This window comes from Chlorocebus sabaeus, chromosome 5, assembly GCF_047675955.1.
Source record: "Chlorocebus sabaeus isolate Y175 chromosome 5, mChlSab1.0.hap1, whole genome shotgun sequence".
Lineage (NCBI taxonomy): Eukaryota > Metazoa > Chordata > Mammalia > Primates > Cercopithecidae > Chlorocebus > Chlorocebus sabaeus.
In genome coordinates this window covers 46,187,528-46,259,223 of record NC_132908.1, presented here as the reverse complement: position 1 = coordinate 46,259,223, position 71,696 = coordinate 46,187,528, and the positions used below count along the sequence as shown (strand labels likewise).

General features: G+C 45.8%; 1 protein-coding gene across 1 annotated transcript; it reads right to left on the bottom strand.

Moving 5' to 3' along the window:
- Positions 1 to 15,655: 15,655 nt before the first annotated feature.
- On the bottom strand, positions 15,656 to 39,754 carry C5H16orf78 (chromosome 5 C16orf78 homolog). Its single transcript, XM_007992657.3, has 5 exons — positions 39,466 to 39,754; positions 35,710 to 35,829; positions 34,954 to 35,083; positions 18,406 to 18,661; positions 15,656 to 15,956 (listed from the first exon to the last, which is right to left on the bottom strand). Exons 1-5 carry the CDS (start codon positions 39,613 to 39,615, stop codon positions 15,809 to 15,811), a joined length of 804 nt encoding a protein of 267 aa, XP_007990848.3. The 5' UTR covers positions 39,616 to 39,754; the 3' UTR covers positions 15,656 to 15,808.
- Positions 39,755 to 71,696: the final 31,942 nt, after the last annotated feature.

Here is a 71,696-nt window from a genome sequence, read left to right as displayed (position 1 = left end):
TAACTGAAATGCAAGCTCTGTGAGAGCAGCCTTGTCTGCTTGGTGGTTACTCATGATCTAGGGCAGTGCCTGGTAGGTAAATATTTGTAGAAAAATAGAAGGGAGCTTCTCCTTATGGATCCGCAAGTGCTGTTTGGGCCCCATGGGCTTGGTGGAAAGCCTTGCCTCACTGGGAATGGGCCCTTTCTAGGACTTTGCCATTGACAATGGCACTATCTGGAAGTCACCTCCATTTCCAAGCTGGCCCGGTGGGGCCCAGATAACGAAGCTGCTTTAACATAAATAATTTGCTTCTGAGGTGTAAGAAGTGGGGAATATTTTTAGAAGGCCTGCCCTCCTAGGGGAAGTAAATGACTTATGAAAACGGGATTTTTCAAAGTGGCCTTCAAGAGAAAAGGGAGCCGTGTGTGATGGCCAAAATGGAATTCTATGAATTAGTGCGACTCATTATTCTGGCCGTACGCACACAGAAACACGCACACACACACACGCACTCACTCACTTTTCCTCCTGCCTTCCATTTCATGGTCTTAGCTCGAATCTGAAATAAAACCCTGGCAGCCCTCCTCCCCTGGCCCTCAGCGGCGGCCTGTCTGATTGGATGCCTCCCACAGCCCTGAAGACCAGAGCTTCAAGGAGGAAGCCGCCAGGGACACGCTGAGTCCTCGCTTCTTAAAGTGCGCCCGTAAGTTACCTTGAAATGTTATTAAAAAAAAAAAAAAGTATTTTAGGTTCAACAGACACTTGGGTTCCTGTTAACAACTCATTTAAGGAGAAAGTGGGGGGAAGGCATTCAGATCAAGGCTTCTTTGACAACGTGAACCTCCTTACTTTGAATCCTTACATTGTCGATGGGATGAAAGATTTCGTGGAGACGCAGATGGGTAAATGCGCAGGTGAGAAAGGACAGATGTTCGCTACAACGGAGACGCAGGGATCTTGGGATGAGCTTTGTCTGGCCAATAATGGAGAATAGATATTGGAGGGAGGGGGGAGTGGGAGACCCAGAAAACCAAGACACAAAAACCACTTTTGTGGCCATTGTGTTTCCACTGGAGTCTTGATCTAGGGAAGATGTGCTGTTTGGAGAACTAACAAGACGACTGACTGCTTTGATGGGGCATGTTCTGAAAACCAAGGTCTACAGAAGTCATCCATGGCTGGCTCCCTGGGGCCTTTCTCCCCTTTTCTACAAAATCTGGCTGCCAAGGAGGCACAGATATGTTTTCTGCCCATCACCCCTCAAAGCCCCAGACAATCAGCTCAGACTGTCTTTTCTTGAAGGTTCATGGTTGCATCCTGGTGCCCACAGGCTCAACTTTGAACTTCTTGGCCAGCAGCCAAGGGCTGCCATGAGCTAGCTCCACCTCGCCTTCTCTTGCCAGTCCCTACACCTCCCCAAGACCCTACTCCCACCAGACCAATCTTCTCCCTGATCCCACATTATTCTTTCCTCCTCCATGGAGGTCCCCTTCTCCAAAGATTCTCCTGTCTGCTTGTGTGAGGTTTACTCGTCCTGGACAACCTGACTTCCAGGAGCCTTTTGAGCCCATCTTCACTGAGCTCTTGTGAGTTCCGATTCTAGGTGCCTTTGATCCATCTCATTGACTGTCTTTCTAGTCTACTCTCCCAAGAGGACTTTTTAACTCTTTCAAAACAAGGGTTCTGCCTGGGAGGTGCCAGCACATGGCACAAGACCAACAGAGTGGGCACAATAAGAAAGTAATGGCCTCTTCCAAACAGCATGAAGTGGCCAGGCTGTGGACTAGAGGGTGCACATGATATGGTTCACCACCCTGTCTTGGAGATCTTCCATCCCTGAGGGTGGAGGGAAGAACTCAAGAGAAACTGCCACCATAGTGCTGTCACCCTCTGCTGACCACCCTGAAACCTGGAGGGCCCCTTATCCCCTGGGGCAAAACCCAAACTATCAGCCTCTCTGTGTTGTCCCAACTCTTTTATTTTTCCAGAATAGTTCATTCATTCAATAAAATTGTTGAGTGGCCCACTGTGTGCCAGGCACTGGGGATCTGGGGTTGAGTATCCTATACCCAGCTCCATTGTCTTGGGACTTACAGACAATGAATTAAGAGCCACAGAAATGACTGATTACCGTCAGAATAAGTGCAATGACAGTTTAAGTGCAGGCTGCTCTGAATATTTAGAAAGACCTAACAATTGCTTCTCAAGGATGCTGTTTTACATCTGGTGGGTTTTGAGCAGGTTGCCTTACACCAGTGGCAAAAGGAGCCATAAGCTGCCTTGATGGGCCACTTAAGGGGATGCTGAGCCTAGGGGGACTGTTGGAAGAAACTCAGTTCTCACGGTGGATCTGAGGCGAGGCTGGTGCTCTGAGCGCTAGTGGAGAAGTATCTCCAGGCAGAGACTGTGCCTGGAATTGTTAGGAATGTGGAGGAGGTCAGAGCAGGAACCAGCTGTCCCCCCAACTTAGGGGGGACATTCCATAGACAGAAATGTCTCAACATCCTCTGGTGCTAAGTGCCTTCTCCTCTTTAAAAGGAGGGCCTTCTTTTCAACAAGCTCCCATGTCCCAAGCAAAGAGTCCTCCAAGCCTTGCTAGCATCACCTTATTGGGTACCAGTTACTCCCTCACTGGCTATATTTTACTTCCTTGATTTTTCTGTTAATGAAGCCAGTGAGCTGCTTTGTATTATGGCTTCTTCTGCTAATGTTTATCTACTCTACATCATGGTGAGTTCCAGGAGAATTAAAATTATGTCTAGTTCTTTTTGATATCAAGGATCCTAGTGAGGGCATAAACTTGATAAACAAGTGTCTGGCATGCATGCCACCACTTCTGAATCCACTGGCCATGGCAGACATTATTAATCAATCCTGATGCTCATTTCTGCTGTGCCTTGATATGGTTTCAAAGTATCTCCTCAGAACACTCTTTTCTGGTTACCCTCTGGGGGAAGTCATTCCTCCTCCAATTTTGTTTTTAATAACTTAAATAATCATTCTTTTCTTCACGGTGCTCTTTCACTTGCCATTATGTACTTTTAAAGGCTTATTTATGAACTGCTTCCCCAACTAAGCTGTAACCTTATGGAACAATGTCTGTCTTTGCTCATCACTGCAGTGAGGTGGTCAGCCCATCCCTTGACCTGTGGTAAGAGCTCAGTGCATGTTTGCTGCAAGTTGACTGAATGCTTGAGTAAATGAGTGATTTAAAAAGAGGACCCAGGTTTCGTCAAAATGCCTGGTTTAATGATGGCTCGGTAGCTTCCTAACTGTGCACTTGAACAGGTCCCTCCCCTTCTCTGGGCATCAGCTTCCCCGTTAGTAAAACGAGGATGAAATTGTTCCTTCTGCAGAGTTGCAGTGGGTGTCTGATGGTGGAAAATAAGTGAAAACGTTTTGAAACTCAGAGGCAAATGCTGTCAGTGGTGATTTTTGGTGTGGTTTCTCCCCTTTTCTCTGCTCCAGGGCTGGGAGCTGTTCAAGCAGAGGTTTCACTCTTCTGGAGCTTTTGGAGGATCTGGGACAAAGACTACCCTCCTGAGCTTGGAGGACGTGGGGAATTTTATCTTGGATTCGGGTTGGTTTGGGAGCAGTGCTAGCAGGCTGGTGTTCAGTGCGGGGGCCCAGAGGGTGCATGCCAGGAGCAGGTAGCTGCTCCTCCCCTCCTGCTTGGGTCCAGGGTGGCAGGCTCTCTGCTGCTGGGGCCCTGTGGGGCGGGGGCCTGAGAGGTCCTGGGTGCTAAGCCCTGCCCATGGGAGGCATGGACGTGACTCTGGCCTTGACCATTTAGGATGCAGCATGGCCTCACTGCCCGCCTGAACGAGGAGGGAGGGGCCGCTGTGTGCTGCACCCCTTTGTTGCTTCTACAGCTGGGGCCAGGCAGTCCTTTCCCTTTGGGGATTTGAACCCCTGGAGCCTGTTTCCCTACAGGCTGATCTTTCTCTGGCCAGTGAAGCCTGCCTAATGCACCCTGGGGAGGGTGATGCCTTAAGCAAAGTGTCTCGAGCCGGCCCTGCTGAAGCTGATCCCAGCTGGCCTGGAGCAAGTGGGAATTCATGTGTGTGTTGTAGCAGCAGGTGGGGAGAGCTCGAGAATGGCCAAGTGCAATGGCAAGACCCTGACTGGCTGTTATCAATCCCAGAAAGGGGCATTGAATGGTGGGGCTGGCCAGGGCCCAGTGACTCCGGGAAACAAAGAGCTCCACTCCCCTTTCCCCTGCTTCTCAGCTGGGGTGGGTGGCAGGACGCAGCAGGAGTCAGACCTTTCTCCCAGAAGGGCAGGGCCTGTAATTTGTCCTCCTAGAGGGCCAGTTCACTGGGGGAAATGGGTCCTGGCTGCAGAGAAACCAGGCCCATTCTCCCTTGGCAGTCAGAGATCTTGAGTTCTGGGGGCAGGAAGCAGAGGAGGGCCTGGGAGCAGGTCCTGCACAGGCAGATGGGGCTTGGGAAGCTTGAAAGTCTTTTTCTGCCCACTCTCCTGTGCTAGCCCCATTCAACCACTCAGCAAAGCTAGACTCCACCCACTTCCCATCTCCTGCCTTTGCCTGGGGTGCCCTCATCCTATCTTCTATTTCCCTACAAGGTCCAATGCAAATGTCACCACCTCTGCAAGGACCCCCGTGACTCCTCCAGACAAGGTCAGTTGCTGTCCCTTCTTGGATCCTACCCTCTTTTTTCTTTTTTCCGTTACTAGGGTGTTCTCAGCTGAGTAATTATGAATTACCGATGGCAGTGTTATCTTCTGTCTTCCTCTAGACTGTGAGCTCCAAAGACATCATTGTGGTCAGCATCTGTCATTCCTGCCTGCCTTGCCTCCAGATCCACTTCCTTCTGTAATAGCACCTGTGGTCCCCAGTCCCCACCATGGCCCCCAGTGATGCTTGGCTCCTGGTCTCCATACCTTTGTGTTGTTCCCTCCCACACTGACCTGGGCTGAGTTGTGTGACCAATAGGACATGACAGAAGAGATGCAATGCAGCAGGGTGTGTGACTTCCCAGGGGACAGCAACAAGGGCCCTCTAGCTTCTGCCCTGTTCCCTTTTGGGCTGGTTGCTTGGATGAAGCCAATCGCCATGTTGTCAGGACACTCAAGGAGCCCCGTGAAGAGGCCCATGTGGAGAGGTGCTGAAACCTCCAGCCAACAGCCAGCACCAGCTGGCCAGCTGTGAGATTAAGCTACCTGGAAAACGGATCATCCAGCCCAGCCAGGCCTTCGGATGACTGTAGCTTGGCTGACAGCTTGATGCCAACCTCATCACAGGCCCAGCTATACCACTGTGTTCCTGATCCACAGGAGCCATGTGGGATGATATGTATTTATTATTGTTTGGGGAGAAATTATTAACCAGCAAAAGAACCAATAAGTATCTCAGTTCCCCTTAGGAACTATCCTTCTTCCACTGTGTGTGGCCTTGGTGGAACTGGCACTTTCGGTGTTCCATCTTCCTTGGGCCAAGGGATGGGGGCCTTGACCCTAGAGAGGACAATGAGACCCTCTCTCTGCAATTTGTATCTTGAGCCAGAGAGACTAGATCAGGAAATGATTGGACTGATTTCCAGAAGCTACTTGACATCACGCACACACATGTAGAAACGCACATGCATATATATGTATAGACACATATACATATATACATATAAACACATACAAATATTTATGCACACCACATGCACATGCACCCATACATATATAAACATACATACGTATACACATGAACATATATTTTCCTTTTTTTGCCAAAGTTAGGTGCAGCCATCGCTAGCATCATCTTCACAGTGTCATCAGCAACCACACCACTCATATTAGGCCCTGGAACACGTGTTATTCAGTAAGTGCCCAATCAGTGCATGTCAGATAAATTAAAATCCTAGAAATATGAATGAAGTCAGGGCTGCTTCTTGTGATTTTAACTTGTGTTTTGTTCATCGTCTTGGAGAAGATTTTGAAAGCCTGAGAATTGATGACCTTTGTTCTCTGTCTCCCTCGCTTGCCCACCTTACCAGAGGAGAGTAGCTTTGCGCTCAGTTACCTGCTACAGAAAGGTTCTGCTGCCAGGCAGGGAGTTGAAGGGGTCCGCAGACAGCCTGCCTGCATTGGTCTGGAAGCCCATGCTCCTTGAGCTGAGAACTGGGGTGAGAGGAAGGCATAAGCCTCAGAAGATAGTGTGGCGGCTGCGGGGTTAGAGGGTAGAGAAGTGGTTGTTGTGAGTGGAGACTTTTTGAGCTTTTTGGGCTGTGACCTGCAGTAATTCAGCAGTGACCAGTGTAGGTTGGCACCAGACTCTGGGAATCCTAGATACCCCAAGGTATTGCTCTGTCCAGGACCTTGGGAGTATAAGAGAGGGAGCCCCACTAAGGGATGGAAATTGAATTTCCACCAGTCCAGCTCAGCAGGGACCTGAGATCAGATTTTTAGTGATTAGATTTAGGGGGGTGTGCCTTTTCTTCTATACTCAAGTTTGTGGAATAAGTCTCAAAGTTACTACAAGGGCAGGAATTTTCATTTTTTGGTCTTTGTTCATTACTGTTTTATGAAGCCTGGTACATTGCCTAAAACACAGTAGGCACTCAATAAATGTTAGTGCTTAAAGGCGCATGTAGAAAATGAAAATTTCCTGGGTGCCTGCTAAGTGCTAGAGACTCTTGAAACTTCACTTGGATTCTTCTTTTCACACCAACACTTGAAACTTGGTATTTTCTTTCACATTTTATTTCTCCTCCTTTCCTTCCTTCATTTCTTCCTTCTTCCCTTCCTAATCCTTTTCCAGTTGTCTGAATGTATTTGCATGTGTCCTTGTAAGCAGTGTATTGTTATATGTGTGTATTTTCCATTTGTATTAAGACTAGAGTGTCACTTCTCATCCTGTTTCCCATCTTTTTCACTCACCTCGTTTTGCCATCCACCAGCACCCAGACACTCCTGCCAATGCTGGGGTCCTTAAATAGATCTCCTGGATTAGAACTTTGGAATATACGTCCAGGAGTGGGGCTGCTTGCTAGATCCCTGCAGTGTCCATGTGTAATTTAACCCAGAGTGACTCCAGTGGCCCACACTCCCTACCGCAAGGCATGAAGCTTCCTTCCTTTCCACATCTGTGCCAACATTGGCCTTCCCTAGCTTTCTAACATGTTTCAGTTTTATAGAGTGATACCTCGTGGTTATTTTAACTTGTATTTCTTGCCCTGATTTGGAGGAAAAGAATTGAAGTCTCAGAAAAGTGATGTTAGTGAGTAGCTGGGTTTGTGTCCACCCACCCGAGGCTTAGGCTCGAGGGCCTGGATGGGCTGATGGCTCGCCAGCAGCCGGGCCAGACTGTGTGGGCACCGTCAGGAGAGTGGCCTTCTGCTGTGATCGAGCCCCACCTGGTGGCGCGGGAAGGGAAGGGGAAGGGGAAGAGGAGGGAAAGAAATGGAAGGGGAGAAATTTACCCCAGCAGCTGCACAAGGCCACGCCCAGCCAGTCATTGCACACACGGAAGACATGGGCCAGGCCTTAAGGGACTTAGGTTTAGCCTCTGCCTCTGGAAGGTGAAAGGAACTAGAATAGCTTCACCATTGAGGAGCCTATTGTTTTTAGCAAATGAAACCAGAACTTTTTTTTAAACAAAAAACACTTAGTATATTTCTTTTTAAAATGTACTTTAAACTAAAGTACAATATACACATCTAAAGGGCATAAATCCCAAGTGCACAGCTCAATGAATTTTCTAAGCTAACTGGCCTCCAGTCAGTCACATACCGCCTTTTCCAAGGATAGCCACCATCCTGACTTCCAACACTATAGATTAGGTGTAGGTCTTTTTGTTTGGCCTGGGTTGAAGGTTGTATAAATGGAGCTCTATAGGTGTTCTGGTTTGTATTTTGCTGCTTTTGCACAATATGATGTGTATAATTCATCCATATTGTTTGGTCATTCTTGTTTTTATGCGGTATTCCATTGTATGATTATACTGCAAGATATGCTTTCTGCTGTTGCCTGATGGATATTTGGGTTGATTCCAGTTCTTGGTTATATAGAATAAAATTGCTGCAAAATTTAGCACATGTCTGTTGGTGCACATGTCTATTGGTGCACACATCCACTGGCACACACATCTATTGCTGCACACGTCCATTGGCGCACATGTCCATTGGTGCATACATCCATTGGTGCACACGTCCTTGGTGCATACGTCTATTGGTGCACACGTCCATTGGTGCACACATCCATTGGTGCATACGTCCATTGGCGCACAAGTCTATTGGCACACATGTCCATTGGCACACATGTCCATTGGTGCACACTTCTATTGGTGCACACGTCTATTGGTGCACACGTCCACTGACGCACACGTTTATTGGTGCACACATCCATTGGTGCATACGTCTATTGTTGCACACATCTATTGGTGCACATGTGCATGCAGTTCTGTTCAGCATGTATGCATAGGAAATACCAAACCATAGAGGAGTGTATATTCAACTTTACTGGATGCTCCCAGTTTTCCTAAGTGGTTGTGCCAACCTGCAGGGGCAATGGCAGAGTGTAAGAGTTCTGATTGCTCCAGATTCTCACCAATGGGCGTTGCCATTGCCAGTCTTTAGCCATTCTAGTGTGTGGGTAGTGATTCTGCATCGTGTTTTATAACTTACATGTCCTGATGATTAATGACTTTTTTTTATGTTTATTGGTCACTTGGCTATCCCCTTTTGTGAAGTTTCTATACTAATAGAAGACTTCTGCCTATTTTTTTCCCACTGAGTGACCTGCCTTTTTCTTACCAATATATAGGAGTTAAAAATATATCACCTGGATAGGAGTCCTTTGTCAGATATGTTGTCAGAAGACATATCTTCTCTTGCTTGTGTCGCTGGCCTTTTCACTCTCTTAGTGATGTCTTGGATAAGCAGAAATTCTTTTCTTTTATTGAGACAGGGTCTTGCTCTGTTGTCTAGGCTGGAGTGCAGTGGCATGATCACGGCTCACTGCAGCCTTAACCTCCTGGGCTCAAGTGATCCTCCCACCTCAGCCTCCTGAGCAGCTGGGACTACATGCATCCACCACCATCCCTGGCTAATTAAATACAGTTTTCTTTTGTGTAGACAGGATCTCTCTATGTTGCCCAGGCTGGTCTTGAACTCCTGGCCTCAAGCGTTCCTTCCACTTCAACCTCCTAAAACGCCGGGATTACAAGTGTGAGTCACCGCACCTGGCCAGAAATAATTCTGAGTTCTAATATAATACAATTTATTAAATTTTTCTTTTATTATTGGAGCTTGTTGTGTTGTGTTCAAAATTTTTTTGCCTACCCCAAGGTCATGGAGATTGTCATCTACCAGTCTTCTAAAAACTTCCACAGTCTGCATCCATCTGGAATTGATTTTTGCATATGGTGGGAAGCAGAGGGTCAATATTTTTTCCATATGGATATTTAATTGACCAACCTGATTTATTGGAAAGACCATCATTTCTCCACTGCACCACAGTGTCACCTTTGCCATAAACCAGGGGATAGTACACGCATGAATCTGTTCCTGGTGTATGTGTTTGTCTGTTTCTGTATCTGGTGGTAACTGCTTTAGAGAGTGCAATAGAATTATACTATTCATAAGGCAATTTCAGAGTCTGTAAAACACCAGTTTAGAGTGTGCTGCAGGTGGTGCTGTCTGCTGATGGATGCTGGCTTGGGGTTGTCTGATAAAAATTCCTTTCTCAATGTGACCTGTGAATCTTAGGGCTCACTGTGGGCTCACCTAGCCAGGATGTCAGGAACATGAATCTGAGGCTTCTTATGTTTGTGCCGTCCAAGAATGAAAGGACTCTGCGCCCACAGAGGAAGCTGTGTAGCCTCAGCTGTTTTGAGCGGGGCAAGGTCTCTTCTCTGCTTTCATTTTCTTTCCCTTTTCCAGTTCATGCTGAACCCCAGAAAAGCCTTCAGTCCGGTGCTACAGGTGCATCTGGCATCTGAGAGGTGGGCTTCCCACAGCAGTTCCTCCTTGGAGGTTCTGGAGGCACCAGTCAGTCTCTTGAGGATGTGGCATTCAGCTCTGCAGGGGCTGGGCTAGATCTCTTGCTAACGTTACTTCGTGACCAGGGTTTTCGTGTTGATGTACAGGTCCCCAAACAGGGGCCTTGAAGTTGCAGGGGGAGAAGCTCCCCAGGCCTGGCTCTCAATGTACCACTGGAGGGGCAGTGGGATGGGCCTGCCTCGCAGGGCCATCAGCCTGGGGCTCAAGCTCTGGCACTTTCACTGGGCACAGATGGGCAGCAGGGTGTGGCTCTGGGGGCAGGTTGAGGACAGCGTTAAGCATGTGGCTTCCAGCAGCGACTCTACCATGAACTCAGGGAATCACAAGGGGATGCTCCACCCGTCTCTGGGCCTCTAACTCCACCTTTGGTCTCGGTATTATGGGTTGGGTTATGTTCTTCCAAATGATATGTGGAAGTTCTATCCCCTGATACCTGGGAATAATCTTATCTGGAAACAGGGTCTTTACAGATATAATCATGTTAATAGAGTGGGCTCTAATGTAATAGGACTGGTGCCCTTAAAAAGAAACAGAGGCACATGGAGAAGAGGGACTTGTGAAGATGGGGGCAGAGACTGGAGTTTTGCTGCCACAAGCCAAGGAATGCTTAGGGCTGCAAGAAGCTAAAAAGATAAGAAAGACTCTCCCTGAGAGCTTTTGGAGGGAGCATAGTCCTGCCAACACCTGGACTTTGGACTTCTACTCTCCAGAACTGTGAGAAAAATGCCTGGGCTGGGTGTGGCGGCTCACACCTGTAATTCCAGCACTTTGAGAGGCCAGAGCTGGAGGATTGCTTGAGTCCAGGGGTTTGAGACCAACCTGGGCAATATGGTGAAACCCTGTCTCTACAAAAAATAGCTGGGTGTGGTGGTACATGCCTGTAGTATCAGCTACTTGGGAGGTGGAGGTTGGAGGATTGCATAAACCCAGGAATTCAAGGCTGCAGTAAGCCATGATAATGCCACTGCACTCCAGCCTGGTGACAGAGTGAGACCTTATCTCATTAAAAAAAAAAAAAAAAAAAAAAAGAAGAAATATCTGTTGTGTTAAGCCACCCAGTTGTCGTACTTCATTCTAGCAGCTCTGAGAAATGAATGTACCCTGTCTCCGGGCTTGCTTCTCCAATCTGTCCTTCACCATATCATTTCCTGCTCCAAACCCATTAGTGGTTCTTCACTAACCCCTGGAATATCATGGATGCTGGCAGCATCTCCCATCTAACCAATTCTAACCCAAATCCTGACTCATGCCTTTCTCTCTTTTGCTCTTTCCCACCGCATCTCATGGCACACCTGACAGTCATTCAGGCCAAAGGATGGCTCAAGGGTCATTCCTGAGTCCTCTCCCTCATGTCCACACCCAACCCAGTGACAAATTCTTCCAGCTCTACCTCCAAAATATATTCTTAGTAATTTGCTTCTACCATGGTCATCCTACTTTAAGCCTCCAACCTTCTCTTTCTTGAACTGCACACTAGCCTCTTGTGGTAGGCTGATTGCAGAATTGCCCACAGTCTTGGACTACTTCCTGCATCCAAGTTATTTGAAACTCTTTCCTTCTATAGGTACAGGTTATTTCTCCATCCTTGAATTTGACCTGACCTTGGGACTTGTGTTGGGCACTGAAGACTAGAGTGAGGTGAGAGTGATTGTGTGCCATTTCTGAGCCTAGTACTCAAGAGACCTTGTGCACTTCTTGGAATGCTGCTACCATGAGCACAAGCCCAGGCTAGCCTATTAGAGGAAGATCTGCATGGAAGAGAGGCCAGCCATCCCAGACAAGGCCACACTAGATCAGCCAGACCCAGTTAACCCACTAGCTGACTGCAGACGTGTAACTCCAGCCTTGCTCAGCTAAGCCTGGCCAACCAAAATCAGCAGAGATGCTCAAATGACCAGTGGAATCACGAGAATTTGTGTTGTTTTAAACTATATTTTGGAGGTTATTTGTTACACAGCTGTAGCTGACTGATATACCTCCACAATCATCTCCAGGCTTTCTCTTTCTTTCTCACAGAATATTTTCTTCTTTCAGAAGCCAGAGGGGCCTCTCCTGTACTTTTGCCCTCCAACATGATTTTCTGTTGCAACTAGAATGATCTCCAAACTCAGGGCCATAGCCTCCAAGGCCTGACTCGATCAGTTCTCCCAACTCTCTGCTTTGTTCACTCTGCTTCCACCACACTGACCTTCCTGCAAGTCTCATGAACATGTCTTGGCTTTTGCCATCCCCTCTGCTGCAGCTGTCCCTTCAGGTCTGCTCATAGTGGCTCCTTCTCATCTTTCAGGTACCAACCCAATCACTTCCTCCAGGAGGCCTGGCCTGACTACATTGACTAAAGCCATCCTCTCCTACCCTCCTCCCAGTCACTTTTCTTGCATCCCCCCCTGTTTTTATTTTCTCATTACTTGCTAAAATCTTTGTCATTACTTGCAAAAAAAAAAAAAAAAAAAAAAAAAAGGCCTTTGCTGAAGTGCGTATTATTTGTGTCCCCAACTAGAATGTAAGCTCAAATCAAAGCACTGCTGCTTTGATTCACTGCTGTGTCCTTAGTAGTTATAACAGTTTCTGGCACATAGTAGGTGTTCAATAAATATTTGCTAAATGAATGGATAACAAATGAATAACAATAACCTTCAGCGATGAGGGGAGCCTTTGTCGTGAAGCTTGCAAACCCTTTGAGCATGTTAGCTCCTGCCACTGTGCTTTCTGTTAATCGTCCGCTCCATTCAGACTGACCTACCTGCAGTTTTCCCGCCATGCCACGCTGTCTCTGGCCTCTGAGCCTTTGTACATTCTGTTCCCTCTGTCTGCTCTTCCCTCCTATACAAAGATCCTGGAAACTCCTATTTATCCGTAAAAGTGTTATGTTATACATCTCCTCCTTCGAGAAGCTTTTCCATCATCTGCTGCTCCCAGCCCATGGTGAAGGGCTTCCTCCCCCTGTTCTCTGAGGACATTGGATTCCCTTCACCTCACTCATCACACGGTGCTCTTAAATAGCTGGTTATTCCTCTGTCTTCAGGACTATAAACCCCATGTGGGCAGGACCAGGTCTTCTTAATATCGGCATCCCTGGACTCCCATAGGGGCAGGGATGACACACCCATAGGTGGGTGCTTAGTAGCTATGTAATGGCTGAGTGTCAGGATTGAGGAATATGACTGGAGGCCAATGGAATAGAGGAACTCAAGGTTTGCCCTCTTTCTCTGACTGCACATGAATCGAAATCTGTGAAAATTCAGGGACAATGTGGGCCCTGGGTGGATTTGGAGAAGTGGAGAGTGGATGCAGTGTTTGGGATCATATACATCCTCCTGCTACTACCAACCTCAACACAGTGAAGAGAGCTCCTGATTGAGGCCAGAATGCTGGCATCTCCCTCAGCTTCTCTGTGACATCAGAAGGGCTGGGCTTCCCTTTTTTCTGAATACCTTTCTACACATTGGGGCTCCTAGTGAGTTGTGGAGGAATGAAACTGATGTATGACTCCAGCTCTTCAGGAAATGATCCAGGAGTCTTAGTGGACCGTAAGGGAAGTATAGCACGTCAGCCATATAATACAGCTGGTAGAGGAGAAAAATGAATACATAAAATCTACATGTCATCTTGAAGTCAGTCCTTATTACAAAAAAGGAATCCAGCCACTGGCTTCATGCCTTATTCTGGCTCCATTTTTGGCTATTGCATTTTTAAAAGGGACACACTAAGGATACTGCAGAGATAATCAAACTGAATTGTATCACAGAAAACTGTGGAAAAAACAAGTCTGAAGATGAAATGATTAAATGGTCACTGTCATATTACATCACTATGGTTAATATATCTGACATTTAACTTTTTAGGGCCATTTTATCTGTTGTTTAATTTGTTCCTCATCACTAGTCCTGCCTGAATGTGAATATTTACCAGACAATCAAGGCTAGGGTCCTCAATGCAGGATAGTGGTTGGCATTGCTCTCTCTGGCTGCCGGATCTGTGATACTGAAGTGAAGGCTTCTGAGGATGTTTTCAGGTTTGATTTTGGTTGAGGTAATATTGACGAAGTGCCTGACACTTGTGATGCTCAGAAAATTCGTTTCCTTTCCCCTTTTTGCAGCGCCATTTCTACCCAAGGGACCGGTATTTGCTGGAGAGAGGGAGTATCTCTTAATCCTTTGCAACTGTTTCCTTGGATTCTGGCTTGGGTCTCACTGTAGTTCTGTCTAAACATGGCTTGCTGGATCCCAAGTGTCCTACTTAGTAGCTGTGTGACTTTAGGCAAGTTGCACGGGCTCACGCTTCTCTGGCCTGCTCGCTCCTTGGAGGGGTGTTGTATTCCTTAGTGGTGACAGCAACCCTAGGGTGGGCTGGCATGGGCTGGGGAAGGATTGGTCTGGCAACCTCCAGGGCCTCTCTCTGAGCCCCAGTGGCAATGACTTTCAGTGGAGAGAACTACTTACCTTCAAGGGATCACTTTAGAACCTCAGAGTAGGATATGGAAATTTAAAAGTACATGGAAGGAAAATCCCTTGCTATTTTAGTACACGGAGTCAAGGAGTAAAACCTGCTCACAAGACTGGCTGGAGTAGTGGCTGCCCAGAGGAGATTCTATACAGGAGTCTCTCTGGGGTGTGTCCTAGCTCATGGAGACCCAGAGATCATTAGATGTTTAGGTTTGCCATGAGCAGATATGGATTTGGTATTAGCAGTTTTTCCATGGGGATTGACGTCCCTAGTTTTGGGGATCCCTCTCAGAAAAGCAGCAACTGGAAAATCAGCTCCTCGTCTACCCCAGCGAACTAGGAAACAGCCCATATTTGTATGGAGTTCTTGGTTGTCACTGACTGTGCTCCCTGCTTCACATGCAAGCTCCCATGTGCTCTTCACAGCACCCCTGCTCAGCACATACTGTCATTAACCCCATTCTACAGGCGAGGAAACAGAGACACAGAAAGGTAAAGGAACTTTCCTAAAGTCACACAGCTATTAAGTAGAACACTTGGGATTCAGACTTGCTTGAAACACTTGCAGGGACTGGAAGGGCTTGAGTTTGTGACCTTGGTTGGCCAGCATACCCAGATGGGAAGGCTCTGTCTCAAAAGATTTCTGCAGGATTGGCCACAATCATGCAAGACAGCAGGGCAGGAGACTTGGGGAAGATACTGTTTTCATCTCAACCCTGCCGTTTCTCATCTATGTGACTCTGAGCAAGTTTCTTGCCCTCTGCAGCTTCTTTTCTTGAAATGAATAAGGTCCTGGACTTGCTGATATTGAGGCACCTACCAGTTCTGAAAGGTTTCGGGCCTCTTTTGGGGTCTGTGGTTGTAAGCACCCAAAGGTCTCCTTCCTTGCCTCCGTATGTTGGTAGCATTTCCCTCTCTCACTGCCCCTGATCAGTCCCCCACTCTGTACACAAGGAGGCCAGGTCCCCACAAAGCCAAGTCCTGCACATGGGCGTGGGGCATATGTGTGTGTTCTCAACCAGCCCCTTTACACTTTGTCCTTTCTAATTTCCCTCTGAGGACCCTGGATCCCCCCCCAACTTTTTTTTTTTTAATTCCTAAGCCTTCCTTCCTAAGAAGCCCTTTCTAAGGATTCTTCTTTTGGTCAGGAGAAAAACTACAGTTTCTCCTAAGCTGGTTCTGACTCGGATGTCAAGGACCAGTCTTACCACAGCACAATGATCACACAACCGAGGCTTGTTTTCTGATTGCTTATTTTCTAAAGGGATGCACTAGGTTGGAAGGACCACTTGTAGTATGCCAGAGGATGGCATCTGGAGACGAAGGGTCCCATGACAGAAGGAGCCTGAAGGTGGCGGCGAGAGGAGCTATTTAGAGTGCCACACAGCGTATTCCGGTGAACACCTTTTTAGCGTCTATGTCCCCTTCGACCATGTGGGGGTGGATATCCACATTCATTCCTGCATCCTTGCACAGCTTGAGCAAGGTCCGAATGTTCTCCTTGGACAACCTCAGGTATCTGTTCAAGAGAAGGCAAAAGAGGTCAGTTGAAGGTGGAGTCACAGCAGCTTCTAACTTTATTGAAAAGAGCTTAGATTTAAGCAGCAGTAAGTGTGGGTGCTCTGCAAGGGGCTGGCTCTCCCAGTCATCCGTGGAGCTGATAGAGACTTTATAAGACAGTGGGACACCCCACAAAGGAGGTGGGAGTTTGCATTGGTGTAACTCTTTTGGCAGTCAGTTGCCTCCAAAGAAAAAAACATTCATTATCTTTGACTCAGTAATCCCACTCAGGTTCTCGATGTATCCTAAGAAGAGAAGTCAATGGAAAGAAAAGCTATATAAATAAAAGAAGTTCATTTTGGGATTGTCAACAACAGGAAAATGAGTAAATCCACTAACAGAGAAATAGTCAATCCGATAATGGACTACCTCATGTCAAGGAGCTTAATTAAAAAGCCATAGTTAGAATGGCATTAAGAAGAAGATGATGCCACATGGCTGTGACAGTACCAAGTGGTGAGAAAAGGCAGAATGTGAATTGTTACGTGATTTGTCACTGTCATGCACACATACACTGAGAGAGGCCACGGGCTGAGAAAGATACAGACAGTGGAAATAACTGCTGAGCAAAGTTGCAGGCATAGCGGAGAGCATTTGTTTTTTAATAATATCCACACAATTTAAAAATCAGACCGTTGATCTAGAATATTAGCTAGAGCCCCAAAATTCTGATTGATACTGAAGAATGGGATCAATCCCATTTATACTGTGTGATCCAGAGAGCTTCTTATTCTACCAGCAACCCTGACCTTGGTCCCAGCTTTAGTATAGAGTGTAGGCCCCTATTCAGGCTGCCTGCTGGTTGCTTACTTTGCCACAGACTATGGGAGAGGCACTGTGTGTTGATATAATGTGATTTTCTGCCTGTTAGGAATGGCCGCTGTTCTTTAAGGTCTTCCCAGAGCCTACCTGTTCTTATGGCCAGCTCAGACTCCCTCACCAGTCCCCACACTTGGACTACCTTTTCCCTGATCAGCCTCTGAGGGTCTCATGCATAAGTATATGGGGACACTCATTAAGATCTCATCCTGGCCAAGCGCTGTGGCTCACACCTGTAATCTAGTGCTTTGGGAGGCCAAGGCAGGCGAACCACTTGAGAACAGGAGTTCAAGACCAGCCTGGGAAACATGGCAAAACTCCATCTCTACTAAAAATACAAAAATTAGCTGGGTTTGTTGGTGCACGCTTATAATCCCAGCTACTCAGGAGGCTGAGGCATGACAGTTGCTTGAACCTGGGAGCTGGAGGTTGCAGTGAGCCGAGATCGCATCACTGCACTCTAGCCTGGGCGACAGAGAGAGACTGTCTCAATAATAATAACAATAATAATAAATCTCACTCTGAACCACTCCATTCTTTTCTTGGTTGTTTCTTGAATGGTTTCGTATGCTATCTCTTCAAATATTCTTTCTGTCTCTTTGGAGGGCAGGAGTCCTGTCCAAATCTCTTTTCCCCCACCATGGAACCCAGGTAGGCTGCCTGTTGCCCAGAGTCAATTAGAACCACATGGTCCATCTGAAAGCCATGGCCAAAGTCATCCAGTCATGGAACCAACCAGCAAGGGCAGTCTGCTGAGGTCTCTGCCTGTTCATCTTGAAGCCAGTTAACCTTCTGCCAGTCAGTGAGCAGAGCAGGACTTTGTGATGGGGTTATTAGATCACCAGACATTTGAGGCCATCTTAAACCTACAGATGAGTTTACTGATGTCAACCTTACAAGGATGATAACAACTACATTACTTTGTTGTCTTGTTTCCTTCTTTGCTAAAGTTTCCGAACTTTGTCAGTTACAACTTTACAGTAAAGGAAAACACTGGGCTAGGGAGAAGGATGCTTGTTTTTGGAGGGGGTGAGGGAATCTGGGCTCCACTGCTAAAACCCAGAAAGCCCTGATAAACAGGACAGAGAGCAAGTGAGAAGGGAGACTCTTTGGGAAGAGCAGTAAATAGTAAATGGTTTCACACTTTGTTCATGATCCCTTAGTCTAAAAGCCCAAACATGCAGCAGGTAGGTCACTGGGGATGGTGGCTACCATCACCAGCAACTCAACCCCACAGTGCAAAGGATCGTAGGGAAATCTTCCTGTTAAGACAAAGCCACATTCTTTCCTTTTTGAGTAATTTTGAAACAAATGGAAATATTGGGAGGGTTGGTGAAAGGTGTGGCATCAAAATGGCAGCACCTAAATGACATGCCCATTCAGGCGACGGTCTACCAGCAGGTGAGCTGCTGAAGACCCATTGGCTTGAACCCCGGAGCAGTCCTTTGGGACCAAAGGGCAGAGCTCAGCCACGCTAAGCCCCTACTCCTAGATCTTCAGGTTAAGCCAAGGTGTTTGAGCCAGAGACGGGAGTAAGCAAAGCCTGTTCCGGGATCCCACCCCTCTGCCCAGGGGGTGGCAGCTCTCACCGGCAGCTCAGCACCTCATCTGGCTTCAGCATCCTTATGGTTTCCATCTTAGGCTCGGTGCTTTTCTCCATGAGGCTCTTTAGCTTGCGTTCGTAAGCCATGTCAGGCATCTTGTTGGACCAGTCTCTCATGAAGTTTGCCCTCCGGCTGCTAAGGGTACCGTCCTGTAACATGGGATCTAAGACAACGCTTTGTCGACGGAATGGGTTTGGCCGCTGAGTAGACTCTGGGTCGACTGCATCCTTGATATCTGTATCTGAAATTGGACAGATGTCATCAAAGAGTTACATCATGGGAGAGTTGAGAGGTGGGGTAGGCAGGAAGGGGATGAAGGCTGGAGGAATGCATGGACTTCCAACAATACCTGTTCTGAGATATGAGGTCTTTTCATGGCTTTCACAGGTTCTCCACACCTCTTCCCTACTTTCTTTTTTTGAGACTGAGTTTCCTCACTCTGTGGCCCAGGCTGGAACGCAGTAGCACAATCATACCTCACCTCAGCCTCTATCTCACAGGCTCAGTGATCCTCATGCTTCATCCTCCCGTGTAGCTGGGTCTATAGGCACATGCCTCCACTCCTGATAAACTTTTATATTTTTGTAGAGATAGGGTTTTGCCATGTTGCCCAGGCTGGTCTTGAACTCCTGGGCTCAAATGGTCCACCTGCTTTAGCCTCCCAAAGTGTTGGGATTACAGGCGTGAGCCACCACGCCTAACCCAGGTTCTCCTTCTTTGTTTGTTCAATCCTTTTTCCCCTCCCTCCTTTCTCCTTGCCTTGTTCCAACTCCCTTCCTTTCCCTCCTTCCCTCTTTCTGCTTCTTTCTGTCTGTTCTCTCCATCCTCCCCAGTGGGAGTTCCCCTAAGTGGAATGTGCATAGAGGAGGTAGCCTAGAGGATATCTTCTGATATCCCAGGGAAGGTATCAGAAGAGAAAAGCTTTGAACTGGGTTTGAAAGGGTGAATAGTTGATCAGTGAGAAAAGGAAGGAAAGGATCACAGGCAGAGGAACAGAATGTGTGAAGGCACAAATACACGAAATGAAATGGTGAGTGTCTGATGTGACCCAAATACGGGGTTTGTACCAAACAAAATGTTGTTGGACTTGCAGGGGTGCCCAACAATTTGGCTTCCCTGGGCCACATTAGAAGAAGAATAATTTTCTTGGGCCACACCTAAAATACACTAACACTAATGATAGCTGATGAGAAAAAAAAAAAAATGCAAAAAAAATCTCATGATGTTTTAAGAAAGTTTACAAATTTATGTTGAGCCATGTTCAAATCCATCCTGGGTCCCATGTGGCCAGTGTGAAGGTTGGACTAGAGCTTGGACACCTTAATATTTTTTCTTGCTAAATTTCCTTCTAAGTGTTTTATGTATTTTTACTTACGAGGATGGAATATTTTGTACTCATTTCCATTTCTAACTGGTGTGACAAGTATATAGAGAAAAGTCTACCGTTCGTTTTTTTTTCTTGAGATGGAGTCTCGCTCTGTCACCCAGGCTGAAGTGCAGTGGTGTGATCTCAGCTCACTGCAAGCTCCACCTCCTGGGTTCATGCCATTCTCCTGCCTCAGCCTCTGAGCAGCTAGGACCACAGGCGCCCGCCACCACGCCTGGCTAATTTTTTTGTATTTTTAGTACAGATGGAGTTTCACCGTGTTAGCCAGAATTGTCTCGATCTCCTGACCTCGTGATCTGCCTGCCTCAACCTCCCAAAGTGCTGGGATTACAGGCGTGAGCCACCATGCCTGGCCAAACATACTGTTTTTTAAAAACTGTATTTGTCAGCTGGGCATGCCGGCTCATGTCTATAATTCCAGCACTTTGAGAGGCAGACGCAGGTGGACCATTTGAGCCCAGGAGTTCAAGACTAGCCTGGGCAGCATGGATTGAGGCCAAGAGTTCAAGACTAACCTGACAAGACTAACAAAGTGAGACCCCATCTCTACCAAAAAAAAAAAAAAAATTAAAAAAAAAAAATTAGGGGTGTGGTGGCACATGCCTGTCATCCTAGCTACTTGTGAGGCTGACTTGGGAGGACTGCTTGAGCCCAGGAGGTCAAGGCTGCGGTGAGCTATGATCACACCACTGCACTTCAGCCTGGGTGACAGAGTGAGAGACCCTGTGTCAAAAACAAAGAAACAAACAAACAAACAAAAAACTGTATTTGTCTAGTATACCAGCAACCACAGTAAATTTTACCACTTTTTAACTAGAATTTCATGAGTTTTGCAGATATACAATCATATTAGGGGGGAAAAAATGAATGTATCATTCCTCCAATATTTATCAAAATTACATATTCTTTTTAATATATATTACGTTTGACAGACCCTCTAAAACATTGCCAATAATGATGGTAGGGACTAAGCCTCATTTTGTTCCCGATTTTAAGTAATTTGGGCATTGCATCTTTTAGAATGATATTTGCCCGTATTTGGGGTATATGTTTTATAATATTTTAGTGGTTTATCCCTGGTTAACATAGAGTTTTTACTGGTGATAATTGCTTGATTCTACTCATTGCATTTTTTTTTTTGCCATCTACTGATACACATTTTTTCCTTTAATATGTTGATGTAATAAATTGTGTTCTTAGATATCCTGATAATGAACCACTTCTTACCTGCTGTAATAAAGCTCAATTGTTCATGGTGGAATTCATTTCAGACATTGTACATGTGATGTATTTTCATACATTGAGTATATTTGCTAAAAATTTCTAGATTTTCGCATTTATATTATTGTGAGATTGGCCAACTTTTTTGGTATAAGTTTTAATATTAAAGTTCTGCATTAATTTAATAGCTTGTTAAATTAGTGCAGAAATGTCTATATTTTATACAGTCTGTAATAGTTGAAGTAACGTTAAAATTATTTGCTCTTTAAATGTTAAAACCTTGCATGAAACCATTTGTCTTAGTGCCACTTTTTAGTGGGAAAATGTTAATTATTTTTCAACCTTCACTGCAGAAATTGCCCTACTCAATTTTTCTGCTCTTTATTGTACCAATTTTGATAATATATAGTATAATAGAAAATCATCCATTTCCTTTAGGTTTTAAAATGTATTGTATATTGTATAGAGGTATAGTATTCTATTACAGTTCTTTTATTTTATTTACATCCTTTCTCATATACAATCTTGTGTATTTTTACTCTTCCTTTTAACAAGGCTTATGATTACTTCATAGCAATTGCTTTCATGTCACTTGCTTTTTCAAAAAGCTAGCTTTATACTTAGGCTTTTAACAACTTTTGATCTTGATATTATTCATTAACCCCAGCCACTATTTAATATATTAATTTTCTCTTTTTCATAATTCTTCTACTTACTAAATTAATAAAAGTGTTGGCACTTTCTTTTATTATGTGTTTTATAAAGAATTATTACTTTTAGTTTTTACTGTACATTTTCTTCTGAGCATATATTTTGCCTTTGTCTCATAGGTTTTGGTATGAAACAGGCTTATTTCATTAGTTATTTTCTTTGACACAAGGGTAATTTGGATGTATGTTTTTTAATTTCCAATTTTTAAAGTTGAGGGTTATTTCTAATTGTTGGTTTGGGATGATGTAGGTAGCCCTAAAATCTTTACTTTTGTGAATGTTAGTATTTTCTCCGTGATGAAGCACACAGGAGATTTTTGTAAATATTGTTTGGATATAAAAAAATACATGTTCGCTATTCAGATGTAAAGCTATGGTTTGTTAACTGCATAGTTATATTCTTCTATGTATTTCCTGTTATTGTCTATATGATCTTCTATTTGTTTCTGAAGGAGGTGTATTACAATTTACCCCCATAGTGGGGACAATGGGAGGGAGATATGGGTTAAAAGGCTACCTATCCAGTTACTATGCTGTGTTAGTCTGTTCTTATGCTGCTAATAAAGATGTACCTGAGACTGGGTAATTTATAAAGGAAAGAGGTTTCATTGACTCACAGTTCCACATGGCTGGGGAGGCCTCACAATCATGGCAGAAGAGCAAGGGAGGTCTTACATGGCAGCAGGCAGGAAGAACTTGTGCAGGGGAACTTCCATTTATAAAACCATTATATCTCATAAGACTTATTCACTATCACGAGAACAGCATGGGAAAGACCCGTCCCCATGATTCAATTACCTCCCACCAGTTTCTCCCACAACACTTGGGAACTGTGGGAACCACAATTCAAGATGAGATTTGGCTGGGGACACAGCCAAACTACATCACATGCTCACTTCTTGGGTGATAGGATCATTTATACACCAGGCGTCAGCGACACAGAATTTACCCATGTAATAAACCCGCACATGTACTCCTAGAACCTAAAAGTCAAAAAATAAAAATAAAATAAAATGGACCACCATAACTGTATCTTTAACAGGTTCTCCCTGCATTTCTAAATGTCTTGCTTTATTTATTTAGCTTCTACATTTTTTGATGCATGTAGGTTTATGGTTATTACTTATTCTAACATTTAAAAAGGTCTCTCTTTTACTCTATGTGTTTCTTTTAGCCTCAATTCTAACTCATCTACTTGCACTTCCTTGTTGTTTCTTTGCTTTTCCTTTTGTCATCAACCTTTCTATCTCACCTGGTTTTTAAATGTTTATCTAGATATTGATTTTAAATTACTTGCCAATATGTTGTTTCTAGTCTCTCCTAGAGAATTTTCTGCAGATGAAAGAATGTATGGCTTATAAAAATCCCTAAATATTTCTGAATCTACAAATATAATTCATTCATTTGATAGTGACTTATGTGAATTGGGGCCAGTATTATGGGGGTTTTTATTCTTAGCAATGCATGTGTGCTATTCCACTTCCAGGTTGATGGCAGGTTGATTTTTTTTCCCCTTGTAAGTAAATTATTCTGTCTGTAAGCTAGTAAGATTTCATCAACAAAGTTTGGGAATTTTATCAGGATATTCCTAGTCGAAATGCATCTAGACCTGCTACTATTACATAAATGTGGAGACAGTGGCCTGAGGAGTGGGTGTGACCTGCCCAAGGTGTCCCAATGAGTTAGTGGCTGAATTAGGACTCTTTATGGCACATGGTGCTCTGGCATTGTAGTTGGTCCTTGACAGGGTGATAAGGTCAGGTGGCCTCAGCAGTCCGTTTGTACGTGCAGGAAATTGGCACTATGCTATGGGAGGATCATGAGCTGCACATTCTCCTTGACACAAATAAGGAAATTCCTTGGAGAAAGGGCAATTGCCTTTCCTGAAACATCTGATCCTCTTCCGTGCAAGGTGGGTCTCATGAAGGAAAGAGCAGTAGCAATATAAAAAGTAATGACAATTACACAGATTAGCTGACATGTGTTGAGTGACTCACATACCAGGCAGTGTTCAAGGGCTTTCTGGCAGTGGGGGCACATTAGTCTCACAACCACGTCATGTCCATTTGACAAAGGAGAACACTAGGATCAGAGAGATTAGGTAATGTGCTCAAGATGCCACAGATTATCAGTGGTGAACTGAGGACCTGAGCCCACATTGTCAGAGCCTTTTTCTGGAAGCCTGTCCTGGCCACTCTTTTGGACAAAAGTGACCCACATTCCTCGGTTTGTGGCTGAAGAGATAGGTTATATTTCTAGTGAGCCATGTTCGGGACACCAGAAGCTCACTCTGTGCTCGTGGAGACAAAAGAGGGTATGGCCTTCTAGCCCTGTGCATTAGGGAATGTATCCTTGGCCTGGTGTCTACACAATATCCTGGACATAGGTGCCCAGGGTGGGAATTCCCTTTCCCAGTCTAGCTACTCAGACTTTACCAAGATTTACTTTGGCAAGGTGCTACAGTTGTTTTCCCAGGATCTTTTCCTGGCTCATAGCCAGAGCAACCTTTCTAAAATTTAAATTCAACTTAGTAATTTCCTTCGTAACACTTTTCAGTGACTTGTTATTGCATTTAATCAGGTTTATGTTGTGGAAAGGCCAATTTGAGACTTCTGCCTTCAGTCAAGATGGGGTAGTGGTGATTGGATTTATCCTTCCACCTTAAGCAGTTAAAAAACTGGGCATGTCATATGAAATAGCAGTTTTTAGACATTGGACAACACGTGACACAGGCCAGTGATCCCTGAGTGAGGGGAAAGAAATGAAGGGAGCCTCATGATTGCCCCAGCCTTCAATTGGAAGATACTTCCAGGTTGCAGCGTGGGGTAGCAGGGAAGCCTAGACAGAGCCTAGGAGTCCCCTTGAGTTGAGGAGAGAGACCAGATAGTTTAGGTAAACTGTAAGAGCTAGAACAACAGGAAAAAGCTGCGCCAAGAACTGCAGAGTTATGCAAAGATTCCTCTCAGCTGAGGACTAGCCGGAACAAGCCAGAAAAGAAAGTACTACAGTGAAAGAATTGGTAGACAAGAATACGGCAACAGCTAGTATGGCATTCTCCTGTTATGCCCTCCAAGGCAGGGTCACATTAAGAAGAGACACAGAAGATTTAAAATGATCCAAATAGAAATTCTAGAGATGAAAATGACAATGTTTGAAATGAAAAATTCTATTGGATGGGATTAACAGCAGATTCGGTATAGAAGAAGAAAGGATTAGTGGACTTGAAAGTATAGCACAAGAAACTGTACGAGATGAAACTCAAAGAGAAAAGACTGAAAGATGAAGAAAAACACAAGATGAATTTTGGGACTTTAAATATGTGTAATTTGGGTGCCTGAAAGAGAGGGGAGAGAATGGAGAAATGAAATAAATTTGTGAAGAAATAATGGCCAAAAAATTGGTAAAATTTGATGAAAACTGTAAACCAAGAATTTCAACAAACCCCAAATACAAACACAAGAAACATTAAGCAAATGACACTAAGGCACATCATAAGCTCCTTTCTTAAAAGAAAATCTTAGAAGCCAGAGGAAAAAACATACTTTACAGAGGAACAAAAATTAAGAAGAGAGCCAGCTTCCCATTGCAAACAAGCCAGAGGACTGTAGACCAAACTTTAAAGTACTGGATGAAGAAAGGTTGACAATCTAAAATTCTACACTCAGCAAAAGTGTCTCTCAGAAACAAAAGTGAAATAAAGACCTTTCTGGACATACAAAAGCTATACGAATTTATTACCAACAAAGCCACACCACAAGATACATTAAAGGAAAATCTTCAGGTAGAAGGAAAATTCTTCCCGACAGAAATCTGGATCCAATGAAGAGCACTAGAAATATTAAATGTGTGAGTAAACACAAAAGTCTCTTGAAAACATAATTGCTTAGGGCAAAAATCATAACACTTGTGGGATTTATAATGTGGAAAAATATAATGTGTGGCAACAACAGCATGTAGAAGGGGAGAGGAGAAATGGAAGTATACTCTCATAAGGTTCTTATGCTTTACATAAAATGAAGATAGACTGTGCTAGTTTAAAGATATATGCTATATACATTAACATCATCACTAAAATGATTTTGTGTTTTTTTAATATGGAGTCTTGCCCAGGCTGGAGTGCAGTGGGGTGCAATCTTGGCTCACTGCAATTTCCGCTTCTCAGGTCTAAGCGATTCTCCTGCCTCAGCCTCCTGAGTAGCTGGGATTACAGATGTGCGTCACCACACTTGGCTCATTTTTGTATTTTTTTTTTTTTTTTTTTTGAGACGGAGTCTCACTCTGTTGCCCAGGCTAGAGCACAGTGTCACGACCTGGGCTCACTGCAACCTCTGCCTCCTGGGTTCCAGTGATTCTCCTGCCTCAGCCTCCTGTAGCTGGGACTACAGGCACGCGCCACCATGCCTGCCTAATTTTTGTATTTTTAGTAGAGACGGGGTTTTGCCATGTTGGCCAGACTGGTCTCGAACTCCTAACCTCAGGTAATCCACCCACCTCCGTCTCCCAAAGTGCTAGGATTACAGGCGTGAGCCACCACACCCAGCTGCAACAAAGAGTTATAAATAGGAAGCTAATGAAGGAGAGGAAATGGAATCATAAACATTATTTGGTCTAAAAGAGGGCAGGAAAAGAAGATAAAGCAAAGAATAGATGGAACAAGCTAGAAACACATGTGAAGATATGTGTTGTTTAATTTCCACATATTTTTAAATTTTCTAATTGTTCTCATTTTATTAACTTTTTGTTTTATACCTTTGTGGTAAGAAAAGATAATTAATATAATTCTTGTCTTCTTGAGTTTGTTAAGATGTGTTTTGTGCAGTGCGATAAAATTAGAAAAAAAGATCAAGAAAATCACTCAAAACCATACAATTTCGCTGGGCACAAGGAGTATGCCTATAATTCCAGCACTTTGGAAAGCCAAGTCGGGGAGATCACTTGAGCTCAGGAGTTTAAGACTAGCCTGGGTAACATGTCAAAACCTCATCTCTACAAAAAAATACAAAAATTAGCTGGTCATGGTGGTGTGCACCTGTAATCCCAGCTACTTGAGGGGCTGAAATGGGAGGACTGCTTGAGCATGAGATGTCGAGGCTGTAGTGAGTCACGATCCTGCCAGTTCACTCCAGCCTGGGTAACAAAGTGAGACCTTATCGTAGGAAGAAAAACCCCATACGATTTCATGGAAATTAAATAGCCTGCTCCTGAATAACTTTTGGGTAAATAATGAAATTAAGGCAGAAATCAAGAAGTTATTTCAAACAAATGAAAATAAAAATACAATATACCAGAATCTCTGGGACACAGCTAAGGCAGTATTTAGAGGGAAATTTATATCACTGATCACTCACATCAAAAAGTTAGAGAAATCTCAATTTACCAACCTAACATCACATCTAAAAGAACTAGAGAACCAAGAGGAAACCAACCCCAAAACTAGCAGAAAACAAGAAATAACCAAAATCAGAGCTGAACTGAAGGAGATTGAGACACACACACCCAAAAAATACATTTATAAGATCAAGGAATCCAGGAGTTGTGGATTTTTTTTCTTTTTAATTTTTTTCTTAATACAGACAGGATCTCACTATGTTGCCCAGGCTGGTCTTGAACTCCTGGGCTCAAGGCATCTGCCCCTCTCGGCCTCCCAAACTGCTGGGATTACAGGTGTGAGCCATCACAGCCGGCCTGGTTTTTTGAAAGAATTACTAAAACAGATAGACTGCTAGCTAGACTAATAAAGAAGAAAAGAGACAGGATCCGAATAAACATAATTAAAAACTACAAAGGAGATATTACCACTGACCCCACAGAAATACAAATAACCATCAGAGAATATTATGAAAACTTCTCTGTACACAAGCTAGAAAATCTAGAAGAAATGGATAAATTATTGGACACATACACCCTCTCGAGAATGAACTGAACCAGGAAGAAACTGAATCCCTGAACAGACTAATAATGAGCTCCAAAATTGAATCAGTAATTAACCTACCAACAACAACAAAAGAAGCCCAGGACCAGATAGATTCACAGCCAAATTCTACAAGATGTACAAAGAAGAGCTGGTACCATTCCTACTGAAACTATTTCAAAAAATTGAGGAGGAGGGACTCCTCCCTAACTCTTTCTATGAGGCCAGCATCATGCTGATACCAAAATATGGCAGGGACACAACAAAAAAAGAATGTCAGGCCAATTCCTTGAACATTAATGCAAAAAGCTTCAACAAAATACTGACAAACCAAATCTGCACAAGAAAAGAAACTATCAACAGAGTAAACAGACAACCTACAGAATAGAAGAAAAAAATTAAACTATGCATCTGACAAAAGTCTAATATCCAGCACCTATAAAGAACTTTAACAAACTTACAAGAAAGAAAAACAAAAAAAAAAAAAAAGTGGGCAAAGGACATGAAAAGACACTTTTCAAAAGAAGACATACATGCAGCCAACAAGCATGTGGAAAAAAACCTCAACATCACTGATCATTAGAAAAATGCAAATCAAAACCACCATGAGATACCATCTCACACCAGTCAGAATGGCTATTATTAAAAAGTCAAAAAATAACAGATGATGGTGAGGTTGTGGAGAAAAGGGAATACTTATGTACTGCTGATGAGAGTGTAAACTGGTTCAACCATTGTGGAAAGCAGTGTGGTGATTCCTCAAAGAATTAAAAATAGAACTACCATTTGACCCAGCAATCCCATTACTAGGTATATACCCAAAGGAATATAAATCATTTTACCATAAAGACACATGCACACATACATTCACTGCAGCATTATTCAAGAAAGCAAAGCATGGAATTAACTTAAATGTCCATATATGGTAGGCTGAATAAAGAAAATATGGTACATATACAGCACAGAATACTATGCAGCCATAAAAAGAACAAGACCATATTATCTGGAAGAACAGGGATGGAGCAGGAGGCCATTATCCTTAGCAAACTGATGCAGAAACAGAAAACCAAAGACTGCATGTTCTCACTAATAAGTGGGAGCCAAATGATGAGAACACATGGCCACATAGAGGGGAACAAAGGAAACTGGGGCCTACCTGAGGGTGGAGGGTGGGAGGAGGAAGAGGATCAAGAAAAATAACTGATGGGTACATCACCTGGGCGATGAATAATCTCTACAACAAACCCCCATGACACAATTCACCTATGTAACAAATCTGCACATGTACTGCTGCACTTAAAAGAAATGACTTGTGGTCCAACATATGATCACTTCTGGAGAATATTCTACTTACATTTGAGAAGAATGTGTATTATGACGGGATGTGTAAACATATGTTAGGTCCATTTGGTCTACAGTTTTGTTCAAATCTGCTGTTTTCCTTATTAATTTTCTGCCTGCATGACCTACCCATTGTTGAGAGTGAAGTGTTAAAGTGCCCTACTATTATTGTGTTGCTGTTTATTTCTCCTTTCAGTTCTGTTAATTTTTAAAATATATTTAGGTACTCTGATGTTGAGTGAATAAATATTTCAATTGTTATGTCTCCTTGATGAATCAATCCCCTGTTATATGACAACCTTCTTTTTTTCTTGTGACAGTTTCTGACTTAAAATCTGATATTAGTATAGCCACTGATGCTCTCCTTAGGTTACCATTTGCGTGGAATATCTTTTCCAATTCCTTCTCTTTCAGGCCGTGTGTGTCCTTAAAGCTAAAGTGAGTCTCTCATGGGCAGCATATAGTTGGATCTTGTTTTTATTAAATTCATTCAGCCAGTCTATGTTTTCAATTGGAGCATTTAATCCATTTATATTTAAAGTAATTATCAATAGGTAGAAACTTACTGTCATTTTGGTCATTGTTTTTTGACTGCTTTGTAGTTTCTTTGTTTCTTTTTTTCCTCTCTTGATGTCTTCTTTTGTGATTTAATGAATTTTTGGAGCAGTATGTTTTTATTTATTTTTCTTTCATTTATTTACTACAGGTTTGTTTTTTGTGGTTACCGTAAGGCTTGTACAAAACATTTTTTTATTTTGAGATGGAGTTTCACTCTGTTGCCCAGGTTGGAATGCAATGGCATGATCTCAGCTCACTGCAACCTCTGCCTCCCAGGTTCAAGCAGTTCTCCTGCCTCAGCCTCCCAAGTAGCTGAGGTGCATGCCACCACATCTGGCTAAATTTTGTATTATTAGTAGACATGAGGTTTCACCATATTGGCCAGGCTGGTCCTGACCTCATGATCCACCCCCTCAGCCTCCCAGAGTGTTGGGATTACAGGCACAAGCCACCGTGTCTGGCCATAAAACATTTTATAGTTATAACATTCTATTTTAAACAGGTAACAACTTAACTTAGATCATATACAAAAACTATACTTTTACACTCCACCTGTCATTTTAGGTTTTTGATATAACAATATACATATATTTTGTATTGTGTATCCATTAACAAATTATTATAGTTATAGCTAATTTTAATACATTTGTTTTTTAGCTTTTATACTAGAGTTGAAAGTCATTCATATGTCACCATTATGATATTAGAGAATTTGAAATTTGACTATATATGTATCTTTACTAGTTAATTTTATACATTCATGTGTTTTACATTGTTAATTAGTGTCCTTTTATTTCAGCTTGAGGAACTCACTTTATGATTTCTTATAAGGCAGGTTCAATGGTGATGAAAACTCTCACTCTTTGTTTGGGAAAGTCCTTTCCTCTTATTTCTAAAAAACAGCTTTATCAGGCATAGTATCCTTGGTTGGCAGCTATTTTCTTTCAATATTTTAAATATTTCATTCCATTCTCTCCTGACCTGCAAGGTTTCTCCTGAGAAGTCTTCTCAGTCTTGTGGGGGTTTCCTTCTATATGACAAGTAGCTTTTTTTCTGCTGCTTTCAAAATTCTTTGATTGTCTTTGACTTTTGACAATTTAGTTATAATATGTCTTGGTGCAGACCTTTTGGTGTCCAACCTATTTGGGGATGACTGGGCCTCATGAATCTTAATGTACATCTCTTTCCTCAAATTTGGGAACTTTACAGCCATTATTTCTTTCAATACATTTTATTACGCTATTCTCCTTGTTAGACTCCCATAATATGTATTGTTTCACTTGCTAGTGTATCATAAGTCTGTTGGCTTCCTTATTCTTTTTCATTCCATTTTTTTTTTTTTTACTCCTCTGACTGAATAATTTCAAATGACATGTCTTTAAATTCAGTGATTCTTCTGTTTGATTGAGTCTGCCGTTGAAGCGCTCTATTGGGTTTTTCAATTCAGACATCTTGGTCTTCAGCTCCAGGAACTGTTTTTTGGCTTTTTTTTTTTTCCAATGGAGTTATGCTCTAGTTGCCCAGGCTGGAGTGCAATGGCACGATCTCGGCTCCCTGCAACCTTTGCCTCCTGGGTTCAAGCAATTCTCCTGCCTCAGCCTCCTGAGTAGCTGGGATTACAGGCGCGCACCACCACGCCTGGTTAACTTTGTATTTTTAGTAGAGATGGGGTTTCTCCATGTCGTTCAGGCTGGTCTTGAACTCCCAGCCTCAGATGATCTGCCTGCTTGGCCTCCCAAAGTGCTAGTATTAAGGCATGAGCCACCATGCCTGGCCATTTTTGGCTTTTAAAAAATGGTTTCTATTCCATTGCTGAATTCATTTTGCCCAAGTATTGTTTTTCCTATTGCATTTAGCTGTTGGTTTCCTTGTAGCTCAGTGAATGTCCTTAAGAGGATTACTCTGAATTATTTGTCAGTCAGTTCATAGAGCTGCATTGCTGTAGAATCAGTTATTGGAGCTTTATTAATTTGTTTTAGTGGTGTAATGAAGAAACTCTACTTATTTGTTTATTTGTAGAGATGGGGGTCTCATTATGCTGCCTAGGCTGTTCTCAAACTTCTGGCCTCAAGTGATCCTCTTGCCTTGGCCTCCAAAAGTTCTGAGATTACAAGCATGAACCATGCTGCCTGACCCAAAACTCACTTTAAATATAAAGGCATAAATAACTGAGGAAGGTCAATGTGGCAGTCATAGAGGTTGAAAGCAATTGGTGATTCTTATAGTGGATGAGGATCACAGTTAAGCTAAGATATTGGTTGTGGAAATGGAGAAGAGAAAGAGATTAAAGATATTAAGGAGGCAGAAGCTACAGGATCCAGTCACTGGTCATGAAGGGAGAGTGAGGCAGAAGTGGTAGGATAGACTCTGACATCCAACTTCCACATTGAGATAGTAACATTTCCTGGGAGGGTGCATGTAATGTAATGTAATCAGGATGTGCTTTGCCTATGGCAACCCAAGCTAACACAGGGCATGGTGTATGTGACTATCTCTAGGTCGTTCCTAGAGGCTGCTTTGTTTTGAACTTGTCTGCCAATTCAGATCATACTCATTCATTTTAGTCCTCTTGCCAGTCTGCACAAGAGGTTCTCCTTACTGTGCCTAGGCTCAGCCCTGACTAGGTTCTGGGTGCCTCATCTTGAGGCCCAGAGTGTTCTAGATGCCGCTGAGCACCTTTTGCACTTGGGCTGGCCCATTTGCAACCAGTGGTCATTTGTAACCCACTGGCCATTGGTCTTATTACATCAGGAGAGACAAGGCTTCTTCATTCTCCAACAGAGTGGACTCGACTTGAATGGTGGAAAGAAGGGAACTGCAGGGAACCAAATAGGTGTCAAGTCAGCCTGACCTGCTGGCATCCTTGTGCAGTGAGATGGAAATAATTATTTAATCAGCTGGTATGGGTTTCTTTCAGGGAGTGAATTGTTTAAGAAAATGTCTTAATAGACTACTTTGAGTGTGGAACAAGACAAATGAAACATGGTTCTCTTCAAGTAAAAAGCCAATGGGAAAGTGTTAGGTGGAGAAGGAAGAGCAGGGAGGAAAGAGAAGAGGAAAGAGAGAGGAAGAGGGAGAACTGAGCAGTACCAGGACTCGGGCGAGGAAAGCAAGGTGCCCAAGGTGCAAAATTTAAGGAGGCGTTCACTCTCAGACTCACACTAGTGCATGATTGGCATCTGCGAGTGAGTGCTTCCTTAAATTTGGTGGCCTCAACTCCCGGCTCGCCTAGCCTTACCCAGTCTTGGAGTTGAGAAAAACATCAGGGGGCTACTTCCTGCAAAGACATGTAGCTAGGGAAAAATCTCCTGGTGGCAGGGTCGGATAAAGGACTTTGAAGAACAAGGGAGTCTAATCATCAACCTCTAATTTGTTTGCTGTATGATTCTGTGATGTAATTCTTTCCCTCTGTTGGCACCAAGCCTTCAATAGAATGTATTTACACACAATGACTTCCATGTAAGAGGTTTTAGGAGAAATCAAAGAGACAAAATAGCAGCCACTGGAAGCAATATTTACAGAAGCTCCAGGGCCCAGCAGGACCGGGATTTTGGAGCCAGACATTACACTGGTAGTCACAGAAAGTTTGGGGAAGGTATGGGGCTTCCCATAAGGCATAAGGCAATCTAGTTTATTTTTTAAATAAACTTCAAATATTTTAGAATAATTGTGGTGTATTAGTCAAGGTTCCATCGAGGGTCAGAACTAATAGGATAGAAGTATATATGAAGAGGAGTTTATTAAGGAGTATTAACTCACACGATCACAAGGTAAAGTCCCACAATAGGCAGTCTGCCAGCTGAGGAGCAAGGAAGCCAGTCCGTGTCCCAAAACCTCAAAAGTAGGGAAGCCAACAGTGCAGCCTTCAGTCTGTGTCCAAAGGCCTGAGAGCCCCTGGCAAACCACTGGTATAGATTCAAGTGTCCAAAAGCTGAGGAACTCGGAGTCTGATGTTCAAGGGCAGGAAGCATCCAGCACAGGAGAAAGATGAAGGCCAGATGACTCAGCAAGTCTGATCCTTCCAACTTCTGCCTGCTTTATTCTAGCTGTGCGGGCAACTGATTAGACGGTGCCCACTCAGGTTGAGGGTGAGTTGGCCTCTCCCAGTCCACTGACTCAAGTGTTCATCTGCTCTGGCAACACCCTCACAGACACACCCAGGAACAATACTTTGCATTCTTCAGTCCAATCAAGTTGACACTCAATATTAACCATCACATATGGATTTATAGAAATGTTGCAAAGAAAATAAAGAGGATTCCTGTATATCCTTCATCCATTTTCCCTTAATGGTAACATCTTACGTCCATGACATGTTTGTCAAGACTAAGAAATTAAGATTACTTTGTATATTATAGAACTTCTTCAGATTTCACCAGTAATGCCCCTAAAGTGCTATTCTAGGATTTAATCTGGGATCCTAAACTGCACTGAAAGCCGACTGCATTTAAATCTTAAAGGGAAGTGACTGCAATTTGGTCACAATGGCTTTGGTATATTAAATGAAAAGGGGAAAAAAGATTTTGTTGTTTTTGTTGGGCACAATGGGGGCAATTTTATGTATGAGAATTGACAGCCTCTGCTTGAAGGCTCCTGCGCACTTTTCTCCTGGGCTAGTTGGAATCCCTTCCAGATTTCTCTTTTACCCTACACCTCTGTCCCAAAGGGCCTGACATAACAAATGCATCTGTTTTTCCAACACCACAATAAAGACCACCTGAAACTTTAGCAAAATTTTTACTTAGAAAAAAACCACTAATATTCATTCAGCCCCTCCTCTTGGCCAGGCTAGTTACTTTTCATGCCTCATCTTGCTTAAACCTCACAACCATACTATGAGGCAGGTATTATTATCATCCCATTTTACAGATGAAAAACCAAACTCCGGAGGTGGAATAAGTTGTCCAGGATTATACAACCCTGAGTTCCTTGTAAAGTGGTAGAGCCAGGGTCAGGACCCAGGCAGTCTTTGAAATTGGGGATCTGGCACAGCCTAAGCTCATCCCTTCCTAGAGGTGAGCAACTCCTGGCAAGTTTCAGGCCAGCAGGAGTGGTACCTTCTGTAGTTGATATTGTCACAGTATCTGAATTAATTAGATGATTTGTAACTCATGAAGTTGATGTCACCAAAATGGCTTCAGGAACCTGGACACATGAGGTTGGTTTCCTGAGAAGGGAACACTCGGGAGGGCCAGGGCCTTGACAGACATTCACCTCCTGTTCACGTCACATCCCACTTGCCAAGAGCGACCCCAGGAGTGGTCCCTCCCAAACCTCCATGCGGGCTTCTGACTCCTGTGTGCACAATGGTTGGATTGCGGTGGACGCTACTGCTCTAAGGATGGCGTGAGAGGAAGAGATTATGGAGGAGGATTCTGGCGGCTGGGCCAAGGTTTTTCCCTTACCAGATTTCTTGGGGCCATCCTTGATGTAGCTGCCAGGGACCATGCTGAGGCGTTTTCCCTTTTGCTCCACTCCATAGAGCCTTCGGTAGGAGACAGCATCCTTGTCCTTCCTGAACCTCTTTCCTAAGGCCTTGGAGGGAACAGGTGAGAAGTCACACCCCAGTTACAGGACCTGGCTCACCCTCCCCACCTCCATCCCAAGCAAACAAACAATGATTTCAAGGGTTTGCTGAAAGGCAGGCAAAGGCAACCAAGGAGGGAGCTTCCCCAGGCCCTGGCAGAGGTCGGAGGAGCAAGGTCTGCCCATGGGCGCTTGCTCACCAACGCCTCCCTCTTCTTCCCACCATATATCAGAGGGGTCCCTGGGGGCCTTGGAAACACAGGCCCTTGGAGGCCATTAGGTCTGGGTGGGTCTGCCCTGTTAGCCGCCTAGCCAGAAAGCTCCTGTCCCTCACTGAGCCACGGTGTTCTCATCTTCCAAGTGGTCTTCCTGAATGGTTTCGTGGGACAAATATGGGCAAGGGAGGATGTGACACTAGTGAAGAATGAAACTACAGGGAGGCAGCAATTGAGTAGCACAGCTGGACAGGGTAGGGAAGGGTGGAGATTTTATGTGAGTGTAAATGTGGGGCCAGAGTGAATTTCAGAGCCTTAAAATTTAGAAAGCAGGCAGACATTATACAGGAGAGAAGCGGGGACCCCCTCCTTCATTTGAAGACCCAGTGCGGGTGAGGGGAGGATGGGGGGCCGCATTACCTGCTGGGAAGTCTGCATGGCCTTGTGGTTCCCTCCCCGTGCCGTCATGAGGCCTTTGCCTTTCTTCTCTTCCTTCTTCTCATTTCCTTTAAGGACTATCACCACTTTGGGCTTTTGCTTCTGAAAAGCCAAGGGAAGAGAGCCCTGCAGCCATCCCTGTGTTGACAGCGTCCCCTCCCTTTCCCCAAGGAGAAGGCTCCCAGGTGAGGGGCTGCCCCTCCCTTCCACAGGCTTCAGTGCACACACTCTAGGTCCCGTTGTCACTGTCCCTCTGCTTCTGGATGCACCCTGGTATACGTGTCGCCGCCCACAGAGCAACGTTGTAAGCTTCAGGCCTGGTCCCATTCCTCTCAACCTCAGAATCCATCAGGGGCTCCCCATCACCGCCCCCACGTAAGGGCCTCACTCCCTAGCCTGGTAAGAAGCCCCTCCAGCCCCCACGTGGCCTTACCAGCCACAGGAAGGCTGCCCTGACTTTGAGCAGGTGCTGCTGATCTAGACCTCTGGGCCTTTGCTCAGCCTGGCCTCTCCCTTGGTCCTGGAGCACCCCAGGCACCCACCCCATACAGTCTTCCTGGAGGGGTGGTCATCACTGACCTTGCCTTTCTCTTTCCCCAGGTATTCCTTACCACCCGCCCAAGAGCTGAGCACACCCTGCTGTGAATGGAGTTCCTTGTGCATGGCACATTCCTGGCCCTCCTGCTCTTACAGGGGATGCAGGGAGGGCAGGGTCATTAGGGGTCTCCAGGGTCCCACAGTCCAGGAGCCCAGCAGAAGCACATAAAGGGTGGGCCACCCAGGAAGCATCCCGCCTAGTCTATAAGGAGTAGGGGTGGGTGCCAGAGTATCATGGGAAAAACTAAATAGACTGGGTCTCCTCTGGGAATGTGCTGCTTATGGTTACGGGGAGACAGTGGCCTGGACTGCAGTCTCCAGGTCAGACTGCCTGGATTCCTGCTCTATCCACGGCTGAGAGCTGAGTGACCTTGGCAAGTTTCTGCTCTCTCTGTGGCTTAGTTTCCTTGTCTGAAAGGTAGGGATAATAGGAGGACCTACTTCATAAGGTTACTGAGAGCAATAACTGAATTATGACATGCATGTGCAGTGCCCTCCATGAATTATCGGGGGTGGGTTATTATGCAGGGTGGGTGGAAGGGACGTTTCGATAAGCCGTTTGGGAGAATGGAAGGAAGCTGTCCAAGGCCCTGCTTCATGTTGCAAGTTGCCTTCTAAGGAAGGTAATGCTGGTTAGCTTTGAGGTTTTGTTTGGCTTAGTGGAGAAACAGTGCAACTCAGAACCAAGGCTGCATTTTCAGGCTATGAGGAGCTAGGATGACCCATCTCCTCCAGGGCAGCCCTTTCCACTGTCCCCAGCTCAATCCTCAGCCTCCCCCGAAAAGTCATCTGAGTAGCTTTCCACACAGCCCCCATTTTGGGGAAGCCTGAGTGGAATCGACATGGCAATGCCTTAGACTTAAGGAAAGTGCAACATTCACGGATTCAGCATCCTCCATGGCTGAGACTTCAGACCTCAGGGGTCTTCACTGATGCCAAATGGCTCACAAGGGGAAATACCATGAGCAGTCTGTTGTGGAGAGATCTGGATGGCCAGGCCAGACCCCAGGAGAGGAGGCCATAGAGGGCCCTGAGTGGTGAAGATAGACCCCAACCTTCTCATAGAGGGTACCCCGCTGTCACCTGCTGCTATCAGAGACCTGCCAGGACACGTCATCTTCCTCTTAGAAGCTTCTTTAAAAACCCAGATGCTTCTGGGAAAGGTAATGATGCTTGATGACTTAATTATATTTCCCACGTAAACTTTCTCCCTCTCTAGGTCCAAAGTTATTTACAATAAAAGCCACATTTAAGGTAAAGCTGTTAAAATGTGATTATTAGAATCTTATCCTGGTAAAAGGAGATAGACCTGAACATATTAACCATGGAAGTGAATGTAATTCCTGTGATGGATATTAAATTGAGTTTGGAGAGACCCAGAAGTCAAGCTTCCCCTTCGCCCCCAAATCAAGGCAGTGGGTAGGCTATCTGTAAATCATTAGCACCTTAGAGTAAAATATGTTTGTCAGATGAGTCTGATGGAATTGGCACTCGAGATCTTTCTGACTATAAATGGTAAGTGGTATGGTTTGGATCTGTGTCTCTCCCCAAGTCTCACGTCAAGTTGTAATCTCCAGTGTTGGAGGTGGAACCTGGTGGGAAGTGATTAGATCATGGGGGCAGTTTCTCATGGTTTAACATGATTCCCCTTGGTAGTGTTATGAAGGAGAGAGTTCTCATGAGATCCAGTCGTTTAAAAGTGTGTGTGGCACCTCATCTTCCCACTTCTTGCTCTGGCCATGTGAAGTGCTTGCCCCTCTTTTGCCTTCTGCCATGATTGTAAGCTTCCTGAGGCCTCCCCAGAAGTGGAATCCCCTATGCTTCTTGTACAGCCATGAGACAATTAAACCTTTTTTTTTTTTTTTTAATAAATTACCCAGTCTCAGGTATTTCTTTGTAGCAGTGTGAGAATGGACTAATATAGTAAGTAAGTACATGAACAGAATGGAAACTTTCCCCAAAGGCAGGTGCTGACCTGGATAAAGCAGAGGAAGTGGAGGCAGTTATGGGGAGTTGGCCCAGCAAAGCCCATGCATTTGGGAATTGGATAAATCTCAGTTTGAGCCCTGGCTCTGCCCTTTATTACTTCTGTGAGAGCAATAAAGAGACTTATTTTCACTTTCCTTATCCTTCAACTGGGGGTAAAAATAGCACCTCCCTGGTGGCCTGACTGGGAGCAGTTGACCACATAACCCAGGTACAACTCTAAGCACAGGGCCTTCACCACAGTAAACATTGAAAGTTAGTGATGTGATGAGCATTGTCATTAGTAATGGCATTTTTTACTCATTTTGCTCTAGGGTCGGGAGATTCAAGACCAGGTGGCATCTTCTGCAGAGGACACCACTTTCCAAAGACATGGCTTGGTTCTTCATAGATGATGGGTCTTGGGGGAGCTCTGGGAAAAACTGAGGCAAACTTGGTTGCTATACTTCTTGGAGAAAGAGGGAAGGGCAGGTTAGAACTAGCTCGATGTAGGGTGGAAAAGAGGAGGTATGTTAGCTGGAGTCGCAGTTGCAGTAATGGCAGTGAGGAAGGAATGTTCTTTGATTCTGAAGGCATCACAAGGAGGGAAGAGCTGAGGGCAGTAGGAAGATCCCATCCTGCAATACGGAGACCCAGAAGCCACTGCCCCTTGGCCCTTCTAGAATTCTGACCAATACTAACGTTTGCCCAGCTTAACTAAACTTTAGACAGGTTTCTTCCTGATGATAGGTCTTTGGCCTCCTTTTCCTGAGAACCTTTCCTCTAGAAAACTTGCATTTGTAAATTTTTTCTCTGCCCCTTTGAGATGTAAATTTATCAGCCTTTTGCTAGTTTTACAATCCAGGAATGTTTTTCTCAAGGACCTGGGAGGACCCTTTGAAATATAATCATCAAGAAAGATTGTACCCTGTCTCTCAGTCTCTGTGAGAGGATGGGAGCCTAACATTGATAAGTGCAAATTAGCAACACAGACAGCCTAATCATATTAACTAATCCTCCCACCCCCTTAATGTCCTTGGGTACTTCTCACTAGCTTATCCCAGCACTTCAAAACCATCCCGCCTTTTGTTTCAGGAGAGTCAAGTCCAATCTCTCTCCCCTACTGCAACTATCTTGAGCAAAGTCTTCCTGCCATTTCTCTTGGATGGTACCCACCTCGGGAGCTTGTTTCTTCTTCCCCTGCCTCCGCTCCAGCCACTCCAGCACACGGGTGAGGTCAGACATGCGCCTCTCTTCGACAGTCTTCCACATGGATTTCCTCTTTGTGGGCATTAAATCCTTCAGGTACACTGGTTGCTCTGACATTGTGGAGTGTTGCTAGTGGCTTGGGTGGGAGGCGGCTGGCACTCTCTCACTCTCTTGATCCCTTTATCTGGACTCGATGGCCTGGTGATTCAGAAGGTAAGGTGTGGCCTCCAGATGTGAACATAAAGGGCAGAGTGAGCAAAGACACTGGGATATTGGCTTTAAAGGGTGGAAGGCCTGGGGAGTGATTGTGAGGTCATTGCCAGGCTTGGTAGCTGGCTCTGGGGTCAGAGTAGAGGTGAGACATTGGCCACCTCCCACTGTTCCCCATGCAGCCACTACCCCTCTTCAGGCGTTATGTCTCCTCTGGACTCTGCCACAGCCTCCTTGCAGCCTTTCCACCTCCATCTCCACACAGATCTTACTAAAATAAAGGTCAGCCCATGCATCTTCCTTTCCCAAAACCTTCAATGGCTCCTTGTTGCCTATCTAAAAAAAGTCTAAATTCTTTAGTTTGGCATCCTGACTTTCTACAGTATACTCTAATTAGAAGAAAGCTTTTTATAAGCCGAATTCGTCTATGTTCATTTATTCATCCAACATGTGGTTATCAGGCACTTACTAAGTATTGGGAATGGTGCGGGGGATATGATGCAGGAGAAAAACATAGGCAGACTTCCTAAGACATATGGGCTAGTGGAAAAGCAGGGCAGATAATTACCCTATGAATCCATAATGACAAGTGAAGATGAGTGCTCTCAAAGAAAGGAATGTAGTTCTAAGAAAGGCCATAGCAATGGTACTAGACTTGGATGGGGTGGTGGGTAGGCCACTTTTGAGCTCTGAGCTAAAGGATAAATAGACTTCAACAGGGCTGCTATGGTCTGGACATTTGTGTCCCTCTTGATGGCATTAAAACATGGGGCCTTGGGAGGTAATTAGGTCATGAGGGCAGTTCTCTCATGATTGGAATTGGTGCCCTTGCAGAAGAGACTAGAGAGAGCTCCACCATGTGGAGATGTAGTGAGAAGGTGTCACCTATGAACCAGGAAATGGGTTCAGCAGACATAGAATCTGTCAGAGCCTTAATTTTGGATTTCCTAGGCTTCAAAACGGTGATAAATGAATGTTTGTTGTTTATAAACTACCCACTTTGTGCTATTTTGTCATAGGCCCGAGTGGATTAAGACAAGGGCTTTGGACCAGAGACATATGCCTGTGCAAAGGCCCTGTGCAAAGGCTTTGGACCAGAGACATATGCCTGTGCAAAGTGGGAGGCATGGCACTAACAGCAGAAGGCAAGAGTGGCTAGAGTACCAGGGGGAAAGAGGCAATGGTACAGAGGTGGCCAGAGGCCAGGCCATCCAGGAACTTGGTGGCCACAGGTTCTGCTCAGACTGGGAAGGGAAAGGGAGCAAAAGGAAAACAATAAAGGAATTCAAAAAAAAGGGGAAGGGAGTGGCATGGTCAGGTTTCCCTTTTTTGCTCTAGTTAACTTCTACTGAAGTAAATTAAGTATACAGAAATGTGCCAGAATCACAAATGAAGACATCTATGTAACCAGTACCCCAGAATCTCCCCTACAGCCCCTGGTAGTTATTAGCACCCTCCAAGGGTAAACATCATCTTATCATCCAATTTCTACTTTTTTTTTTTTTTTTTTTTTTTTGAGACAGAGTCTCTCTCTCTGTTACCCAGGCTGGAGTGCAGTGGCGGGATGTCAGCTCACTGCAACCTCCGCCCCCCAGGTTCAAGCGATTCTCCTGCCTCAGCCTCCCGAGTAACTGGGATTACAGGCACTCTGTAATTTTTGTACTTTTAGTAGAGATGGGGTTTCACCATGTCGGCCAGGCTGGTCCTGAACTCCTGACCTTGATCCACATGTCTCGGCCTCCCAAAATCTGGGATTATAGGCATGAGCCACCGTGTCTGGCCTTATCATCCAATTTCAAACTTTTTCTTCCTGTTATTGAGTTTTATATAAACAAAATAATATACATGTGATATTTTACATCTGAATTTATTAATTTTGCAATATTTTTACAAGATTTTGAAATAGTGAATTATTTTGTCTTTGTTTATGTGGTAATATGTTTATTTTACCTTCATTCTTGAAGAAAGATTTTCTGGATAATGGAACTCATGGTTAACAGTCTTTTCAACATTTTGTATATGTCATTTGATTGCTTTTTGCCCTCTATTGTTTTATTTGGGAAGTCAGCTGTTAATTGTATTGTTGCCTCTTGTAGTAATAAGTCATTTTTCTCTTTCTTGTTTTTCTCTTTGTTTCTGTCTTCTGACTGCTTGCCTATAATTTGTCTAGGTGTGGATTTCTACATATTTATCCTACTTGAGGTTTATTGAACATTTTGGATATGTATTTAATTTTTTAAAGTCAAATTCTGAAAGTTTTTGGCCATTGGTTTTTCCATATGTTTTCTGCTCCTTCCTTTTTATTTTCTACTTTTGGTTTTCTCATTATACATCTGTTGGCTTGTTGTTGTCCCACTGGCCCCTATGGTTCTGTTCATTTTACTTCAATCATTTTTTTTCTCTCTGTTCCTCAGATAGATACTTTCTATCACTCTGTCTTCAAGTTCATTAATCCCTTCCTCTGCCATATGTAATCTGTTGTAATAGGTCTTTACAGTAAAGTTGTAATTTATGCTTTTCAACACCAGAATTTCCATTTCTTTCCTTATACTTTCTATCTCCTTATTTAGAATCTTTCTCTGCTGATTCTTTATTATCATAATTTTATTTAAAAATTTAAACAGTTCTTTGAACATATTTAGAATAGCTATTTGAAATCTTTGTTTGCTAAATATAGAATCTAGGGAAACTCAGAGACAGGTTCTACTATCTGCTATTTTCCTCAGTATGTGTGTGTCACACTTTCTTATTTCTTTGCATATCTTGTAATTTTCTGTTGAAAACTGGGCATTGAAAATGTTGCAATGGATATGTTAATTGATATGTAATGGATATGTTAATTATCTTGATGTAGCCATTCCATAATGTATCATTATGTTTTACACCATTAATATATGCAATTTTATTTGCCAATTAAAAAAATTGCAACAACTTTGGATTCTGATTTCCCCTACTCCATGTTTTATTGTGAATCATGGAATTGCTATCTGGGAATCTTGTCTTCTCTGTTGTGTGAAGCTGCTGAAATTTCTGATGACATTTCTTACATTCTTGCTTTTTAAAAATATTTAAGGCTAGCTTCCTAAGCATTATCTCTGTGTCTGCATATCTAATTGGACGGAAATTGTGCTCAAACACCTTAAATGAGTAACGCCATCTGAGATCTGCTGATGAATCTACATGTGGGTATGGGAGCTGTATCAGTTATCTTATTGCTGTTTAATGTTATCTCAAAGTTTAGTGGCTTAAAACAAGAGAAAGATTTTACAGATTTTGTGGGTTGGGAATCTGGGTGTGCCTTAGCTGGGTTCTCTGGCTCAGGCAACAATCAAGGTGGTGGCCACGTTACAGTCATCTGAAGGTTTGACTGGGGAAGGATCTGCTTCCACACCCCTCATGTGATTGATGGCAGGATTGGGTTCCTTGCAGGCCATTGAACAGAGAACATCACTTCTTTGTCACAAGAAACCCTTTGTTCCTTGTGACATGTGCCTCTTCATAGGATAGCTCATGACATGCAGCTTGCTTCATCAGCACAGGAAGGGGGAAGAACCAGAGAGAGAGTGAGAGCAAGGCAGAAGTCAGTCGAACCTTGGAAATGACATCCACCATTTTTGCCATATTAGAGTATGATTTATTGGAAGCAAGTCCCTATGTCAGCTGCACCCAAAATGAGGGGATTACACAGAGTGCTAATACTGAGGACAGCATTTATAGGAGCCATTTTAGAAGCAGCCTACCATAGGAATACATTCAAACTTCAGTCCATTTTCATGCTTTCCTCTATTTTTTGCTTTCTCCTGGGCTCTTTTTCATCTCCTCTGTGTATCTGTGTAGCCTCAGAGTTGGCCAGCAGAGTCTGGCTAGACTGGGCCCTTTCTGGTTTCTGCTATGCAAGCATGCAGCTTTAGCTAGAAACATTTGCCCCAGTCATGACTAAAGTGATGTTCTCAGTCTAAAGGACCTTTTGGCCCTCCTGCTTTTCTACCTTGGCAACTTTTACTTAAACCAACATGGCTGCCAAGAGTGGATGTGGCCCAGTGCTCTAAGTCAAGTAAGCTCCCTTTACAGCCGAGAAACTGTGTCTCCTCCCAGTCTGCCCCACCCTGGAGAAGCCTCCCTATTGACTTAGCTAGGAGCAGGAGATGGGAGCAGCCTTAGGCTAGAGTGCCAAAGATTCTCACTGTTGTTACCCAGACTTCTGCAGTTCTCAAGCATAAATGTTGCTCCAACTGTTATATGCCTCCAGTTGATTTCTGGAGTGCTGTATGATGGTTTTGATCAATGTTTTTGAGCTTTATAGTTGCTTTTAGGGAAGAGGATTTATTATCGCTTCACTTGGCCATAGACAATTTCCCTTGCTAATGCCCTTTTAATACATTTTGTAATACCCTCTTTGCTATTTGGAAATGAAATCCATATAAAACTTATTTGCATACATACATTTAAAAAAATTGCTATAATCCTCTAAACTAATATAAAAAAGAAAATTTTAAACAATACAGTCTCCCTTTGGGTATATTTCAGTATTATAATATCTGGTCACAACTAAAATAATTGATAATAATTTAGTCATTCCACAATATATCATGTTGTTTATTATTAATGTATACAACTTTATTTGCCAATTTAAAAATATTGTAGCAAATTTGGATTATGATTTTTCCCTAACTAGAGTCTTAGGATCTCTGTTTTAATGTTAATGCTGGTCAGTTGTGTTGACCAAAAAAAGAAAACTCTGTAGTATAAAGAGATTTATTCTGAGCCAGTATGAGTGACCATGGCCCAGGGAAGAGTCTCAAAAGATCCTTAGAACACGTACTTGAGGTGGTTGGGTTACAGTTTGGTTTTATACATTTTAGGAAGACAGAAGCTATAGGCAAAGGCATAAATCAACATATGTAAGATATATAATGGTTCAGCCCAGAAAGCTGGGATATTTTTATACACACACACACACACACATATATATACATACATATATATTTTTTGTTTGTTTGTTTTGTTTGAGACAGAGCCTTGCTCGGTCACCCAGGCTGGAGTAAAGTGGTGCAATCTCAGCTCAGTGCAACCTCTGCCTTCTGGGTTCAACCAATTCTCCTACCTCAGCCTCCTGAACAGCTGGGACTACAGGGGCATGCCACCATGCCTAGCTAATTTTCTGTATTTTTAGTAGAGACAGGGTTTCATAATGCTGGTCTTGAACTCCTGACCTCATGATCTGCCTGCCTCAGCCTCCCATAGTGCTGAGATTACAGGTGTGAGCCACCAGGCAGGTGGGACATCTTGAAGTGGAGTGGGGTGGTGCTTACAGGTCACAGGTGGATTCAAAGATTTTCTGATTAGTGATAAGTTGAAAGAGTTAAGCTAAAGACTTGAAGTCAGTAGAAATAAATGCTTGAATTAAGATAAAGGGGGTTGTGGAAACCAAGGTTCTTGTTATGTAGATGAAGTCTCCAGGTGGCAGGCTTCAGAGAGAATAGATGGTAAATGTCTCTTTGTAGACCTTAAAAGGTATCTGACTCTTAGCTAATTTCTTCTAGATCAGGGATAGGCCTGGCTGCATTAACAGAGGTTCCTTACAGATGCAAACTTTCCCCTACAAAAGATGGCTTTGCAGGGCCATTTCAAAGTATGTCAAAGAAAAATCTCTTGGGATAAACTAGTTTCATTTCCTTCAGAGTCTTCTGTCTGTCATGTGATGTTATACCAGTGTCAGGTTGGAATTTGGTATCTTATTGCCAAAGAGTCTGTTTTGTGAAACTTGGGATCTCTTTTTTTTTTTTTGAGGCAGAGTCTTGCTCTGTTGCCCAGGCTGGAGTGCAGTGGCGTGATCTCGATTCACTGCAAGCTCCGCCTCCTGGGTTCACACCATTCTCCTGCCTCAGCCTCTCGAGTAGCTGGGACTACAGGCGCCTGCCACCATGCCCGGCTAATTTTTTTGTATTTTTAGTAGAGACGGGGTTTCACCGTGTTAGCCAGGATGGTCTCGATCTCCTGACCTTGTGATCCGCCTGCCTTGGCCTCCCAAAGTGTTGGGATTACAGGCGTGAGCCACTGCGCCCAGCAGGGATCTCTATTTTAATGTTAATTCTGTTCTTTTGTGCCTAACTCCGTAAGGGAGGGACCATACTGAGGCATATTCAATCTTCCTTCTTATCAAGACAAAGAATTCAATTTTTCAGGTTTCTCTTGTCCCAGAGAGGTCTGTGCAGTCAATTAGGGTGACTTAGGATTTTATTTTTGGCTTACAAAGGTAATCCCCCAAATTTCCTAAATGTCTTTTAGAGACAACCCCGCTGAAAACTAACAGCATAATCAAAACTGTCTAGACTCTATTTCTGCAGTTTTTGTGGGGAGCAAGTTCTGTTTTGAAAGTTTTCCATGGATGAAAGTTTATCTTCCAAGGTCTATTTTTTCCCTGAACATTCATGCAAACAAACCAACTCTGAAAAAGAAGTTCTGCAGGCTGTACAAGAAGCATGGCACTGGCATCTGCTTGGCTTCTGGTAAGTCCTCAGGAAGCTTGTATTTGTGGTGGAAGGAGAAGGGGAAACCAGTGTGTCATATGGTGAGAGAAGGAGAGTCAGAGAGGAGGTGTCAGGCTCTTTTAAACACCCAGCTATCACGTGAATTAATAGAGGGAGAACATACTCATTAACTCGGGTGGCACGAAACCATTCAGGAGAGATCCAACCCCATGACTCAAACACCTTTCACCAGGTGAAACATTGGAAATCACATTTCAACATGAGATTTGGAGGGGACAAAAGTCCAAACTGTAACAGAAACCAATTTGAAAAGAAATGTTGGCAGAGATCAATGACATATGCCTATAGTACCAGCACTCTGGGAGGCCGAGGTGGGAGAATTGCTTGAGGCCAGGAGTTTTGAGGCCAGCATGGGCAACATAGTGAAACCCTTATATCTACAAAAAAAAAAAATACAAAAAATTAAAAATTAGCTGGGTGTGATGGTGTACACCGATAGTCCCAGCTACTCAGAAGGCTTCATGAAGCAGGAGGCTGAACCCAGGAGTTCAAGGTTATAGTGAGCTATGATTGTGACACTGCACTCCAGCCTGGGCAATGGTGAGACCTTGTCTCTAAAAAAAAAAAAAAAAAGAAAAGCATGCTAATTTATTGTTATTATTATTTGGACAAAATTCATGTGATCGTGCTCAGGTCGATCTGCAGTTTCTGCCTCGTTCAACCCTCACCACAGCTAGGAGGCACGTCAGGCCAAGTGACTGCAGAGGAAATTGAAGCACAGAGATGGGAAGGCTACTTGTTCAAGTCTACTCGGCTGGGAATAAGAACAGTCAGGACTCAAACCCAGTTCTCCTGGCCCCCAGTCTAGTGGGGTTCCACAAGAGAAGAGTCTGAGAAACAGGACTCAGGTAGCAGTCATCCCTCAAGGATGAGGGGGCCTTGAAAGTGGAGAGAGGTCTGAACACATCTCCAGCCCTGGGGTGTTCATGAGGGTGAAATCCACAGGATTTTTCACCTTGGTGCTGCACAGTTCCGAAAAGATGGGGCAGCTGTCTTGTTTTTATTTTGTACTACTTTCTGCTGTTTTAATATCTGGTATCATTGCAATAAACAAAAACCATCTAAAGAACATATAATCTTATTAGTGAGAACTGGCTTCCCTGTTGCTGGTCTAAGTTCCGGAGAAAAGTCATTGGTCCCCCTGTCTCAGCAGGGCATCTCAGGTGAGTGGCTCTGACTCTTGGAATGTCACATTTGCCCTATTTTCTAGGACATTACAAGCAAATGTCTCAATTAGGCCGCAGGATGGATGTGCTGTGGAGTGCACTGTGATTTACATACTCAGAGCCCTGCAGTCTCTTTGGCTCTGGAAATGTCCTTCGTTGGCTCTGCAGGGCGCTTGAGGAGACTACTGGCTTCCCAAGGGGCACAGGCCTTGGAGCTGGATGCCTTTGAGGGTGATGTTAAAGACCAGGCAAGGAACAGCATGTAACTGTGGAGATCAGGCTGATCCAGGAGCCAGAGATATGCTACGAGGCCTATCGGGCTCTGTGTCCATTTGCTGGATGACCTTGGGCTTACTACATGGCCTCTTTAGTCTTGCCCTTCTGCTATGAAGTGAAAAGGATATGTTTAGGGGTTGCAAACTGGCGCAAGTTGTATTAGTTTGTTTTCACGCTGCTAATAAAGACATGACCAAGACTGGGTAATTCATAAAGGAAAGAGGTTTAATTGACTCACAGTTCCACATAGCTGGGGAGGCCTCACAGTCAGGGCAGAACACAAATGAGGAGCAAAGTCACGTCTTACATGGATGGTGGCAGGCAAGAGAGCTGGTGCAGCGGAACTCCCACTTGCAAAAACATCAGATCTCGTGAGAATTAGTCACTACCACGAAAATAGTATGGGGGAAACCACTCCCATAATTCAATTATCTCCATCTGGCCCCACCCTTGACACATGGGGATTATTACAATTCAAGCTGAGATTTGGGTGGCGACACAGACAAACCATATTAAAGTGATATTTAGTCCACACATATATTTTATTCAACCTGCAAAGTGTTTTAGAAATCAGGGAATAAAACACACACACACACACACACACACACACACTCTCTCTCTCTCACATTTCTGATTTAAGTAAATAAATAGTCTGATATGATGGCCTGGATAGCACTGGCCGCCTTGAGCCGTGGGGGTGCCACCTGTTGCTATAATCCCTCCTGGCCAGCTTCACCCATCTATGGAACCTGCTTATCCCTTGAAGACATATGTGTTTGTGACCCCTGGATTAGGTAATAATTCCACCCACTTTACTGTTACAAAGACAAAGTTGTATCTCCCTGTCTTTGATCTGGAGAAGTAGAGATTCTTATCCCATTTTATAGGTTTGGAGCCCAAGGCTCCAAGACATGTGTTCACTCAGGCTATCAGTTACTATACGGTGCAACTGTACTCACACCTGTCTGAGCTCAAGCCCCACCTTTTTCCAAGCTCTCATTAGGTGGGAGATTTATCTCCAGTGCATACCTGAGCTGACTGAGGCTAAGGGTCCTTGTAGGTCTCATTGCCAGTGAAACCCTGACACTTCACTGCTTGCCACTGGGAGGAGAGAGGGAAAGGCTAAGGGGTTGGGAACACATGTAAAGTTCTCTGGTGCACCTGTTTTTGCGTGCCATAGGGGAACTAGAAGGGAGAGGGGGCCTTTGGGATGAGGGATTTATAGAGAGGCTGGGCAGGGTAGTGGGCAGAATGCAGGGCTGGGCATCAGGGGATTCACTGACTCTGTTCCTTTCCTTGGGGCCTCCTGATCTCTTGACTATAGGGAGGCCAGTTTTTCATAGACCTCATTTTCCTCATCTGTAAAATGGCATTAACATCACCCTTGCTTCCTTGTGGAGGTGCTCATGAGACAACCCAGGGCTTCGCAAAGTTGCAGAAACTCAGGGCACATGACAGCATGATGATGATAGCATCAGAGTTAAGAGCACAGGCTCTGTAGGCAAATCCACCATGTGCCAGCTGTGTGCCCTCAGGCAGATTGCTTAATCTTTCTGGTCCAAGTTTTGTGTTCTGTAAAATAAAGTCAATAATAATCCCTATTCCAAGCGACTGTGGGCATCCAATGAGATATCTCTACCAAGTGCCAGGCTTCCAGTAAGTTCTTCATACAGAATATGGACAAACACATGGGCCTATGATGACCAAGGGTGGGAATGATGCTGAAATGCACAGAATGAAGGCCCTGGGAAGGCCAAACCAGGGGGACCAGTGCAGGGGGATAAGCACAGAAACACCTTCAGCAAAGTCCAGGCAATGGTCTTGCCCTGGTTCCTCCTCCCGCAGGTCATCAGCACTACAGCTGGAGCAGGGAGGCAAGAATCCATGAGGAGGTGCTTTGGGGCCGGGTGTAGGCTCTCGGAGGGTTTGTCCTGCTGTCCAGGATGATAACTCAGGGCTCATTTCCCTCTGTTACCAGTCTCCTAGAGAAAGCCCAGCCTGGTAGCCTAGAAGTCTGGCCCAGTGGGTAGACAGAGGGTGACTGAACCCAGATTCTTGGTAAATTGATCAAGCGGGGGTGGTTTAGTCTGGCCACCTTAAGCTAGTCCTGCTCCATACTGGTGGCCTGGTTGGCAAGTCCCAGCCCGGTTATAATCATTGTAATGTAAGTAGTAATAACCCCCCACCCTCTGCTGCCCTCAGGGGAGTGGCCGCTTACAGCCGCGCACTGCAGGAAGGGATGCCGGTGACTGCCTTTCTCTTTTATAGGAAGCCATCTTGCGGAACCGGTCTTGCAATTCTCTCCTTGAGAAAAAAAGCCCTGGGTGTGAAGTTTTTGTGCATAGGGGTGGGGAGAGGAGGCTGAGCTGACTCCTGCTCATAGGTGTCCCAGCTTTCTTGTTGTTTGACCCTAGGATATGAGAGTTGGGTTGGGAGTGAGGGTTGGAGCTGGGGTTAAGGCTGCCAGGCCCTGGAGGAAACATCTGGGGTGTGATACGAGGCTGATACTGGTTCTTGGGTGGTCTCATTCTCTGCCAACCAGGTGCTGTGCTAGACGTTTCCATGTATTCTCTCATTTAATTCTCCCAGCGAACTGGCAAAAGACGTACTACAATCCTGACTTAGTAGCTGGAGAAGTCAAGTGTCATGGAGGTGAAGTTGCTGACTGAGGTCCCACCAGTGGCAGGGAGTGGAGTCCCCATTCCTCTTGCTTCCCAGGAAACTGGAATTCTTTTCCTCATTGCATAGATGAAGAGACTGCAGCCCAGGAAGGGAAGCAACAGTGCCATAGCTGATCAGTGGAGGGTCAAGAATTTAAGCAAGCCCCCAGGTCTCGAATCCACAGCCGTTTCCAGTTAGCCCAATGGGGAAGGCCCTCACGATGGAACTGCCAGCCCTTTCAAAAGCTTTACACAGATGTTTTGCCACTTCTTGTCCCCAGAGACATCTCCTCTATGCAGTTCTGCAAAAAAGAGGCCAGCTTCTCTGTCCTCTGGCAAGGGCAAATGGAGTGTAACAGGCACGTGAATGAACCTGGAGGCCAGGTCACTAAGATTGAAATCCTAGCTCTGCCACTGGACATCTTTGACAAGCACAGAAACAACAACAACAAAACCCTTTCTGCCTCCCTCTCCTCCTCTGTAAAATGGGACAAAACGATATAACAAACCTCATAGATCACTGTTTAGAGTTCTGAAATCAGGCCATAGGTGTGAAGTGCTTACAGCGGTGCCTGGCCTACGGAATTGCCGGCCACCATTGTTTTGGTGCATGTGAACAGTGGTGTGGAGCTGCAGGGAGAACATGGGGAGCGGGGTTCCCACCCCCCAAGACTCTCCACTCCCTGAGTCTGAGTTTCCCTGCTGCTGCTCAGTTTCTTAGCACCCACTTGCCTCCAATTCCGAGTCTGCGATTTTGCTGTGCCACAGGAGTTTCTCAGTGACCCAGCACAAGAATTCATCTTTTCAGTACACGGGACACACAGCATCACATGGGTCTCCCTCTGTAGCGCGTGAGCCCACGTGCTTGGCTCCCCCTGGCATTCTCATGGCTGCACTTATTTCACCTCCTCCCTCTCACCTTTGCCCACAAAGCATCACTGAAACCCCATGGGTGTCAGGCCCTGCACCAGAGATAGACGCTGCCCTGCAGGAGCTCTCATGCGGGGGTAATTTCCCCCCTCCAACCTCCAGCAGATAGTTAGCAATGAACATTTTTGGTTTGGTGGGTGCTACTGGCATCTGTGGAGCTCTGCTTACTTAGAATGCGAACTGGAGGGAGCTCCTACCTGTCTTTTCTTGCTGCCCTAGCCCTCCCTACCCCAAGGCTCTGTGGCTCTCAGTCCCCAACTTTCTTCACCTAGAAAGATCACCTGGGACATGGGAGCCTAAGTCACAGCTCACGTTTATGGCCCTTCCTTTCTTTCCTGTGAAGAAGTGTCTCTCTGCTTTGCAAGCTAATAGTGTTGTTAACAGTTCCCACATGCTTATTGTGTTCAAACCTTTACGTGGAGTAATCCTCACCACCACCCTGGAAGGTAGGTGTTATGATTAACCCAAATTTTGCAGGTAAGGTCATTGAGGAAGAGAAGTTAAAAATTGTGTCTCTGGTAACATGGGCAATAAGGGAGCCATGGTGTGCACTCCAGCCAGGGATGCTGCTAAACATGCTGCCAGGCATGGGGCAGCCTCCACGACAAAAAATTGTTCAGCCAAAATTGTCCATAGTGCTGAAATTGGGAAATTCTAGTCTGTTGGACAACACAGACATGTGGCCGAATGGTTAAATTAAATGTGAGAAGGCTACGGCAGAAGCAGGGACAGAATTATTTCAAGGTCCAGAAGTGAGGGGAATAACCGCATCAGAGGAAAGCAAAGGCAGCGCCCATGGGGGAAGTGACAATATCCTTGTCTCCTCTGTGTCTCAAATATGTTCCCGAGCTTCAGTTGATTTTGTCAAGCCTGCAAATACAGCCCTTCTGACAGTTCAAGCCCCATCTGCTCTGGTAATTTCATTTGTACTCCTGGAGCCAGCCATACCTGAATTCTTGTACTCTCTGGTCATGTGGCACCTCTAGGTTTCTTTTTTCCTTAGACTTGTTTGAGTTTAGTTCTAATAAATAGATAAACATTATGCTAGAAACACACTTACATATCTTGAGCAGAGTTTGCTTCTCCCCTGTGCACCTGATGGCCCACCAACTCATAGCTGCTCTCTTCCTCCATACAGAATATGGTGTATTCTTTTTTTTTTTTTTTTTTTTTTTTTTTTTTTGAGACGGAGTCTCGCTCTGCCGCCCAGGCTGGAGTGCAGTGGCCGGATCTCAGCTCACTGCAAGCTCCGCCTCCCGGGTTCACGCCATTCTCCTGCCTCCGCCTCCCGAGTAGCTGGGACTACAGGCGCTCGCCACCTCGCCCGGCTAGTTTTTTGTATTTTTTTTAGTAGAGACGGGGTTTCACCATGTTAACCAGGATGGTCTCGATCTCCTGACCTCGTGATCCGCCCGTCTCGGCCTCCCAAAGTGCTGGGATTACAGGCTTGAGCCACCGCGCTATTCTTTATTCTATGGTTGGTGGCTTCCATTACGGCTGCAGAAGTGGCAGCTGCCATCCCTGCAGCATCAAAATATCCAAGCATCAATTGTGTGATTGAAGTGTTCTATTAGCCCGGACTGGGGATGCCATGATCAGATGTGGTTCGTGGAACAGCTGCCCGTGCAGAGCTGGCAGTTAATTAAAAGCTCCACACACTTAGTGATTAACTAATCACAGCATGGTGGCAGTCGGTGATGAGGCGGTGACTTCTCTGCTGGAGTCAGCTGAGAAGCTCCAAATGTCTGCCTTCCGGCGGCCAGCCCCAGCAGGGGGCTTTGGGAGCCCCAGTGTAGGCGTCCCAGCAGTTTGCTGAGCAGATACCCAGCTGTGCCTCTTGTTTAAAGCTTACAGGAGAGAGTGAAAGGGGACTCTGGCAGGAGGAGGAAGGTGTGGCCATCACTGCCAGGGCTGGGCAGGGTGGGGCTGGAGAGGAAGGGAGGAGGCACTGTCAGCATCTAGTGACCACCATGCAGGCGGAGGCTGAGCCTGATGAGATGTCAGGAAGGTGGCAAGAAGGGAGGGAGTTGGCCATAGGTCCTGGGTGGAGTCTCAGGTTGAGCTCAGGGTTGGGAGAGAGGGCACAGCCCTCTTTATCTCAGGGCAGTGTGGTCCAAAGGTTAGGGGGCGTGCTAGAACCAGATTGCCAGACTGCACAATACGGCTCTGCCTCTTACTGCCCATATGACCATGGACACAATTTTTAACCTCTCTTCCTCTGTTTCCTTACCTGCAACATTTGGGTTAATAATAACACCTAGCTCCCAGGTGGTGGTGAGGATTAATCCACATAAAGGTTTTGAACACAGTAAGCATGTGGGAAATAGTAATGATGCTATTAGCTTGCAAAGCAGAGAGACACTTCTGCCCAGGAAAGAAAGGAAGGGCCATAAGCCTGAGCTGTGATTTTGGCTCCAATGTCTCAGGGGCTGTTTCCAGATGAAGGAAGCTGGGGACTGAGAGCCATGGGACCTTGAGGCAGGGAGGGCTGGGGGTCCTGAAAGGCAGGTGGGAGCTGCCCCCACGTTGCATTCTAGGCAGAGCTGCAGGGAGCAGCTCAGGCACTGCGTCTCCATGGAGGACCCTGGGCTGGCACCCCTGGAGCCGTGTGGGCTGTCCTGCCCTCGAACCCAGTTCCCTGGCTCCTGATTCTGATTAAGTGCCACCATACATGACTGGGAGTAGCTGTGACTTCAGCATCATGAATGCTTCCCCCACCCTGCCCCCCGCCAAGTCCCCATGGTCCAACAGGAAAAGTTCATACAAGGCTTGTGGCCCTGTGGCCCGCTGGGTCTGAACTCTGCCACATCTCCCTTTGCTGGGCCTGGCTGGGCCACTGGGCAGGCACTGGGGTTGCAAGCCGCAACCACTGGCCCTGACTCACTTGGACCAAACACATTTGTTGGAAGGAGCTGGAGTAGCTCTCAGAGCAGCAGGAAAAGGTGGAAATCTGGGTCTTGGGAAGCCTGAGCTGGGGACAGAGCCACGTGCCATCTGCTTCCACATCTGCTTCCATCTGTGTGTCCCTCTGCTCGAATTTTGGTGGGGGACACAGCTGGTCAGCTTGGCTGCTGGTCACAGGATACCCCTCTGTCAGGGGAGGGCAGGACCTTTGACAAGGGACTCAGAGTGTATCCCATAAGGAGGGATGGTTCCCCAAATCAGGACTGGGGTGCTAGCATCAGAAGAGGGGAGTGGATATTGAGGCATTTCCTCAACTAAGCTAGGTCCAGGTTTTTGGGAGGAGCATGTGGTGGGGCCTGGAGCCCCAGAAAGATGCCCTCCCTCTGCCTCTACATCTGTTCAGGCCCTTCTTTAAGGGGCCGGGTCACAGCAGGGAAATGGTCAGCAGGTACATGTCCTTTCCTGTCCTTCCTACGTCTACCACCAAGGGCCCGAGTATCTGGACCATTTTCCACATTCTGAGGAATGTTGAAGGTGGGTGGACACAGTGTCCTGCAATCAGAAGACGAGGAGGGACACCACCGTTCTCACTGCTGTGTGACCTTGGCACACCCTCTGAAGTATCTGAACCCTTGTCTCCTCACTGGGGATAAGGAGACTGTGTAGACAGGGAGTGCTTTGAAAAGTGTGAAGTGTGTGGGTTTTGTGACACCTTAGCAGGGAGTTGCTGGTGTCAACCCCACTCCCCACGGTGTCCTCCCTTTCCTTCCTTTCCAGCTCTTTGCCCTGGGGGCAGGACCTTGTCCCTGCATTCCTGCTGAGGAGGCTGCTCTGGGAGCTGCCCCAGCACCTTGTCACTTCATTGCCCAGTGAGGAGACCTGGCTGAGAAGTCAGCAGAACTGGCAGCACACAGGGTGCCTGCAGACAGAGGCCAGGTGGCCACGGGTGAGGGTGTGGGGGCATCTGGGGAATGGCTGATGTGATGATGACTGTGGAGGGCAGGCGGGTCCTCGGCACCTCGGACAAGCCGGTCCCCACAGTCTTGGTGCTGCACAGAGGACATTCAGGGCATGTTCCCCATAGAAGAGTCTGAGGGATGGATCTCTCAGCCAGAATTGCTGGAAATAAATACACACCCTGGGCTCAGAGACCGTCACTGATTTAGTGGAGAGCTGTTGGTTTTAAAGATTGGTCACTTACCAGATCATACAAATAAGTACCTCATCTTAACCACTTTGGGCTGCTGCAACAAAAATGCCATAGGCAAGGTGGTTTACACAGCAAACATATTTCTCACAGTTCTGGAGACTGGAAGTCTGAGATCAGGGTTCCAGTGTGGTCGGTTCTGGTAAGGGCTGTCTTCCTGGGGTGCAGACGGCCATCTTCTCCCTGTGTCCTCACCTGGCAGAGAAAGGACGAATGCTCTCTGTGTCTCTCTCTCTTTTTTTTTTTTTTTTTTTTTGAGATGGAGTCTTGCTCTGTCAACCCGGCTGGAGTGCAGTGGCGTGATCTCTGCTCACTGCAACCTCCGCCTCCGGGGTTCAAGTGATTCTCCTGCCTCAGCCTCCTGAGTAGCTGGCACTACAGGTGCCTACCACCACACCCAGCTAATTTTTGTATTTTTAGAAAAGAAGGGGTTTCACCATGTTGGCCAGGATGGTCTCGATCTCCTGACCCCGTGATCCACCTGCCTTAGCCTCCCAAAGTGCTAGGATTATAGGCGAGAGCCACTGCACCCAGCCTCTGCGTCTTTTTTTATAAGGACACTAATCCCACTTGCAAGGGCTCCACACTCATGACCTCATCCCCTTCCACAGGCCCCACTTCCTAATCACATTGTGGGATTAGGATTTCAGCATAGATTTTTTGGGAACAAACATTCAGTCTGTGACATGACTCTACATTTTACTTAATGTGTTCATGCCAACTTTCTCATTTGACTTTATCTGCATTTCACAGGTGAGAATCTTAAAGCCACCAAGGCCAAGAGGCTTGCCCAAGGGCATACAGCAGTGACTTACGCTTGGTAGAAGGTTCTGTCTTCACTTACAGGGTAGGGTGATCCAGAGCTGGCCCTCAGCTGTACTGGACACCATGTGGCCTATGAAAGACCAGTTGGGAAGGGGAGGGAAGTCTTATGTTGGGCTTCCAGGAATCCACCCAGAGAGGACTTGTGTGAAAGTGATTCACTGGGAAGTGTTCCAGGAAAGACCAGCAGGGGCTGGAGAATGATCTACATACTGTCTCCATGAGACAGGCCTTGCCCTATGGAGAGGAAAGCTATGGTGGCTGCTGGCACGGGGCTTATGGCCTTGTGTCCTTCTGAGACCCAAAACTCAAACAGAAGAGAGCAGGTCAGTGGTGCAGGGCTGGCCCAAGCCCCCTTTATCCTGGGCTCCGCTGTCCTCAGTACATGGCTTCTTCCTCTGTGGCAGCACGTGCACTGGCCATCACACCTGCTTTCCCAGACAGCAGGAATGAGGGAGGGAGAGGAAAGGGGGCGCTGCTCTTTATAAGGACACTTTTCTGAAGTTGTACATGATGTTTTGACTCTGGGTTTTTGTCCAGATCTAAGGTCTCAGGCAGCCACAGCCAGCAAAGAAAGTTAGGAAATGTGGGTTTTGTTTCCCAACAGCCTGTGTCTATCTAGAAAACATGGATTCTGTTAGTGAAGGAGGAAAAGAGAAGGATGAAGGATGAAGGGTCATAAGTCGCAGCCACTGTCACAGTCAGAGAATGCAAAAATTGGACTTGACCCAGTTTGATTTCCCCATTTGTCCAGCAACCCTGCATCTGCCCAGAACTTTCTCTGTGGGGTCGAGGTGGAGACCATCTTCAAAAGGCGTGGGCACAGCTGGACCCTAGGAGTTCTGGGTCCAGTGAGGCCCTGTCCTGTGGAGTTAGTCTCCCCTCTAGGAGCAGCAATGGATGGTGGTGTAGACAGAGCTCCTTGTAAGCTTCTTGGGGGTGGGCAGCAGGGGAAGCTGTACCGGCTAAGCCCTTAGCTAAGAGCTTGACTTTTGAGTTCCTGGTTCACCTCTGGTTTGCTAGATGGCCTTGGGCAGCCTCTTAACTTCTCACATTCCTCAGGCTCAGCCCCACCCTCTGTAAAACAAAGACGACATGGAGAATTCAAGGCCGGACATGGGCGAGACAGGAAGCGCTCAACTCATGCAAAAAATTCAAGAGGGCAACAAAAAAACTTGGTAATGAAGATAAATAATCAAGATGAAGAAATCACGCAGTATTTTTTATTGTGGTAAAGTACACATAACATAAAATTAGTCATTGTAACCATTTTAAAGTGAACAGTTGAGTGGCAGTAAGTGCATTTCCATTGTGCAACCATCACCACTACTCATCTCCCCAGCTCTTTCTCTTCCCCATTAAACAAAAACTCCACATTCCCCCTCCTGCCCAGCAACCACCATTCTACTTTCTGTTTCTATGAATTTTATGACTCTAGGTACCTCATAGCAGTGGAATCATACAGGATTTGTCTTTTCATGACTGGCTTATTTCATTTAGCATAATGTCCTCAAGGTCCAGCCGTGTTGTAGCCTGTGTTAGGACGTCCTTCCTTTTTAAGGCTGCATATTATTCCATTGTGTGGATAGACCAGATTTTGTTGATCCTTTCATCTGATGATGGGCACTTAGGTTGCTGACACCTCTCAGCTGTTGTGAATAACATTGCCAGGAACATAGGTGAACGTGTATCTGTTTGAGTACTCACTGTTAAAGTAATTTTTTTAAAAAATCAAAATTTGTGCAAAAAATCCACAATGAATAAAATATCTTTTTTTTTTTTGAGAAAGGGTATTGCTTTGTCACCCAGGCTACTGTGCAGTAGCACAAATATGGCTCACTGTAGCCTCAACCTCCCAGGTTCAAGTGATTCTCTCGCCTCAGCCTCCCAAGTAGCTGGGACTACAAGTGTGTGCCACTATACCCAGCTAATTTTTATATTTTTTTTTGTAGAAATGAGATTTCATTATGTTGCCCAGAATGGTCATCTTGAACGCCTGGGCTCAAGTGATCTGCTGGCCTCGGCCTCGCAAAATGCTGGGATTACACACATAAGCCATGGTGCCTGGCCTCAAAATTTTAATTAAGACAAGATCAGTAACCGTGGTCACTGTACTGAGCCATATCAGAGCACAGGCAGTGGAGGATGGGCAGTGCTCGCTGTGCATGATCCTGTTATTATGCCCCTTTCTAGGCTGAGCCTGAGGTGGGCCCTCCTCTCCTTACCCTCTGCCTGGCCCTCCCTCCAGAGATTGAAGTGAGACTGTGCTGAGCATTCCAGGCCTGGGAGCCTCATCTTCCCCAGCCTCACTGGGCTGATTTAGGAACTAGGGCCACGGAGGAGGCTCCAGGTTGCACAGTGAAGCTGGATAGATCCATCTCCCCTTGGATAGATCCACCTTCATTAGCCCACCAGATAACAGCACCTCCCAGGCAGCTGAACTGTGGAGACAGCCACTGTGTCTTCCTTCCCTTTGAGTTGCTTTGCCAAGTGACAAAGCAAGAGGTATGTGTCCCAGCTCAGAGCTGGTTTGCAGAGATTGGTTTGGGGCTATTCTAATGAGACAGGAGACAATGTTCTTGTCAGTTACTCCTTAGGTGGCCCGGGGCTGTGTGCAGGGGCTCAAGTATGGGGACACCAGCCTGTGAACCTGGGCTCCAACCAGGAGGAAGATGCCCACTTCTGAGCTCATAGCCCCAAAGAGATGAAAACCAATTCAATCCCCCAAAGAGAACTGCCTCCTTTAGTCATTGAACATTCAGTGCACTTTTACTGCGTGCTAGGCTCTGAGCGGGTGGCAATGAGCGTTGATAAGGAGAGGAGCTGGCCATGGTCCTGACTTTAAGAAACTTGTGGCTCAATAAAAGGAGTTTTGCTCATTCCTCAGGAATTGAGATGTGTGGGGGAAAGTGTGCGGAGGGCAGACTAGGGGGTGGCGAGAAGCCAGCTTGGTGCATCCTTGGCTGGGTGTGTGTGTGTGTCATATGTGAGTGGGGTGGGTGGTAGGTGTTTGTGGAATGCATGTATGTTAGTGTGTGTGCACATGTATGAATGTGTTTGCATGTGTGAATGTTTGTGTATGAGAATGTGCATGTGTGTGCGAGTACATGATTGTGTGTTCACATGTGCCAGAATGTGCAGGAGTGTGTGTGAATGTAATTGTGGGCATGTGTATGAGTGTGCACGTGCACTTGTGTGTGCATGTTTCTGTATGTGTGTAAGTGTGCAAGTGTGCATTGTGTGTGTACCTGTCTGCATGTATGAGTGTGCGCGTTTGTGCTCTTGCATGTGTGTGTGTGCATGTGCGTGTGCGTATGAGTGTGTGCGTTGGCGGGGGTTGCTGGCTGTGGAAGGGCCACCCTTGGCTTGGGCTGCCCTAGAGGAGACAGAGCGGCTCCGAGGCACGGATCTTGCCTGCTATCTTCAGACGGACCAGCAGATGGCGGAATTGCAACGGGAAAGTCCGGGACCTCTGGTGCTGGGGAGTCGGTGGAAGGAATGAATGAGAGGGAGGAGGGAGAGCATCTGAATCCGTTGGAGCTGCCATGACAAAATATCATAAACTGGGGGGCGGGGTGGGGGGGGGCTTAAGCAACCGAAATTTATCACAATTCTGGAGGCTAGGAGTCAAGATCAAGGTGCCGGTGAAGCAAAGCTTCCCTCTGAGGCCTCTTCTCTGGTGTGTAGGTGACTGTTGCCTCGCTGTGGTTGTCCCAGCATGGGGAGGGACCGCTTTTCCTCTTCTCATAAGGACCCCAGTCCCATCGGATCAGGGCCCCATCTTTACAACCTCATTTAACCGCAGTTACCTCCTAAAGACCCTGTCTCCAAACAGTCACTTTGGGGATTAGGAATGCATTTGAGGGGAATGCAAACATTCGGTCAATAGCATGGAGAGAGGAGAAAGAGACAGGGAGAGAGGGAGAGCGAAGGAAAGGGAAGAGAAGGTGGCGCAGAGCCCGTGGCACTGGTGCAGGTCCCGACGCCTGGTGTGAGCAGCCTGGCTGTGACTCCACTGCGACGCTGAGTAGCTCCTTCTCCCTTTGGGTAGCTCATCCTCACCTCTAAAGAAGGTGAGGGCCCACCTGCACCTGCTGAAGTAGCGACAAACTTGCAGACAGCAGCTCTCCAGTGCCTCCCCGCTTTTACACTGAGTGACGCAGCAGCCCGGGAGGGGCACTGCCGCTGTCTCCACCTGCAGAAAAGGTCGGCCAAGTGAAGTGGCTGCCCACGGCCCCATGGCTTCGTGTGGTCTAAGCCGTAGGGCGGGAGCTCTGAGGGGGTGGAAGATACAATACAGACCTGAAGGAAACTCAGAACTCCTTGGCACAGCCCATGTTGACAAGCTGGGCCCCCACTGGGGGTCCTTCCTGAAGCTTCCCCAAAACCTCTGAGAAAGGGCTAGCTTGATGGGTGTCCCTGGCAGTGAGCACAGGCCCTGGAAGCCGACCCAGAGATGGAGGGTGCACGAAAGCACACTCCCTGGGCACTCGGTTACCCAACAAAGCTGCCTGAGATGGGGGCCTCTGTCCAATCTGGGTGTGGTGGAATAAGACCATCCAGCTCTTGGCTTTCACTGTCGGGTGTGCAGGGCCAAACGCAGGGAAGAGAATCTACTCCTCCTCTCTCAGAGACACACGAGGGATGCCTAAATCTAATAAGTTAATCTAGACTCCTAGAAACAAGATTAAATTTTCAAATAAAGGCAGGCTCTGACAGCTAAGGCATAAATCTTTTATTTAAAATAGAGACTAAACCCATTCAAATGCGATCAGCGATGACAGATGCAGATAGAAACAAGCTCTGATGGGACAGACACGGTGTGGGTTTGTCTGGTCCTGGTGACAGATCACCAAGGGTGACCTTAAGGACAGTGTATGATTGTCAGCAAACAATGGTGCCTCTGTATCCATTTCCATGTGGCTTGCTGGCCCTAGGTGGTGCAGGGAGCAAGGATGTCCTAAGGAAAGTGTCCATGCAGGTGGGAAGGAGCCTGCCTTGGACATCTTGGTCCCACTCCTGCCAGGTCAGCTGCCACAAGAGGGCAGGGGAGAGGGTCTCGCCAGGTTTGGAGGTGCCTGGAGCACCAGCAAAGGAGCTGGAGATGTAGGGAGCTGTCAGAAATTGGTCAGATGTGGTTAAGGCAATAGGAGCTACATGGCAGCATTTCCTGGAGCCGCCAGGGCAGAGGGTAAACTCTGCACAGACCAAACCCAGATGGGCCATCTACTGCCTTGACTGTTTATGGTGGACACTTCCAAGCGCCAGACACTGTGTTCCCTGCATGATCTCATTCAATCCTCATATCAAGCCATTTTTACAGATGGCAGGCTGGGGCTCAGAAGGGTTAAGGGCCATGCCCAGAGATGCACAGCCAGTTAGCGACAGGGCTGAGATGCAGCGCCAGGCTGCTGGTTCCAGTGTGCACGCTCCTCCCTCTGACACTTCAGGGCTTCCAGGCACCAAGAGACACCAGCGGCTGCATTTGTTCTAACTCAGGCTGAGCGATTTCTCCTAAATATCGCCCCCTTTTGGAAGTGTTCAGATGCTTGCTGCCAGAATGCTTCACAATGGCACAAACTTGAAGACACCACCATGAACATACATCCTGTGAGGACAAGGCTTCCCCAACAGATAGTCTATGAATCTGCATTCAGGAAACACGTAATAAGATGCTGTGAACCAAGTGAAACTCCCACAGAAACAATACTTTTCTTAAGTAAATCTGGGAAACCCTGCCTACTCTAGCCCCTTCTAGAGAGTCACAAAGCATGTTAGAATATTAAAGGCTCTGGGAAGTCCTGCAGAAAGAAGAATCCCATCAAACCTTATTTAGTCCAGCATTTCCCCAACTAATTTGAACATGAATATGTTTTTGTTTCCCTCACTGGGCATCATATCACATCAACCTGTATTCCAAGGAACACACTTAGGAAGATGTTGATGTGAGATTTTCATCTCAAGTCGGCCTGTAGCTTCCTGCTTCTCCAGAATGTGTATTATGGTACATGACATTTCACCTTTAAAATCTTGAAGCTATTTACAGATGTCCGTAGGAGCCAAAATTGATGTTGGTGGTTTTCAGTCTCTTTAGAATAAGTCTCCCTGAGTAATTTGATGAAAGTTGTGGATTTTTTCCTGTGGGGAAAGGAGAGGCACTCACATTCATATACACAGACTGATGAATTCAGATTCAGGTACTCCTGGGTTACCCTGAGGTCATGAACCCCTGCTTCAAGTCACTGTCAGCTAATGTCTTTGGCATCAATGGAAGCCAAGCACTGGGCCCTGCTGCGGCGAGCCTGTGGGGGCAGGGCTGCTGAGAGGGTCTGGGTAAAGGGGTCAAATCCACTCCTTGCCTTCTGACAAAGGAAGACAGGAGATTCATGCCAATCACACGTGTTCAGTGAACTGGCACCTTCCAGTTGCCCACAGTGTGGGCCACAGTGCTTTGAGCAGGTTGGTGAGCAGAGATCCCCCTGAAGGTCTGAAAGACCATCCCACACCTTGTGGGGACATCAGGGCTCCTATGCCTCTCTGAGCCCCCCACAGTCTAGTGCATAAGAATTCTGCTGCTGATGCTGGCCCAGCACCCATTCCCTACCCCCCTTCTTCTAGGAAGGGCATCCCAGTTGTCCTTGGGGAGCCACCATGCCCCACACCTAGCTCATGTGCATTGCATGGACTAGACCTCACATCAGACTCAGGGGTGGGCTCATGACTCAGGCCTGGACAAGCAGAGGATACCATGTTTTTGGTCACAGTGGTTGGTTCAGGATAGGAATGGGACCAAGCCAGGACAATTAGTGCCAAAAAATACATTGTGGGATTTTACTGAGAAAGAGAAGTTCTCCTGGGGTTGTTGATTAAAAGATGTATCTGGAGCTACTGGTGGCCACCCTGACCCATGAAGGGTGGTCAGAGGTGGGAGGATTGAGTGGGAGTCCCAATGAGACTGTTGGAGTCTGCATCCAGCTGTGCCTGACAGTGGACCTAGACCCTGGTGCACTTACAGGAGTCAATACATTTCCTTTCTTGCTTAAGACCATGTGAGATAGATTTCTGTTACTTGCAGCTGAAACAATCCTAATACCCCTGTGTCAAAAACACATTCCCAGGCCTGTGAAGGTAGCTGAATTAGAATCTCCAGTAACGTGACATTTACCTGTATCCGTATTTTTCTGGGGAATCTCATGATCTAACAGATCTCGCTTGAAAAAATTTCCTCTGACGTTCTACCATGGAGTGTGCAAGAAACCCAGTTGGCAAATCCAAGATTATCCACAGGTAAAGATGGCTCAGGCTGAATGCATTGGCAAGCCCAGGAGTCCACGTATTTTACATAATTTGTTCTTAATCTATTCCTGCTCTTAAACTCTCAGATGGGACTCACACTTTCTGATTGTGGCAATTTCTCAGCTTTGGACAGGAGGGAGACACAGTTCTGTGGTTCTGTGTTCAGTAAGACCCATTTCCTCATCTTTCTGCACTCCCAGTCCTCCATGTGTGAGCCAAAGTGATGTGTGCCAATTTCAGACTTGGCTCATACAAATCTCCCTGGGTTTATTTATTCATGATTTTTTTCCTGTGGCTTGACACAGATAAATACAGTGACCTTAGAAGCCAAGTCAGAGGTGGCAGAGCAACAAGGAGCAAGGGACCTGGGCGCCAGAGTGTGCCTCATGACAAGTACCAGGCAAGCCTTTGGACAGGCAGCAATCCCTGTTTGGGGCTTTACACAAGTCAGAAAAAAATGTCTATTGTGTTAAACCACTGATTTTGAGATTTGTCCGTGACAGTCGTCTCCTTAACAGTGAATTTTTATAAATTTCAGATAACTTTCCCACCTATTGATTCATCTGTGCCTTTTATGAACTCTGGGTGGCAGTCTGGGAGTGGCACTTTACAGATGACAGTGCTTGTCCTGTCTTGTGTCCATGGTGGGAGGCTAGAAAATGGTTCTAAACAGAACACAATTTGATACAGATGTAAAGAGATGACCATGATGTGTCCTTCCTCAGCTCTGACTTCCCTCTCATCATTCAGGCATTTTGGTGGATACATATCTTGCCTGGGATTCAGCACCCATCTTCCCACCGTCTGCCCCCATCCCACCTACAGGGAAGATTGAGGGCTCTGCCTCTGTCCGCGGTGCTGAAATGGGTGATAGTTAACACAGCAGAGTAGCTGAATGGGCCAGGACTTAAACACTAGACAGAACTGGGCTGTCTAAACATGTGTTCCCTTGCATGGTCTTTCCACCTCTCCAAATGTTAATTTTTTGGTCTGTAGAAAGGCAGTATTATACCTTCTTCATGGGACTGTTCTGAACATCAAATAACATGGATAAACTATTGATGTAGTTGTGTTCTTTTCCATCCTCTGTCCTCCTTTTTAATCCTGAACCTCCTCCTCTACCAAAAGCAGCCTTCAAGGACTAGACTTCTCATTCCCAGAGGTTTGAGTGAATTAAGAGAAAAACCAGATTGACTCTAGAGAGACTGTCTCTCATGAATCTAGTTGCCATAGGCCACAGGGGGTTATAGGATATCCTAAGAGTTTAAAGGGAATCTGAAGCTTGAGGGAAAATATGGATTTATTTGTTCCAAATAATGGGTAGTTGGCTGTGGCTTAGGGGCTTCCAACCCTGCAGAACGAGAACATCTTTTAGTATTCTTGCAATCCATTGATCCCCATCTTTGCAAAAATGTTGTCAGTTAAACACACTGCACTTATTAAAGAATAACAAATTCATTTCCCCAATTTTGTTAATAAAAGGCATTAAGAAATGATTGTGCAATAAAAACAGTATTAAGCTTTCCAGTTTAATGAGGTGGCTGATGCTTTAGTTAGTCTGTGTGGCCTCATTATCGGCTAATGCATGGATTCCCTTAGGTTTTCTGAATTTTTGCCAAGAATTCACAGACCCCAGTGCTACTCCTGTGAACCTCAGCACAGGAGTCATTACTTCAGTGGGCTCTCAGGGTCCTTCAAGCTTTGACCTGATCCTGTTGAGCTCTGATGTACTAAGCGGGGTAGATTGCAACCACAGAAACCTCCCCTGGTATGCAGTTTAATCCACACCTGGGAGATGGAATTCATAATCCCCATGATTGCCTTCACAGTGAATGGAGGATCTGGAGTAGCAAGAGGCATTTTGAGTGTGTATGTGTGTCTGGAGAGTTAGTTTATTAGCGAAAAATATGACAGCCAAGGGAAATAGTCAATTGGTCCCATTTCTGTCCACACACTCTCTCCCAGTTGAACATGGCATGTGAAACCAATTTGAAATCAAAAGGATACTTGGTGGGCACAAAACTGGAGTTACGAAGTTACCTGGATGGTCTTTTTTTTCTGTTAACATTTTTTTTTTATTATGCTTTAAGTTCTAGGATACATGTGCACAACATGCAGGTTTGTTACATATGTACACATGTGCCATGTTGGTGCACTGCACCCATTAACTCGTCATTTATATTAGGTATATCTTCTAATGCTATCCCCCCTCCCCCTACCCCATGACAGGCCCAGATGTGTGATGTTCCCCTTCCTGTGTCCAAGTGTTCTCATTGTTCAGTTCCCACCTATGAGTGAGAACATGCTGTGTTTAGTCTTTTGTCCTTGTGATAGTTTGCTGAGAATGATGGTTTCCAGCTGCATCCATGTCCCTACAAAGGACATGAACTCATACTTTTTTATGGCTGCATAGTATTCCATGGTGTATATGTGCCACATTTTCTTAATCCAATCTATCACTGACGGACATTTGGGTTGGTTCCAAGTCTTTGCTATTGTGAATAGTGCCGCAATAAACATACATGTGCATGCATCTTTAGAGCAGCATGATTTATAATCCTTTGGGTATATACCCAGTGATGGGATGGCTGGGTCAAATGGTATTTCTCGTTCTAGATCCTTGAGGAATCTCCACACTGTCTTCCACAATGGTTGAACTAGTTTACAGTCCCACCAACAGTGTAAAAGTGTTCCTATTTCTCCACATCCTCTCCAGCACCTGTTGTTTTCTGACTTTTTAATGATCGCCATTCTAACTGGTGTGAGATAGTATCTCACTGTGGTTTTGATTTGCATTTCTCTGACAGCCAGTGACTCAAAAGAAGACATTTATGCAGCCAACAGACACATAGATAGTCTTAATGACATTGTCTGCAAACTATGATGGCTGTTGGGATCTAACTTCCTAGAGTTAGATCCATTCAGGCCCATTGAGGAACCAAGATCCCACTGTGCCCCAGATGATGCTGGAAGCAATCTGCTAACTCTCTTACTCTGTGCTCTGAGATGCTCAGGCTGCTGCCCTTGTTACCTGCATTTGGGTGCGGGGACAGCTGAGTCTGCTCCCACAGTGGGGTGGGCACTTGGGTTGGTCTTCCCACACTGGCACAGCGGATAGCAAACCCCTTCCTCATGCTGCCAGCCTCCTTTTAGGATAGCTTGTTGGTTTGATTTTGCCTCACAAGTGCCACCCTGATGTTTGGATGACAGCCATGGACAACTAAACCATATCAGTCCTGGTGCAGTGACAGAGGTCAGGCATTTACAGTGAAGGGCTGATCAAGCCTATGCATCCCATCCCCACCCGAGGAGAGGGGCAGGTTGCCATGAGAGAAGTGAGGATCCAGGGAGGGGGACATCAAGCCTGACTGAGAGGATACTGCCTGTTGCTAGCAGGTGATGTCTGCATCTTTTTTTTTTTTTTTTTTTGAGATGGAGTCTCACTCTGTTGCCCAGGCTGGAGTGCAGTGGCACGATCTCAGTTCACTGCAAGCTCTGCCTCCCACGTTCACATCATTCTCCTGCCTCAGCCTCCCAAGTAGCTGGGACTACAGGTGCCCGCCACCACGCCTGGCCAATTTTTTTTTTTTTTTGTATTTTTAGTACAAATGGGGTTTCACTGTGTTAGCCAGGCTGGTCTCGATCTCCTTGACCTCGTGATCCGCCCGCCTTGGCCTCCCAAAGCCATGGGATTATAGGCGTGACCACCGCGCCCAGCCAATGTCTGTGTCTTAAACTCAGGTTATCTCACCATGCCCTGGACCTTCAGCGAGGACATGCTTCATGCCACCTCATTTCACAAAGGATGTGTGATAATTTACACAAGGAACACACAAAACAGGACAAGTAAATAGATGAGTAAACCAGGGCAAGAATAAATTAAGTCTTCACAGTGGCCTGAAAATTTGAGTTTGAGCCTCCCAGTAGCCAAAGCGTAGATGAAAACATGATTGGTTCCAGAATGACAACGCAGTGTGGTAGAGGATTACAAAGGACCTTTCTGTGGGCACATGGAGAAAAGCTCCTGACTTGGTCAAGAAGGCTCAGGAAGACTCCCTGGAGGAGGTGATACCCAAACAGGATGCGGTCTCTTTCAGGGATCTTTGGCACAAAAATAACCAACTTTTACGGGGCTGGACAGAGCCTGAAGGCTGGGGCTGCCTAATGAGTGGCCACGTCCTAGTGAGAAATTTTCAGTATAATAATTGTATCAATTATTGATTCATGACAAATCACCCCAAAACTTAATGGCTTCAATAAAAAAAATGAACATTTGTGATCTCGCACAGTTTCTGCAGGTCAGGAATTCAGGAGCTTAGCTGGGTGGTTCTGGCTCAGACTCCCTCATGAGCTTGCAGAGATGTTGGTGGGAGCTGCTGTCATTTAGGGGTTATCTGGGGTGGGGGGATCTTCCTCCAAGCTGCCTTGCTCACAGAGCAGGTAAGTTAATGCTGGCTGTGGGTAGGAGGTCTTGGGTGCTCACCATGCAGACTTTTCCATGGGGCTGCCTCAGTGTCCTCATGACATAACAGCAGCCCTCCCCCAGAGCGAGTGACCCAAGAGACTCAAGCGAAAGTCACAGCGTCTTTCAGGACCTAACCTTGGAAGTCACATTCTGCCATCCCCACAATCTCCTATCAGTACACAGATCAACCCTATTCTGGTTGAATGGCAGGCATGAATAGCAGGAGGAAGGGGTCACAGGAGTCATTTTGGAGGCTGGTACAATTAAAGTGTTAATAATAATGAATGATTTAAATGATAAAGATAGTAACCACAGTCAATATGCAGTGGGAACCTAGGCATTGATCTAACTCTTTTACTTGTATGATCCTCATTGAATCCTCTCAATGGCTTATGGTTTGGGTACCGTTATCAGCCCTACAATATGGAGGAGAAACGACAGCTCAGAGAGGTTGTGTGAGTGGCCCAGGATCACACAGCAAATACGTGGTGAAGTCTGAATTTGAACTGATGTTTTTATGAGTCCAGAGCCCATTCTTTTGACTGCAACCCCACACTCCCTCCCTAAGGTACCTTTCCTTTCAACTCTAGAGGCACAGCTCCTCTAGCCCACTCTGTCTTCAGAGGGCCCTGGGAACTAGAGCAGGAGAAGCTACTCCCCTAGACTGGCCGGCCGCGAGCCTAGCTTTGCAGGCCTTGGCAAGGCAGAGGATCTACTCTTCTCCTGAGGAAGTCTCAGGCTTTGCTTCTTTACTGACTTACGAGCTGTGTAAGTGAAGTGTGTGTCTGACCTTTTCAGTTACTTCTCCTCATGATCACTATGGCTGCTGCAGAGAAATGAACTTCCTTCATGCTTTCCCAACTGCTGTGACGGGACCCCACCTTCCAGCATCCTGATGGCTGCCATGGCCCGGGTGCTCAGCAGAGACAGGACAAGACCGCCAAGGCTTAGGACTCAGGATCTCCCAGGAGGGTCGAAACTGACAGGGCAACCTGGGCTCCATGGAGGCCACTTAACTTTAAATCTGCTCCCAAGACCCCACTCTCCTTTCCAACTCCCACCCCCAACCCCTGGTCCAGGTCTTCCCCGGGGAACCTGCCCCACCACCGTCCCAAGCCGCTCTCTCCCAGAGAAGGCACATCTCCCCTGCCTTGGGCAGTCAGCGCCCCGTGTCCTCCCACCTCCTCACGTCCCTCTGCTTAGAATGAATGCTCCCTCCTTGCTGTTCACATTGTGTGGTATTGTTCCCTCCTCTGCTGTGGCCCCCTTTAGTTTCGGCTGTACTTATCTGCAGGCTTTCTTCTTCAAAAACAAACAAACAAACAAACAAAAAACCAAATTGCTATGGTATGTATCTGGAGAAACTGTAGAGCCCTCCTCATCTTTGTGCACTGCTCGGTACATTTCTAGTCTCTATCCAATGATCTGTTAAGGTGAGAATGTTAATTTATCCTGGTGGGAGTATACCAACATCACCCCAAGATAAAGGTGCCGACACTCTGAGATGCACTTAGAATAAAACCCCAAATCCTTGCCATGGCTGACAAAGCACTGCAGGGTTTAGCCCTGGCTCACCTTGACCTTGCCTTCCATCCCTCTCCCACTGGACCGCTGAGCTCCAACCACACAGCCGTGACTGTGACCCTGCCCCTGCCCCTGCCCCTGCCCAGGGCCTTTGCCCCGCCACTCCCTCTGCCAGAGCACATGCCCTGCTTTTCTGCAGGCTGGTTCCTTCCGGCCCCTTCCGTCCAGCTCAGCCCTCCCTGACTTCTCCGTCTTGCTCCACACTGCCCAGCGTCTCTCTATTGTAATATCCCACTGTCTTTCCTCACTGCACTAACTAATTTCAGAAATCACTCTTTTAAAAATGAGTTTCACTTTATTATCATTTTTTTCTTTAGAGATAGGGTCTCATTCTTTCTCACAGGCTAAGTGTAGTGGCATGATCATAGCTCACTACATCCTCGAGTTTCTGGGCTCAAGTGGTCCTCCTGCCTCAACCTCCAGAATAGCTGGGACTATAGGTGCACACCACCATGCCTGGCTAATTTATTTCTAACTTTTTTTTGTACGTGTGTATAGACAGGGTCTTGCTATGTTGCCCAGGCTGGCCTAGAACTCCTGAGCTCCTGAGCTCAGGAGGCCCAGGCTTGCCTCGAACTTCTGAGTTCAAGTGATCTTCCTGCCTAGGTCTCCCAAAGTGCTAGGATTACAGGCGTGAGCCACCTCTCCTGGCCTATTATCTTTATCCTCCAGCAGGACATAAGCTCTATGTGGACTGGGCTCTTGTTCATCTTGCTGGCTGCTGTGTCCTTAGAGCCTCAAAGAGTGCAGGGCATGCAGGAAGTTCTTACTTCATGTTTGCTGGATGAATAACAAGTGGTCACACACAAAGTACGCACATGCAAACTTCTTCTTTCTTCTGTTTGGGGAGTCTCCATCCTAGCCCCTAGTGTCTTGCCTTTAGCATGGAACACATAGTGAATGGAATGAATTAAGTCACTTGCCCACTGGGTTATCTTCTTTTTAAGGGGACCGACCAAATCATGTGTTTCTCCAATCCCCTAGCATCTTGAAGAGACACTGCTTACAGCGCTTGTTGAATCGAATAGAATCCTTTGAAACTGTCGTGTCACCAACTTTGGTAATTGAAGGAAAGGAGTCTGCCTGGTCCTTCCAATGTGACTTGTTGGAGAAGCTAACACCTGGAGTTCTCATTCTCAGGTGTGGGTTCCGGATCCTGTGAGTGCAAAGGCCACACCTTACACAGCAGACGTGTTGATAGAAAACGGGGCGCATCTGCCTAAGATGCCAGGTGTCAGAGGAGCAGCACAATATCCTTCTGACACTCGAAAATTGCAAATTTGAAAGGCTCCTTCTCACTTGTCAGCTGTCCAGGCCTCCCCTGCACAGATGGATTCCAGGCCTCGCCCTCCAAGGCTGAGCGTCCCACTGCCCAGGACCAGCCAGCAGGCATTGTTAAGATCCCACAGTGGGCACAGAAGCTCAGGTGTCCTAGGCACTCAAGTCTCAGTGTTTTGTCAGTATTATTTCAGTTAAAGTGGTTTGAAAAAGGAATTAAATCACTTTAAGCACTGAAAAAATGTTGGGTAGAAGTTGCTTGAGGCATAGCTGGATCAGAGCAAGAGACTGGATCTGTCTCTACTTAGTTTATTCTTCTTATGGGGAGAGGCTGGTTGGGGGGCAAGGTGACCCCTGGAAGCCTCAGACTCACTTGTTTAATTGTCCAGTCGTCATCCACTCATTCCATTCCAGTCATTCCTTTTTCTTTTTCCCCTGAGATGGAGTCTCACTCTGTCACCCAGGCTGGAGTGTAGTGGCGTGATCTCAGCTCACTGCGACCTCCACCTCCCGGGTTCAAGTGATTTTCCTGCCTCAGCCTTCTGAGTAGCTGGGACTACAGGCAAGTGCCACCATGCCCAGCTAATATTTGTATTTTTAGTAGAGATGGGGTTTTGCCATGTTGGCCAGGTTGGTCTCGAACTCCTGACCTCAGGTGATCTGTCCACCTCGACCTCCAAAAGGGCTGGGGTTACAGGCGTAAGCCACCACTCTTGGCCTCCAGCCATTCCTTTTATTTATGGTCCTCAAATAAAGCAGGCACACTCCTACCTTAGGATGTTTGCACTAGCCAGTCTATGTGTCTGGAAATTCCTAACGCCCATCCCTGCATAGCTACATACTTCGTTC

Excerpts from the sequence above, each read along its gene's own strand:
- C5H16orf78 (XM_007992657.3), bottom strand. The coding sequence starts at position 39,615 with ATGTCAGAGCAACCAGTGTACCTGAAGGATTTAATGCCCACAAAGAGG. Across the intron at positions 18,662-34,953 it reads GGATGGCCCCAAGAAATCTG|ATACAGATATCAAGGATGCA; the intron begins GTAAGGGAAAAA and ends GTCCAATTTCAG. Across the intron at positions 15,957-18,405 it reads GATGAGGTGCTGAGCTGCCG|ATACCTGAGGTTGTCCAAGG; the intron begins GTGAGAGCTGCC and ends TCTCTTGAACAG.